The 61,158-nt window shown below is 60.9% G+C and overlaps 1 protein-coding gene and 1 non-coding gene across 2 annotated transcripts; one reads left to right on the top strand and one right to left on the bottom strand.

The window, feature by feature from the left end:
* The first annotated feature begins 7,630 nt into the window (after window positions 1-7,630).
* On the top strand, window positions 7,631-25,357 carry WDR5 (WD repeat domain 5). The gene is given in 17 exon segments (XM_030293229.1): window positions 7,631-7,680; window positions 10,572-10,760; window positions 11,366-11,474; window positions 11,746-11,819; window positions 12,189-12,278; window positions 12,513-12,602; window positions 12,778-12,861; window positions 16,192-16,228; window positions 16,231-16,246; window positions 19,899-19,945; window positions 22,288-22,363; window positions 23,076-23,109; window positions 23,429-23,503; window positions 24,034-24,084; window positions 24,086-24,122; window positions 25,157-25,208; window positions 25,210-25,357. Coding segments are annotated over 16 exon segments (999 nt in total). The 5' UTR covers window positions 7,631-7,680; window positions 10,572-10,679; the 3' UTR covers window positions 25,256-25,357.
* A 4,247-nt stretch (window positions 25,358-29,604) lies between these two features.
* On the bottom strand, window positions 29,605-29,731 carry LOC115500206. Its single transcript, XR_003964451.1, has one exon. It is a non-coding gene; the product is annotated as a U6atac minor spliceosomal RNA (small nuclear RNA).
* Between the last annotated feature and the right edge of the window lie 31,427 nt (window positions 29,732-61,158).

Below are 61,158 nucleotides of genomic sequence, written 5' to 3'. Positions count from 1 at the left end.
TTTACAGATGAGGAAACTGAGGTGTCAGGACGTGCCTGGGCGTGTCTGACTGTGGAACTCACGCTTCCAGCCACTGCGCACTTCCGAGCCTCTAAGGATCAACTACTGTGTACACTGTGATTCCGCACGTTGAGAGCTGGGTGTGGGCAGCCGGACTCACTTGATGGAGGCTTCGTGGAGCCTGGGAAGATGCCCGAAGCCCCTCCAGGGGCCTCTCCGAGTGTGGACTCGGACACCAGACAGACCCAGGGGGAGGCCCAAAGCGGAAATGCCAAGGGATGGACGGACGCGCATCCCGGGACAGCCGGAGCCATCTGGACGCCGGGCCGGCAGAGCGGCTTCCGAGCCCCACGGGGCTGCCACAGGCCCTGCCGACGGGCACCCCCAGAGCATCGAGGAGGGGAGTGCTGGCCAGAGGAAGCCTCCTGCAGGCTCGCCATTGGGCAGGGGACCTGGGAGCGCTGGAGAGAGTGACGCTCCGTGGGGTGGCCGGGGGCACCCCGGGCCTGGCTGAGATCTCAGCCAAGGGGAAGAGAGCAGTCACATCAGGACTAGACATAGGACCCTCCAGATGGCCAGTTAGTCGAGGCCCAGACACACTGGGGGCCCGTGGGATTCTGCCCCGCCGTCCGAGAGGCCCTTTGCCCAGCGAGGAGCCCAGCGGCCAAGGGCCTCCAGTAGCTGCTTTCACCAGGGCATCCTCTGCCCTCGCCAGCCTCCTGCTGTTCCTTCACCCACCAGCGTCTGCCTGGGCCACCGGGGGCGGGGACCCTGTGCTCTGAGATCAAACTCCTCCTCACTCAGGACCTGCTGGAAGCTGCCGATCCCCGATCCCCGGGAGTAGGCCCACCCCTCCCAGCAGCTCCTAATGGGGGTCGGGCTACATGCTGCAGACCCATGATGCCTTTGCCACCACAAACAGCCCTCCGAGGCGGGTCTGTCCCCACGCCAGCACCATTTTTCGGGGGAGGAAGCAGAACCCAGTGTCTGGGCCACTCCGAGAGACCCAGCCAGTCTTGGGGACCGCGCGCAGTCTGAGCCCAGAGCCCTGCTCTTGACCCGGTTTCTTCTGCTGCCCCAGAAGGTTGGTTTCCTTCATCCTCTGGGCCGTCATCGTGACCTTCTGCAAGCTTGGTGCTCCCCTCGCCGTGGGGTGCTGGGGCTCGCCTCCCCGCCCACCGAGCCGTCTCCAGGCCTCAGGCAGCAGGAGGCTCTGAGCATCTCCGGCCTCCCTGGTCTGTCTCTGAAGATCATGCTCTCCCGCAGCTTGCTGGCTGGGCTCCCCTCACCCCTCCCAGCCCGTCTTCCGTGCTCCCCCAGCCTCCTCGCATTTGCTTCCCCCCCCCCAACCATCAACCATTGGCCTTTGTTTATGTGGCCTGTTCTTCTGCCCCCAAATGCCTGCATCCTGCTTTAGGGGCAGCCCTGCATTTGGGGTGCCTCCGGTCAAACGGCATCTGGGAAGGCCTCTTTGACTTTCTATCAACCCACCAGCAAGGCTGCCCGTCCCCCTAGACAGAGAGCTCCCAGAGGGTGGGGACCACGTGGGGCCAGCCTCCTATCCACATCTCCCGGCAGCACCAGCGGTGGTTGGGGGGGGGGAGTGAGGGCCAGGTAACCGGCTTGACATGAGAGGACAATTGCGACAGCTCAGCCGAATCCAGCGTCCCTCTCCCACTGTGGGCGTGAGCGAGACCCATGCTTATTTTCTTTAGTGACAAAGGCGGGACACCGGTTGGACGAATTTGGGCAACATACGAGCAAGGTTGACGGCGGCCCCCGCGGTCCCTCCCCCTGGGTGCCCCGTGATAGTTTCTGTGTCCTCCAGAGCCTCTGCTCTAAGATTCTTTCTCTTTCTCCCCACACTTAGCTTTGTTTTACAAAAATTCTGTCATCCGGTGCATGTTCTTTCCTTGCTTTTTCTCTCTCAAAATGCCACGACCGCCCCCACCCCCCCCCCCGGCACGGCCTCCCCAGCTACCTCATTCATTTGGTGGCTGCAGAATGTTCCAGCATCCGATGGAGCATGACTGACTCACCTCTTCCCCTCGGGATGGGCATTTAAGTTGTCTCCAATTATTTCATCCTTATAAATAACGTTGCCGTGGACATTCTGTCACAGCCTTGTGCCGCCTGCAGTGGTTTGGGGGGGGGCAGGGGCGGTCCCTGGGAGGGATTACTGCAGGGTCTGTGTGCTCTAAACGGGCACTGGGGTCTGTCTTCCGTTCCGGTTTTAGGGAGCACCGCTCCTACCCTTTCAATGACCTCCTCCATGCTCACAGTCCCTCCCACTTCGGTCCCCGACAGCTTTAACATGAGACCCCGAGATCGACAGGGAATCTAAGTCTGGGGCTGGAACTATCCAGAACCATCCACCCCCCACCTCCTCTGACCCAGACAACCCAACAGCCCCAATTTGAAGCCTGCCCCCTGCTTCCCAAAGTAGAAGCACAGAGGGCAGGGACCTGCCCCAGCTGCCTGCGGGCTCTGGAAACAACAGGGATCGGGGCCTCCGATTCTGTCCCCCAAGGTGGGGCTCATGCAGGAAGACAGCTGCCAGCTGCGTTACCCCAGGCCTTCAGGCTGCCTTGGAGAAGACCGGGGTTCATTCCCTTCAGTTCCGTAGCTTGGGGGGTGGGGGTGGGGGTCTATTTAAAGACCCCGGAGGGAAGGGGTGGGCAGCCAGAGGGGCCACAGAGGCTCTTTGGGGGAGCCAGGGACAGAGGGAGCCAGCCTGCAGCTGGTGGGGAGAGCAGCTGGGCGCCGCTCGGACTTTGGGACTTTGGCCCTTGGCGTTTCCCCCCCCCACCCCATGTCAGCTTTTCTATTTTAGGCGGCTGGCTCCTCCTCGTTGCAGCCAGCCCGGGAAACCCAGAAAGGTGGGTGCTGGGGGGCCGGGCCCCTATGCACTCGCGCTCACCCCGTGGGCTTCGGGGCGCAGGTGAGGGTCGCACCTCAACGGCAGGGCTCCTGGACCTTATCCCACAGAAGCGTTCATAGTCACCAGGCCCCGGGGACAGCCCAAAGGGGCAGCCAGCACTCTGAGAGCCAGGGGAACAGACTGGAAAGTGCTTGGTGGGGCCAGGAGCCATAGCTGTCGGCGGGGGAGACGCAGCCTGAAAGCTGCTGGGATTACTGGCATCCGTGGGAGCAGCGTCCGCAGAGGGGAAGGGCCCCCGTGGGTCGGTACCCTGTACCGGGTGGGCTCTGGGGGCGGGACGAGCGGGGTCCAGCCCCAGCTCCGTCATTTCCCCGCAGCGTGGCCTGGGGCAAGGCAGGGGCCCCCTGAACCTCCATTTTTTCCTCATCTGTAAGGATCAGAATAGCTCACGACCATGTTTGGGAATTCACAAGGCTGTATTTGACGTCCTTAGACGAGGGGACGGCACACAGTAGGCGCTCAGTAAGAACAGCTGCGGGGGTTTTAATAACATGGACAAATGGAAACAGTTGGACGTGACAGGGGAGTGCAGGGGGGAGCACTAGCGGCCCCATTTACATTCCTTAAAAATGACCCGGTAAACCACTGGTGCAGAATACCCCCCCCCCACCCCATTCCAGAGCCTTGGAAAACCCCGTTCGTTTCGTCTCCCGATTTCCATGTGGCCGCTCAGGTCACAGGAGCTGCTTTTTTTCTCACTCGTCGGGACCCTTCTCTAACCAAGGGGATTAGCCCAGCGGAGGTGGGGAGGGGATTTGCAGACCGGAACAGGTGGGGCCTGGCATTGGAAGTCTGAGCCGCATTCCGGGGATTCCTGCTAGATGACCCGCCCAGCCTGGCCTGGGGGGGGGGGGTGCCCTGGACTGGTGCCCTGCACTCAGCACCACCTGGAGGGGGCCCTCCCCGGAGACGTCCAGGCCTGGAGGAGGGTGGAAGCTGAGAGCAGACAGATTTAGTTGTGGGGGCTTTGGGGCCAGGTAGGTTAGGCTTAAATCCAACAGGAAGTGAAAGTGAATATTCCAGGATTCATTCGTTCAGAGGGTCTTTATTGGGTACCTACTGAGTGGCCCTCCCAGCAGGCACTGCGGCCCTAACGGGTTCACCCTGCTCCCATGACCCCATATGAGGGCGGTGGAAAAGTGAATGGACTCTGATGAGGGCCACGGTGCTGGTAGGGACTGGAAGGGACAGAATGTGGATTGACCCTAGTGTCCTCAAGGAAGGGACAGTGCAGGGGACCGTCCTGGCTTCCGTGGAACAGGGGGCTGCCGGGAATGGGGGCTTTCAGTTCTAAACTCAGACAGTGCAAGGCAAACTGGGCTCTCAGTCACCCTTGGGAGGGTGGCACCAAGAGGGAGGTGATACAGGGGAAACGAGGCTGAGGTGCTTAATAGCATGGAGGAAGGAGGAGGGAGTGAAGGACGGATGTCCAGGAGGTGCAGACTGGGCAAAGGCCGAAGGAGGAGGGAATGTGACATCAGGACCCGGTCTGACCTGCTCCCTCTGTACCTGGGAAGTAGACCGGGGAGGGAGAGAAGGATGCTAGCACGTCATTCTCCTGGGAGGGAGAGAAGGATTGTAGGATGAGAAACGGCTTTCCGGATACTGGGGTTGGGAGTGGATTTTCGGACTCAGGTCAGCTGAAGGCCCACCGGTACCCACGGGATGGTGGGCAAAACACCTGTCCTGATGGACCACGGGCAGGGACGGGGGAAAAGAGAGGAGAGCCCAAGGAGGGGAAATAGGGACAGAAGTCTCCCAAACCAGCTGCCCTGGGATAGTTACCTGGGGGGAAGTGAATTAACACAAACCCCACTGACCTGGGCTGGCGGGAGCCTTGGGGGTCTCCAGGCAGTGACAGCGACTCCCTGGAAAATGGTGGCCCAGCAGAGGTGGGCCGTCTAGTCTGGAAAGCTGGCGAACAGTTCCTGGAAGCCCTGTATCCCTCTTCTTCTGCAACCCTCCCTCATCAACTGCCATCGGAATCCAGAGCCCTGGGCTTGGCCATTAAAGGGCCAGCACTTCCATCCCCCACCCGCCCCCCAGCCCTCTGCCTGCTGCACACAGCGTCTCAGCATCCCTGCCACGCGGTCTGTTCCTTTGCCACCTCCGGCAAGCCCTGCGGATTTGGCAATGCACTGTTCCTGGTGAAATACTTATCACCGGGTGACCAAATACGGTCTTTCAAGCCCTAGAAGAAGGTGACGTTCTTAGTTTCAGCTCTGCCACTGTCATAGAGCCTTGCTGACTGCTTCTGTGGACACAAGTTGCTGTCTCTTCTTTTAAGACCCTCGGTGCTTGCTTCTCCCTCATTCACTCATCCATCCACCCAGCGTTTATCTGTGTATCCTTCCATCCTTCGTCCATCCATCCCTCCATCCATCCACCTGCCATTGTGTATTGTGTCGTCTGCCGGTTGGGAGTTTGGGCTCTGCCTGGAGCCAGTACTGAATTCCACGGTGGTGCCCGTGGGCACTTGGGCGACTTCTCAACCTGAGACTCAGTTTCCTCATTGTGAAAAAGAATAAAGGCGCCCACTGCACACGCTTGTTGTGAAGGTGCGGGAAATACCATGCGACAAACTTACCAGAGAATAGAGCCCCGGGCGCTCCCCCTCTCTTCCTCCTCTCTCCCGGTGCCACCTGTCATGAGTGCTGTGAGGAGCCTGGTGGAGGGACCTGGGCCAGTGGGGAGGGTGCCCAGACAGGTTCAAACTCTCAGGTTGATGAGACAGCCTTGAGAAATGTTGTCTCTTATAAGCATTGTTCACAGAAACAGGTTCATTTACCAATTAGCTGCCGTTGGCCAAAATGGTCGATATTCTGGAAAACAAAACAAAACAAAATCTCCAAAATGCTCTTCCCTTCTCTGTGGTTTTTATTCTCTCTTCCATTTCCACCTGTGATTTTTCTGAGCCCGAACACATTTCGGGAGGGATATAAAAGGATTTAAAATTTCGACAATAAAGGAAATCACCTTTTACTAAATTGCCTTACCTGCTGTGTTATTTGTTTCTAGTATTTTAGCTGTGACCGCAAGGATTGCTTGCAAGAACACTTAACAGAGAGGATTTTCTCATTTTCATTAGAAGGCTCTATCTCCTTGGGCAAGACCAACTGACCTGGGAACCTGGTTTGAGTTCTGAGATCTGGAATCTTATCCAGCTGTCTAGAGGGTGGGAGGGCTGGGAGTATTTTGATTTAGGGCAGGGATCTGGGGTGCACAGACTGGGGGTGGTGCCAGGCTAAAGGGGGTACTTTGCCATCAGATTTGGATTTGGATATGAGAGCAATGGGAAGCTGGCTGTGAGTCTAAAATCAGGAGAGGGGACAGATTGGAGTTGGGGTTTGGGCTCTGTCTGTGCTTCAGAAAGGTTTAGAAAAGGCCCGCTGGAAGGCCCTGGGGCAGGGATGGAGAGAAATGGATGGCTGATACAGCTGAGAGGTGATGGATGGGGGTCCGCGAGGGGCTGATTCTGGCCCAGGTGGCCAGGTGCAGGGAGACGTCCTCTTTCCTCCCCAGCCGGTTTTGTTAACATCTGTAGTCACAGCCTGAAGACTCCATGGCACCTGGCCCAAGGTGACTAAGGCTTCCCAGGCACAGAGATCCACACAGAGCCATGCTAGCGCCAGACAGAGACTTCGTGCCCCTGCGTCCTCATCTGGAGGCGCCTGCAGACAAGCTCCTGTATCTGTGACAACCACACACTTGGTTCCCTGGGCATTTCCATATCAAATGCTATTCTTTTGTTTGCGTAGGTTCCTGCGACATATTTGGTGTTTCCATCTTTAGTTGGGAAATAACATTGCACGTTATGCTGCCTGGGTTGGGGTCGCGGAGCTGGGGAGACCAAGACCGCCTCCAAGACCGTAAGACTCACGCGGGTAGCGGGAGGGGGCAGCGGGTGAGAATGCACAGGACTTGGGACCAGAACACGGGCTCCAACAGGTTCTCCGTTTGCTCCAGCCCTCCCCTCCGAGGTTCCCCTTCCCCGTTTGTAACTGACGGTGACACGCTGTCTGGGACCCCACCTTGCAGACAGCAGAGAGGCCTGCACGCGGGGACTGCTGGTACGGACCGTCCCTGACCGTGGCTTCCCGCGGGCACCCGCACCCCTGGCCTTGTGGGCTCAGGGTCCTCGCTTCCGGGGGGGGGGGCGGGGTGCTGAAAGGGTCCCTGTGTGCCGAGGTGCCGGGCATGCGTGGAGCTATCAGCCTGGGGCCGGCTGCTGTGCACGCGCTTGGCTGCCGCTGTCAGGTGCGGGAGCGACGGGGAAGCCGAGCGGCGACCCCAGAGTGAGGGTCTCGGGAGAAACGGCCGCCCCTCGACTCCTAGGGGGAGGGGCGCCGCTGCAGGCCGGGCTCAGGAGGTGAACTTTCGAGGGGCACACTAGCACTTTCCTGGAGGTATCATCATACTTCCGTTTTTGGATTGCAGTAGAAAGACCTGCACTGGCCAACTTTGGGGTTACCGCTTCGGAGGCGAAGGCACGCTCTGTAAGCCGATCCTTTAAGGCGTCTGGCCTGCCCGAGGTATCCTGACCCTCGCCGCTCCCCGTAGTACCCTCAGAGAGGCCGGCTTTGTGCGCTCGCCCCGCCTCGCCGCCGCCCCGCCCCTCGCGCACGCGCAGGCGCACCGCCGGCGCCCCCCCGCGCCGCCTCGTCCAGCTCGGCCCGGCTCCCGCCCAGGCGGCGGCGACGCGACGCCCCGAGCGCCCGCCCCGCCGCCGCGGCCGGCAGGTAAGCGGGGCCGCCGGGCAGGGGACCGCACTCGGGCTGCGGGCGGGGGCCGACGCCGGCTGCGCCCCCGGGTCGCCCGCCGCCGCACGTGTTCCGGCGGGTCGGGCCCCGGTCCTGGCCCAGCCCCGCCGGGGCCCTCTCTGTGCAGGCGCCCAGCGCCCCCACCGCCTCCCTTCCGGGTGCCCGCTCTGCGCCCCCGCGTCGAGCCCCGTCCCCCGGGGCGGCCCCCTTCCCGCACTCAGCTTCCGTCCCCCCCTCCCTAAACGTGTCCTCACGGCCCCCCTGCGCCTCCCGGGGACCCCCGGCGCTCACCCGAGTGGCCACTCCCCAGGGCCCCCTCCCCCAGCGGCCAGGTGACAAGCCCTCAGCCCGGGGACTGGGACTTATTTCTGCAACCAGCTCGCGTCTCCCCTGCTCTCCGCTGCTGCAAAGAAAGACCCCAGACCCACCGACGGGTACCTGGACGTGGCACGCGGACCCGTGACGCTCTCTTCTTCTGCAGAAACGCCCCCTCCCCCTGTTGCTCACCCTCAGCCTCTCCCCCGAGAACCCGGGCTCCCCGGCTGTGGGGAGACCCCGGCTCCTGCCGTAGAGCCTCGGACCACTTCCATTCTGGTGCGCCAGAGCCATCTTGAGTGATGGCAGAGACGCTCCCTACTAGCCTTCTCGTGCCAGTTTCTACCTTCCCAGGTCCGTTTACCGGGGCCTTCAGACTCTCTGGCAGGTGCCGTGCTAGACACTGCCTGGGAGGTTGGCCCGGCCCCGCAGGAGACAGATAGGGAAGCTAGAATGCGAACAGGTTGCAGAACAGGTGGGGGGGGGGGAGTCGTATCGTATTCCCCCACTCTTGGTCCGGCCACCTGTGAGTCACCAAATTACCTCACCTGTGGGCCCCTTCTCTGGGTGGAATCCAGGAATCTGCATTTCACAAGCAGGTCAGGAGAGCACTTAAGTTTGGGAGGCTCAGCCTTGGGTGGTCCGGCTCATCAGGGTAAGAGACCTGTGGGTGGTAAGAGGGGGCAGGCGACACCGTGCTCTGGAGGTGGGCTCTGAGCCGCCTTCCCTGCAAGCCTGATTGCCTTCACCTTCTCCTACCTCCTTACGAGCTAGTCCCTAACCAACCTCCCCGGTGCTTCCATGGAGTCACCTGAGGGCTTATGGAAAATGCGAGGCTCTGCCCCCCTCTTAAATGGAAACCTGGGGCGTTGAGTCCAGAAATTGGATTCTTAGAGGCCCACCTGATTTTTTGCGTGGTAATGTTTTGCTAGCCCAAGGGATCGGTGGATGGGGCCAGAGCAGGGAGGGGTTGGGCACCTTTTCTGTAAGATTAGGTATTGTATCCTCCGGTCCTCACCAGAGGGCGGGCAGTTTGCTGGACTCACGCCCCACCTCCTGGTGGGTCTCAATTTTTATGTTAAAAGGAGCAGGTCGGGGCTCCTCGAGCTGCCCCGTTTACCCTAGAGGAAGCTTCTTAGCTTCTCCCTGCCGGTTCTCACTGCCCTCTCTTCCCCACGCCTCTTTTAGCCCTTGCTGGTACCTTCTTCAGAGGCTAGGTTTGGGAAAAGTCTTGGCAGCTCTCTTCCTTAGCTCCCCCCCTCCCCCACTTGTCCATCCCACCTAAAGGAAGGCAGCACTTGGATTAGCTGGCACGGCCAGGTTGCTCTAAATTTAATCACCAAGTAGCTAGCGTTCACTGAGCACCAGCTTGGTGCCAGCACTCGGTTCCTGAGCGCGTTTGTGGGACCTGCCCCTCCCCCACTCTGGTCCTTGGGCTTTGGGCGCAGCACCATCCATCCTTGGGTGTGAGCCCCAGGCCTTGCTACAGGTAACCGTTGGTGGCCGCATCTGTGCTCTGCTCAGCTGTGTTGCCTTGTAATTTCTCTGCCCTCCTCTGGGACGAAGACTTTGAGACGTGCTCTTTTTCGGTGGCTTCCATTTTGCCTTGGTGTGCCGAGCAGTCAGGCAAGCCTTCAGTTGTAAGTGCTAGAATTTACGACGACGACGACGCGTAAATGCTTAGACGGACGGCAGGGCAGGCTTGTCTGCGAGGATGTCTTGGTGGCTCCCCTCTCGAATAACGTCTTCCCTGGTCTTGGAATCGCCAGGTGCGCTTCTGTGAGACGCATGCAGGCTGGGGACGGGGTCTGCTCCCGTGATGGAGCAAACGAGTCGCCCGTACGGCCCGGGTGGTTCCATTGTCACGCTGAGACCTAATTGAGCTGCAGCGTGGGCTGGCTTGCAGCGTGTCTGGGTGCACTTCGGGCCTCTGCAGTCAGGCTGGGCTGGCTCTGGCTTACGCTTCCCGGCGGGGTCTTGCGGTCCCCTCACCAGGGACAGCGTGCCTTTTGCGCTGTGGGCATCCTGGAGGCAAGCTTCGAGTCTGCGCCCGGCACCCAGAGGCCCAGAAGCCCCCCCCCACCGGGGAGGCCAGGACCCGCGGGGGGCTGCTCTTGTGTGTTTTCAAATACGGCACTTAACCCTGCTGCGGCCCTTGTGAGCATTTGGACGCGTTCCCAAATTTCTACACCCTGCAGCTCGGTCTCCTGTAATTTGGGTGGGTTTGTTTTTCTACCGTTTCGAGGGCTCTTTGAAAAAAATTGCATTTTGTTTGCCTGGACTGGGCCGCATTCCTACGGACCCGGGTAACAGTAGGGGGCACCCTTGAAGCTGGGGCCTTGGATTGCGATCACAAAAGGGCCTGGGGCAGGGCGTCCACCTCTGAGAAGCATTTGTTAGCCTCTGAGAAGTGTTAGCGCAGAGCGAGGGCCACCGCTGGCTTCCTCGTTTGGGAACTGCGTGTCTGCTACAGGGCTCGGTGAGATGGTCAGAAGGTTTTTATCCTTTTCTCTGGGAGTTACTTTTTCACAATGTGCTTTGTTTATGGGCCTTAGTCTCCCACTGTAGGTTTTGAGTAGCAGGCGGCTCGTCCCACTGTGAGTCTGCGCTTGGAGCCGTGAACTCCCCTGCTCGAGTCTCTCTGCCCGGTGGGCTTCAGAGCCATGGCAACGGAGGAGAAGAAGCCAGAGACGGAGGCGGCCAGAGCACAGCCCACCCCTTCCTCCTCGGCCACGCAGAGCAAGGCGCGTCCCTGAGGGCTCCCGGGGAAGTGCCAGGGGCGCACAGGCTGGGACGCGCCTTGGAGATGTTACTTCAAAGTCTGCTGTCCCCCCTCAGTTAGATCCTGGGGTTTTAGTCGCTGACCATAGACCTAATCGAGTGCTTGTTTGCCGAGTCGAGGATCCCCAGACCTGTCCCCTGGGAAGGGGCTTTATCAATAACGTGGATCCTCGGTCCTGATCGTAAGATTCCGTTCAGGGCCCACAGAGCCTCTTACTAAGCGCCCTGCCTGGCTCCACGGTCCTGACGCCAGGGCGGGTTCGCAGACCCCTCCTGTGGACGCCAGGCAGCGCGCAGAAGCCTTCACGCAAGGCTGCAGCCTTGAGGTTTGCCTCGGGGGAGGCTGCACCTGCTGTGCCTCCCTGGCGCAGCCGTGGCAGGGGGCTTCGGGCCGCTTTGGGGTGGGTGAGGGGGGCTGAGGGGACGTCGTGAGCTCAGGTTGAAACACGTTCAGTTTGAAAGGTGACTTCCAGAGAGTTCTAGCAGGCACTTGGAGTACGGACATGGAGCTCAGAATAGGGGGTCACAGCGGTTAACTGTTTGATGACTAGGACTGTCTCTTCAACAGCCCACTCCTGTTAAACCAAACTATGCCCTGAAATTCACCCTGGCTGGCCACACGAAAGCCGTGTCCTCCGTGAAATTCAGCCCGAACGGCGAGTGGCTGGCGAGTTCGTGTACGTATCTCTCAATCACCGGGGCCTCGGCGCTCAGGAGTCCGTCTGGGCCGAGACCGGAAGCCGCGTGCCCCCGCCCTACCCGGAGCCCGTTGCCACCCTGAAGTGACAGGGGCCTGGGGGAGAGGGCAGGGCACGGGCAGCCGTGCCACAGCGCTGCCTGTCCCCGTGCACGGGGTTCGTGCTGTTTCCCGGGGCTCTTGTGGGAAGCCCAGATTCTGTACTCGGGATGACTGGACCAGCCCAGTTCCTTTGTCTTCCTTTCTTTCAGCCGCTGATAAGCTCATTAAAATTTGGGGAGCATATGACGGAAAGTTTGAGAAAACCATATCTGGCCACAAGCTGGTAGGTGTGCACCCCGTATGCCGAGACTGACTTCCCGCTGGGGCAGGGCCAGCGGTCCCGGGGTGGGGCCCGTCCCGGGGCTCGGCAGGTTAAAGTGGAAGCTTCTTCCCCCCGAGTTTTTGATAGTTCTCTGCCTCATGTTTTTTGAGCAGACACTCTTGCCCTTCCCAGACGAGTCTCTGCCTGACTGCAAGAGAACACGCTTGTCCTGTGGGCCCCGTGTGGCCTTCCGTCCGTGTGGCCAGTGGTAGCTCGAGGGTTGGGATGCTGGGGTGATGCGCTTAGTTATCTTTAGGTGGATGTTCTGACTTTTGCCGGTTAACTGTATTTTGTCCGTCAAGGTGGTGACCCTGTGTTTTCGCTCCCCAGGGAATATCCGATGTGGCCTGGTCTTCAGATTCTAATCTCCTTGTTTCCGCCTCGGATGATAAAACCCTAAAGATATGGGACGTGAGCTCGGTAAGCCGCCCTCGGCCTCCCTCCCTGGGAAGCTGGTGTGTGTGGAGAAGGGCACGGTGCGGGAGCTGGAGTTGAGTCTGGGACCCAGCCCGTCTTGGTCAAGGGGGTGCCCCCGCCCCTTGCAGGACGTGCCCTCAGGCTGCCTCTGCCTAGGTGTTGGTGGGCGTGGCCTGATGCTGACATTTGCAGAAATAAGCACCCGGAATGCCTTAGTCCGACAATACTTGCTTTTAGGGAAAGTGTCTGAAAACCCTGAAGGGGCACAGTAACTACGTCTTTTGCTGTAACTTCAACCCCCAGTCCAACCTCATCGTCTCGGGCTCTGTAAGTGTGGCGCCTCCGGGTGGGGGTGGGGTGCGCCTGACTGTAGCCCGGGGCTCCGAGTGGAGCCTTGAGTCGTCGGTGCTGGGGGCCGAGGGGACGGTGGTGGCAGGGCTTGGGGTCCAGAGGACCTGCTCCCTGCCCGTGGAGCGGCTTCAACCTCTTCTTTGGTCTTCAGTTTGATGAAAGCGTGAGGATATGGGACGTGAAAACCGGAAAGTGCCTGAAGACTCTCCCTGCCCACTCGGACCCCGTCTCAGCTGTAAGTCGCACCGGGCTGCGGACCCCGCGCAGCAGGACCGGGGTGATGGCCAGAGAGTGGGCACTGGCGACCCCGAGAGAGGTCTCCCTGTCCTGGGCCCGTAGGACAGGCAGGCGAGGGGCCGGGTGAGGCGGCCCCGAACTGAACCCCAGACCGGGCGGCCAGGCCCGAAGAGGGGCCGTGCGCCGGGAAGCGTGGCCGTGGAGAAGTGAGTGTTGAGTGGAGTTGGCTTCGGTGGGGCGGTGGTGGAGGAGGTGGGGCCCCGCGTGCGCTCTGGCTGTGCTCGTGTGTGCCGCGGGGCAGGGGAACGCGCAGAGTCAAAGGCACACCCGCTCACAAACCACGGCACTTGAAAACGGCCGCACGATTCCTTTCTTTGTCAGCAAAGAGCCGGGAGCTGCTTCTTGGCCAAGTTTGCCTTTTTCTGGAAAGGGGAAGGAATCGTGTAAACAGTGTGCTGCTTTTTACTGAGCAGATGGTCCTTTTCACTTTCTGAAATCATGTAGGTGAGTGCTTTTAAAGCATTTTCCGCCTCGAAGGGCTGTTTTGCCCAACTGAGACCACTCGCAGCGCCCCGATACGTAGAAGACACACGGGTGCTGCCGGCGGTGGCCTCGAGGACGCCCGGCCAACGCCTGGGGCTCAGGGGTTCCGCCACGGACGCGTGGCCGGGCAGGCCCGGGCTCCGCCCGCCTCTGTGGACTCACAGTGCGGGGAGCGCGGACTCTGAGACCGGCCCGGCCGCGACCGAGGGAAGGAACCGGGAGATGAGTTGTCGCGACGGCCAGTACTGTCTGCGATTCGGTGGTGGCGGGGGCTGTGGGTGGGACCCATAGCTTAGACCGCGGTGGGGTTTGTGAAGTTTTTGCTTCCTACCAAAGTGAGGAGTGCTCATTTGAAAAGAAAGAAAGGCAAAGAAAGGCAGCAACTAGAAAATCAGAGTCTCCGGAGCGCCCGCTCTCCAGGACCAACTGCTCACGGCTTCCCTGCCCTCTGTGGCGTTTTGGCTTTTTAAATACATATTTTCCAACACGTTCCCTCAAGTAGTGGTGAGGATGCCCCGTGCCGCGGCTGTCCGTCCGCTTGGAAAGGTTCCTCGGGCGTCTGTGGCGTCTGTGCCCGGACCCTGGGACCTCGGGCACCGGGGCACCTTGTGGGCAGCGGGCACTCCCCGCAGGCACTTGCGACTCGCACTTGACGAGGAGTGCGGGGGCATGTTGGAACCGCTCTGCACGCTTGTGTGACGGTTCCTGCAGGGAGAACTCGAGACCCCGTGTGAAAGAGGCACACGTGGTTTCCCGCAGATGTGGGGGAGCTGGAAGCCTCACGCTGCAGGCACGGCCCTGTCTGCCAGCTCCCTGTCCCCGCACGCCCTCCCGCTCGGGTCTGGCCGCCGTGCCCTCTTGACTGGACGACGCCTGCATCAGCTTCCTCTGTGGAGCGGCCCTGGGTTTTCCTTGCATTCAGCCTGTTTCCTGCCCCCCCCGCCCTCGCTTCTGTATGAGCTCACCTGTCTGCCGGGGTCCCCTCCGCAGAGAGCTCTGATGGACGGTCACCTCAGAGGAGCCATGGCATCCCTGTTAGGTACTGACTTGTTGCCTCTCTCGCGCTTTCGTGGTGCTTACGTTTCGACGCGGGGATGTCCAGGTGCCTGGATGCGGTTGGGAATGACGCAGAGCGCAAGGCTGGTGCTGCAGCTCTCGGGGACCCGTGTCAGCTTGTCCGTGTCTGGCCTGGCGGGTCTTGGTAGAATGTTCTGTGAATCCAAAGACAGGGACAAACGTGGTTAGATTGCTGTGAGTTTTAAAGTGAGGGGCTCACGAGCAGGTGGTTACGGTCACGTGGAGCTCCTGGTAGGAGCAGAACGAAAACAGAACAGCCTCCCGGGTGTCTGGAGGCCTCACAGGGCCGAGCGGGCCGGCGCAGAGGCCACCGCCGCATGTGGCAGTCCTGCGGCGAGCCCAGATCAGGTCTCGCCGTGATGAACTACGCTCTCCGCCTTCGAAGATTTGGTGTGACCGAAGGGAACGGACGCGCTTGCTGGTGCCTTTCGGTACCGGGCGTGCTGAGGTGACACCTTAGGTACTTTGAGTTCAGTAAAACCAAGTTCATTTCACCTGTTGCTTTCCCGCTGCAGCTGCCAGAGCGTCCAAGTGTCCGCGTGGCGGCGGGGCTCCTCAGCGGAGGCCGAGGGTCGTCCGCAGCCGCTGAGAGTGTCAGCCTGGCTCCTGGGTCGGTACTTTGTTCCCCAAGCTCTCAGGTGCTCCTGGGGCGCGTGGGCTTGCCCCCAGGGGGTGTCCCGCAGAGTCTGGAGATTGTTCTGGTCGTCACAACTAGACGCCGAGATACTGGCATCTTGTGAGTCAAGGGCAGAGTGTGGCCACCGGGGGCGGGCCCGGAGCAGGAGAGTCCTGGCAGGCAGGGCGGTGGTGCCAGGTGGGGGCGCCACTCCGCATGGCATGGCGGGCGGGGGGCACACGGCCCTTTGTGCGGCTCTGTTTTATGTAGAAAGCCTATCACAGGTAGCAGGAAGCGGGATCGCCTCAGAAAGGTGTGAACTCCTGACATTGTGGGTCCTTTAGTCCCACCAGGATTCAGCTGGAGGAAAGCAGGAAAAAAAGCACGAATACCAAGCAGTCATTAGACAGGGACTTGTCAGGTTGCCGTTTCTTTCCGTGAAGTTGCTGCCCCGGGGTGGGCGGAGTTAGGCATTCAGGTGACACGAGGTGTGGGGTGCTGGAGGCCGGTCAGCTCCTAGGACCAGCAAATACGGGGTCACCGCTGTCCTGAGGCTCAGGCGTCCGGGCTTCCTGGTCCTTGCCGCGGGCAGTGGAGGGCGTTGTGGTACCTACCCAGCGAGTGGGTTCTTCTCTCCGGCTTTTCTCTTTGACGTGAGGTCAGGGCAAGTGGTTTCCAGCTGGTCGCCCGGGTCAGGCCGCCCCACGGCAGTGGTGGACACGCTGGCTCTCACAGGCTGGGCCTCTCTCCGGGTCCGGGTCCGGGTCACTCAGTCGAGCTTGTGTCTTTTCAAGGGCACCTTTTGCAGTAAGTGATTTAGCTACTTGACCCGTGTTTCCGGCGGGATTTCTTTCAAAGTTGGGTCCTCCGTGGTGAGACCGGGGCACTGTTGCTGGACACGCAGGTAAAGTCACCTTGTCCGTGCAGCTCGTGTGTCCGTCAGTGTCCACAGGAAATCAGAATTCGAAGCGAACGGGGGTTCCGTTGTTTGCTCCGCGCTCGGCAAGACACGTGCAGGGCGCTCGCGAGCGGAGCGCAGTCTGTGTTCGTTACTTACGAGTAAATGTCCTTTTTCCCCCACTCTGTTCTCAGGTCCATTTTAACCGGGATGGATCCTTGATCGTGTCAAGTACTACGATGGTCTCTGGTAAGTGCAGGCATTTCCCTCATTCGCTCAGCAAACGTGCGTTTGTTTATTTGAAATGTTTATTTTGAGAGAGAGCGCGCGAGCAGGGAGGGGCAGAGATGGGGGGCAGAGAGAATCCCAAGCAGGCTCTGACTGTCAGCACAGAGCCTGACATGGGGCTCGAACTCACAAACCATGAGATCGTGACCTGACCCGAAACCAAGAGCTGGACGCTTAACCGACTGAGCCCCCAGGAGCCCCAGCATACATTTATTTAAAGGTGCCGTTTTGGCCCCAGGGGGACAGTAGCGAAAACAAGGCAAGCGGGTTTGTCCCCGAGAAGAGCTTACGGCTGTCACGGGGCTGCGGCAGACGGACACACGGCAGCCCCTGCCTCCGGATGGACAGCAGGGCCGCGGGGAGGGCTCCCGGTACAGGGAGGCCCGGGGACCGCTTCTGCTCAGGACTCCTCTTTGGGCACGGAGCGTGCCCTTGACGAGTTCACGGGCGCGGGTGGCGTGCGGACCCTGGGAGGACCGGACTCCCGTCCCGAGTGGGTGGAGCGGAGCGGAGATCCCGCCACAGAGGAGGTGAGGAGGTCGAGGGGACGTGGCCTCGCGGGAGCGTCCGCTCCAGGCCGCGTGAAGGACGCTCGTAGAGCTTGGGACCTGTAACCTGAGTGTTGAGGATTCTTCCGGAGGCTGAGGAAGGTGGAAGTCGGCGTTGTCCGTTTAACTCGGCAGACTCTGTGATGGGGGCACGAGGCTGGGGAGCGTCAGGCTGGGTCTGCAGGGACCGCGTCCTGGCTCGTCAGGCCCGGTCACCGGGAGGGGCGGGAGCCAGCGGCCACTGGTGGCACGATCGCTCAAGCCTCCCGATTACAAGGCGGAGAGCGCAACCGGGAGTTGGTCTGTGTTCAGTACAAAGGAAACAAACGAGGAAACGGGGGCACGTGAGTGATACGCGTAGAAGTGCCACGGGAGGGGCGCCTGGGTGGCGCAGTCGGTTACGCGTCCGACTTCAGCCAGGTCACGATCTCGCGGTCCGTGAGTTCGAGCCCCGCGTCGGGCTCTGGGCTGATGGCTCGGAGCCTGGAGCCTGTTTCCGAGTCTGTGTCTCCCTCTCTCTCTGCCCCTCCCCCGTTCATGCTCTGTCTCTCTCTGTCCCAAAAATAAATAAAAAAAAAAACGTTGGAAAAAAAAAAAATTAAAGAAGTGCCACGGGAGAGCTGAAACGTGTGCTGCGGTCACCCGCGTGCAGGCTGCCGGGCTCGTGGGAGAAAGCCTTTCGTCTCTCGTTCTCTTTTTTAAAGACGTGTACTTTTTTTTTTTTCCTTTAAGTTTATTTAGAGAGACAGAGTAGAGGAGGGCAGAGAGAGGGAGAGAGAGGATCCCGGGCCTGGCTCTGCCCTGGCAACACAGAGCCGGCCCAGGGTTTGAACTCACAAACCGTGAGATCATGACCTGAGCCGATATGAAGATCGGACACTGACCGGCTGAGGCGTCCAGATGCCCCCCCACCCCCTGCCTCCCCCCCATTTCATTAGAACAGAATAGTAAGAGCAGGTTTGAAACGGGCGGGCGGACAGTGTCGGCAGGTGCAGAGTAGAGCGACGTCTGTGTGGGTGGGACGAAAGAACATCACCCAGGAAGAGAGGCATGGAGTGAGCCAGGCGCCGCCGAAGGGAGAGGCCTGTGCTCACAGTGCACGCGGGGCCTCGGGCTGCGGCGACCACCCGACGGGCCGTGTCGCTCTTTGGAAGAACGTGTGTGGCCTGGTGGGCGTGAGCGACGCCCCGGCTGTGTGTTTGTGAGCTTGCGACAGTCTCCGGGCCACCTGCAGACTGGCTCCGAGAGCTTCCTGAAGAACTTAGAAGAGGCTACGCCCACCCCTCACGCCCCCCCAAAAAAGGGAAGAAGAAATTTGTAGACAGACGGAGAAAGGGGAAAAGCGGTGGAAAAAATGAAGACGTAGGTGTTCACCCCTAGAAGCTCCAGTGAGGAAATGGTGAATAAGCGGGGTGAAAACAGAACGTGGGGCGCAGATGTGGCGGGTCCGGGGGACAGGAGAGGAGACCGCGCGTCCGCCCTGAGCCGCGCGTTTGGGTGGCTCCGGGTTCCGAGCTGGCCAGGGAAGGCCTACACATGGTCTGGGGCCGGGGAGTCCCGCGCAGTCGGCCGACCTCCGAGGCCATGAGCATGTTGGGACCACAGAGCAGGACGGGGGCCCGATGTGACGCATGTGGTGGGTCCGGCCTGCCCCTCCTCTCCAGGCCGCGTAGCTAGTCCAGAGAGAAATCCACGGAGGATGCTTCGCGGCGGAATATCGATGTCGGAATTCCAAAGAAACCGCAAACTGAGCCCAGCAGCCCGTCGGAAGATAGTGACCCACAACCACGTGGGTTTTTGAACAGTGAGAGGTCGTGGTAACGTGATCGGCGCCAGAAAAGTCCGTAATCTGCTTAACGTCTCCACAAAGTGGAGGCAACCTCCGTGGCTTGTTACTGGTGGAGGCCACGCGGGCCCCTGCTAGGATCTGGCAACCATCCCCGGGTACGACTCTAGCAAGGAGGCCTGTGTGGCACCCTCTTACTGGAAACTTTACGATATTTACGAGAAGTGGTAACGCATCGAAACCGTCTCTAGGAAAATCAGCCGCAGAACTGGCCCGTTCGCCTCTCGCTCCGTGTTTGGGGTTCCTGGTGAGCGGCCGGGAAAGTAAAAGTAGCCGTGGGAGAGGCGGATGGAGGCTCAGCTCTCGGTGGATGATCTACTTGTTTTCAAAATTTAGGGGCCACTGACCTGGCACTTGACCGGTACTGACCGTGGCCCTCACGGCTGCCTTGACCCGGGACCCCGCCACCCCGCTCGGCGGTTGGGGAGCAGAGTCAGACCGAACACTCGATGGTTGTCCCCCAGCGTAGGTGGGGAGGTGGCAGCTGGGACCCGCAGAGCCCAGTGCGGGACGTCCCGCCCAGAGGAGGGACCTGATGGGACAAGCAGAGCGGGTCGCGGGAGCCAACTTGCCGCCACCCACTGCCCCCCCCCCCCCCCCAGTTCCCGGCAGCCAGTGATGCAGGGTGCCGTCCCAGACAGGAGGGCACATCGGCAGGGCAGGAAGGTGGGAGAGGACTTGGCAAAGTAACGTGTCCCCTGTGAGCCGGTGGCCTCACTGCTGGGCATCCGTGCCCTGGAGGGGCAGGCGCTGATACACGGGCACCTGCCGCTGAAGGTGGGGTGCTGGTGTGGGCGGAAATAACATGCTTGCTAGAGCTGGCTCGTCCATTCTGGGGTAGCGGCTCTCTGCGCGCCCTTCTGAACTAGAGGGTGTCCAGAGAATCCCCTGCGCTAGTCTTTTTCTGTGAACACCAAGCCCTCTCGTGGGCGACTTGGGACGTTGGTGCCAGAAAACAGGTCAGGCCCTGTGCCGCGGCCTCTGCTCCCCGTGTCCCCCGTGTGCTGGCGACCCGGCTGCCGGTGGCAGAGCAGGTGCACATGCCTGTTCCGGGGCGCCCGTGTGGCCCCAGGGTGAGGGACGATGGCGCAGAAGAGTTAGGGAGACCGAACCGCGACCCGTGGTGTCCGTCCCCAGACCTACGTTTGCTCGGGACCCAGAGCGCGCCGGGCTGCTTGTGCTGTGTCTGTACAGACTTGCTGCCGTTTCTGTGTTGCAGCCGGATCTGGGACACCGCCTCGGGCCAGTGCCTGAAGACCCTGATCGGTGAGTGCTGCTGGCGCTGCGTCCAGGCGGGGTGTCCCCCGAGTGGCGGTCGCCTGGCCAGCCGCGGAGGGCGCCGCGCCGTCCTCCGTCCTCCGTCCTCCGTCTTGTGTGGTTTTCGGGAGGCCCCCTCTCTCCTCTGTCCTGGATCTGCTCCCTCTGGGAGGGGTCCTCCTCTGCGGATGGATTCCGGCTCCTGCCAGCTCCTTCTGGATGGCCTCTGGCCCCGCGAAGTCCCCTCTCCAGGCTGGGCCCCGTGCCGTGTCCTCTGAAGGCCCTCGGAGCCCCTTGGACCCTCCGCCTTCGCTCGGCAGACCCTGCGTGGGGGTTTGTCCTCCATCGTTCCTTGAGCGCACGTGACCGAGCCCCAGCCCTGAAGTGCGCCCCGTCCGCTGGCGCCGGGGGAGTAGCAGACTGGGAAGACAGGTGGTGCCACCAGGCAGGGTGTATGTGTGGCTGGAGGGTGGGTGCTGGGCCCCTGCAGGGCCCCAGACCTCCGAAGGTGATGGGGAGGGCGTCCTGGGAGGGTTCTGAGGCGGTAGGTCGCCTGGGGTCAGCCCGGAGGGTCCCCGCGGCTCCAGGTTCAAGCGTGAGGTAGAGCAGGTACTACCGAGTTCTGTGCTGCGGGGGGGGGCTTGGGGGGCCCCTGGGGAGGGGACCGGCCCACCGCCCACCCGGGGGGTGCCGCGTCCTCAGCTTGGCACCCTTCCCTGGGCTGTCACGGGAACGCACGTGGCCTGATGACGCGCCAGCCCCGGCCAGCCGTAGCACAGCACCCCGGGCTGGGCGGCTTAGCAGAAACTCCTCCCTGCGTCCCGGTGCTAGAATCCGAGACCTGGGCGCCGGCAGGCCCGGTGTCTCCCGCGGCCTCCCCTCGACCTTCCTGCTGTGTCTTCGCGGGGCCCTTCTTCCGTGTGCGTCCCTGTGTCTGGTCCTCTTCTGTCGTCCAGATGCTAGTCCGACTGGCTCAGGGTCCCCCGCACCAGCCTCCCTTTAGCTTCGTCCCCCCTTGGCAGGGCCCGGTCTGCACACAGGGCCCCATCGGCTGACCTGCAAGGGTCAGGACTTCACCGTGGGAGTTTCGGGGTGGGAACCGTTCTGCCGTTTCTTTCGGTTTACGAGGCCACCTCTCGGATATGACATCACGCTGAGTCCACGGCGCCTGTCCCCAGAGGCCTGGCGGGACGGCGCCACCGTTTGCACCTCTGAGGCTGCCTGGCACTCGCCCGTGTCAAGTGTCCTTCTGTTAACGTGACCCTCAGGGCGCTCCACCCCAAGGCAGGCGGGAAGCGGAGGCCTGGAGAGCCTGGCTGGCCAACCGGCAGCAGGCGGGTGCCAGCGCCGGGCCTTGAGCTCCGCAGCACCCACCGCGAGGGAGGGGGCGGCGCGTCGCCCTGTCCCACCCTGTTCCTGACACCGGGTCTCAGGAATTAGAGCTTTCCGGGTTAGAGAGCCTGGTACGACCACCCCTCGTCTGCATTATGGGGCCTGCCTTCCTGCTGTGGCCCTGGGACCGAGGACGGCCCTGTGTGGCCTCACACCTCCTTCTGTGCTTTTGCAGTGTTTGGGAGCTGTCGCAGGGCAGCGGCCCCCAGTGCCCGGGGGCCCGGTCCCTCGAGGTGGTAACGCTCGCACCACTCCCCCCGTTCCGGCACCAGGGTGCATGGCCCCGGTTCCGTCCCTCTCACCTGGGAGGGGACGCACGCCTCCCGATGTGAGGGTCACAGGGCCGTCATGCGGCCGCAAGTGCTGGCCTTGTCCTTGGCGGCCCCTGACGGCGGCTCTTACCCAGCTTCCCAGGCCGCCGGGCATGAGCTTTCAGACCTGGGTACAGAAGCACGGACGTGGGTCTCCTGCCAGAAGGTGGTTTTTGGAGAATTGACAGGTCTTTTGCCCCGACTAGGCGACAGCAAACACCTGAGCTGATTCGCCCGCGTCCTTTCCCCTCAGTGGTAACACTTGCCCAGGTCAGCGGGGCCTTTACAGACCTTGCTGCACGTAAGGAAGTTGACCCTGGGTCTGCTTAGCAGCCCCGTGTTGGTGGAAGGCCGGGCATCCCTTTGTGGGATTCGCCACAGGCCCTTTGCTCTTCGAGCCCTGGTGGCAAAGGGGTAGTTGGGCCCCATCAGGGACCCGAGGAGAACCGGCCATTGTGACCGGCACAGGGTCGGGTGACGGGAGTGTCCTGGGTGCCTCGGGGACCCGTTCCGGGTGGGGCGTGGGCACTGGTGGCCGTGTCCCTACTCGGATGGTCCTGTGTGGTGACGGGGGTGCCGTTCCCCTTTCCTCCTCGGGGCTCAGGCCCATCGCTCGCGCGTCAGCCTGCGTCTGCGTTTTCCATGCAGATGACGACAACCCGCCTGTGTCTTTTGTGAAGTTCTCTCCGAACGGCAAGTACATCCTGGCTGCGACCCTGGACAAGTAAGTGTTCCGACCTCCCCGTGGGGTGGGCCCGATGTCTACGTCTAGTAAAGGTCCTTGCGTTCCTCAACCCGGGGCCCCGTCTCTGCTGGCGGCTGGGTCTCCGGCTGGTCTGAAGAAGGGTTTGGGGTCCAAGTTCGTCCGGTGACTCTGGCTCTGCCCGTGAGCACTTGGGCGGCCCCCCACAAACTCCGGAGCAGGTGTCGCCCCTGTGGGCGGGCCGTCAGACTCTGGCTGCTTGTGTGTACTTGGGCAGCCCTCTGGGGGCCACGCCTCGTCCCCAGGAGGACCCGTGGTCAGCGCTTCTCATCAGCACCCTTGGGAAGACTGAATTCCTGCCTGGGGAAGAGGGGATTGTTTGCAGCCGCTAAAATCTGGTTCTGGATGTTTCTGGAACCAAAGTTCTCCACATCCCTCTTGTAGTGGGAACGAGCCACATACTGACCCCGGGAGCCCCTGGCAGCCTCTGTTTGGTGACAGAACCTTGTAGTTCTTTGAACCGTAAATGCGTGGGGCTCTTTCACTGTGAAGTCCTCAAACCGCTGGCCGTGTGCCTGCTGTGCTGGGCGCCCGCACTTGCGGAGGGTGAGGGGCCCGGCCCTGGCTTTGCCCTGCACATGAGGCCGTGGGGATGCACGGTGCCAATCAGACCTGGCCCCGCTCGGGGGGCCCCCCGGACATGCAGGTGACTGCCCCCCTCTCTGCCTTTCAGCACGCTGAAGCTCTGGGACTACAGCAAAGGGAAGGTGAGCGCTGGGGGCGGGTTCGCAGGGTCTGGGCTGTGGCTTTGGCCGGTGGCAGAGCTGAGCCAGGGTCTGAAGCAAGAGGGGCTCGGGAAAGCGACCTTCATCGGGTTGGCCTGGGGCACGTTTCTCAGACTCGGGACTCAGCAGGTGGCGAGTCTGTAAGTTAAAGCTTCAGCCGCGTGGCTTTGTACCGTGTCTCTGGAGTGCTTTTCAGAACTAAGGTTTGTCGGCCGAGACGCCTGCGCTGCTCACGCGGGCATTGTCCCGAGTGCAGGGAGTTGTTGACTTGGTGAACATACCGGCTCTCTTACCTTCTCAGTGCCTGAAGACCTACACCGGCCACAAGAATGATAAATACTGCATTTTTGCAAATTTCTCCGTCACTGGTGGGAAGGTGAGTTTTCCCCCAGTGAAGGAGCTTCTCACCTCCCCAGCTGTCCTGAGAGGTGACCCTGTCACAGCTTGGCTTACGTGGCCACAGACGCTCTCCTGCGCCCCCGGAGCAAAGCAGGTGCCTCCGTGACAGACGGCTTTGCTCGTCTGCTCCGGGTCTCACGGAGGCAGAGCGTCCCCAGGGCGACGGTTCCCGTAAGCGCTTTGCTGCTCGGGGCCTGGGCTCCGGTGCCGGGTCCCAACTGGCCGCGCTGCCTCCCGCCCAGCCCAGGGCCCCGCTCGTGCTCGCCAGGCGGCGTGTGACTGGAGGCAGGGGGGTGGGGGGGTGGGGGGGTGGCGTTGGGCGGAGATGGGTGTGACCCGGAGGGGTGGTGATTTGAGAACATGCTTTAGGTCTCAGGAGCCTCCGACGGCCCAGCGTGGCCTCGAGGTCGTGTGCGGGCGGGGGCGGAGCGCGTGGACCTCGGGGCGAAGTGGGTTCCACGCGACTGGCTCTGACCTGGGTCTCTGTTCACCCGTCTTCGGTTCTAGTGGATCGTGTCTGGTTCCGAGGACAACCTGGTGTACATTTGGAACCTGCAGGACCAAGGAGATTGTACAGAAACTACAGGGCCACACAGGTGAGCTCGAGGATGTGTGCAGGCCGCGTGCCCGCGTGTGCGCAGGGACGGCTTCTGGGACACAGAGTGTGGTGCTGTGCCGCTTGCCGCTCTGGTTTTTCCTCGCCCTCTGGTGGCCTGGGGGACGCCACTGGTCCGTGAGCGGTCGGCAGGGGGCTTTGTCCCAGCTTCCATCTGGCCAAGGCCAGGCTCAACTCGAACCTCTCTTCGTGGCCGTCTTCTGGCGCCTGTCCTCAAAGTCCGTGCGGGCTCCGTGGCTTCCGGTGTGGACGTGGCCCATGCTTTTGTCCCGCGTCAAGACTAGCGCAGGCCAAGGGACATCTGCTGTGGTCTAGAGGCTCCGGTTCCTCCCGGCGCCGACCCGCTGTCTCCCCGGGCCTGCTCCGCACGCCTCTAGGCTGTGAGGGGCCACCTGTGCTGGTCGCCCTGCCCTCCGAGGGAGGGTGATTGTCAAATCCTTTGAAAATTTGGACAAGTGCTCTATTCTGGTCCCTTAAAGTCACCTCCACCCACTGGGGACACAGCTCAGACCTTAAAGTCCAGCTACGACTTTGCGTGTTCTGCCCTCGTGGCCAGCTCCTCGGGAGCAGCCCCGTGCCTCGGTCATTCCTGGCTCCTGGTGTGGCCAGGACACTCAGGCCCTTTGAAGCTACACGGGAAGAGGGAAGGTTCTGGAATTAGCCCAGGTGCCAGCACACGGAGGTGGGGGGCTTCCTGGTGGAGGTGGAGTGTGCCGTGCTCAGCAGTGGTGGGGGCGCTGGGAGCGGGCACATCCGCGCAGCGAGGCAGGTGCTCCTGTGTCCCCTCTGGGGACCGCTGCCGTGGGCCAGGCTGCACGGAGCCCTCCCTGATGGCCCGCTAGCACGTGGTGCCGCCTCTCCACTGTCCCACCCGGCCATCGTGCTCCCTCGAGGCATCCCAGCGGGGCAGCACAGTCAGCGGCTGGGACCCCGGGGGCGGTGGGGGCGCGACCCTGGGTGGCAGAGCAGGTCTCGGCACCAGGGGGCACAGGGCAGCGGCGGTCTGTGTTTCAGACGTCGTCATCTCCACGGCCTGCCACCCGACGGAGAACATCATCGCCTCGGCCGCTGGAGAACGACAAGACCATTAAGCTCTGGAAGAGTGACTGCTAGGCGCCGCGGGGGCTGGCGGGAAGGCGGCCGGTCGGCGAGCAGCGCGGTGTCTGGAGGGGGCCCCTCCGTCCGGGCCTGGGGGGTCGGGAGGGGCCTGGATGGAGCCACCGCTGAGGACGATGTGGCGGAGGGGGGTCTACCACCAGAAGGTTCTACAGGTTGCTGGTGACATTTCTTGCCGATCCCTCTCACGCTGTCTGGGGAAGTTTCTGGTCTGTATTGTGTTCAAACAGAGTCAACACAAATTTTTAATTTTTATTACAGAAGGGTGAAGTTCAATTTATCATGAGTTGTGTTTTTTTTCCAGTAAATGTTCTGTACCTTCTCTGGTATCTTATTACCCAGTGCAAGTGCGGCGAGCAGCCGCCCCCGCGGCCCCCCTTGTCTGTTCAGTAGATGCTCTAGCCACTCGGTCCGCGGTCACCGGTTCCTGCTGTCGTCGTGCCCAGTGTGTGCGGTCTTTCCGGAAAACACAGAACGCTGTAAGATTCTTTCCGTGTAAAACCCTTTGTATGTGGCAGTTCGTGGTTCCCGTGCGGACAGCGTGGCGTTGTTCTGGTACCTCCCTGTGTCCCCCGCGTGCCCCCCGCGCGCCCCCACGAGCTGTAATAAAAGGTAGGAGTCTGCACAGCCGTGGCGACGGAGTTCTCACGCGAAGCCTGTCTGCGCTTGGCCTTTTCACGAAAAGTCTCCCCGATGGCAAGAAGTGGAGGGTTCCCGCGCCCTCCCCGCCTGGGAAGCCCGGCGCCACGGAGGAGGGCTCCCCTCCCCGTGTGGGCCGGGGATGTTGAGGGGGTCCGGGGGCAAACCCGGAATTCCGTTTAGCTGGAGGGAGCTGGTGTCCCTGAAGTGTCCCGTCGAACGTCCCAGGCGGCTGTGTGCGCGAAGGCTGGGCCGTAGGAGGCCCCGAGGCCGTGGGTCCAGGCTCAGCTCAGGCTGGGCTTCCTCTCCCCACTGCCGACCTCGGGACCGAGGGCTTCGTGGGTTCCCGGGGCTGGCACGGCAGGGGAGCCGGGTGCCGCCCACCCCCGCGGCCCGAGTGCGGGGGCGGAGCCTCCGGTGGCGCGGCTTCCCGAAGGGTGTGGGGGGTAGAGCGTGAGGGGGCGGTGCTGGATTGCCAGGCTCGGTGACCCCTTGTTTTCACGGGCCCCCCACCCCCACCCCGCCCTGCCTTTCCTTGGCCCCGGTTCCTTCTGTACTCTTCTTCTCGCTCTTCCCCCCCCACCCCAGTGGCCGTGGTGCTCAGACGGGGGTGCGATTCCAGCAAAGGGCATCTGGAAACGGACTCCCTTGTGTCTCCCCGTCCTCTCCCTGGAGGCGGACGGCGGGTGGCTGTCTGTGCAGAGGTGAACTGCATAGAATGCGGTCAGCACCCGGGCCGGGGAAACCCACTTGGCAGCGTATTTTGGTAGGAAAGGCGGAGGCCGCGTGTGTCGGCAACGTTCCTGAGACCTTGGGACTGTCTCGTTGGTTCTGGTGTGACAGCTCAGCTCGGCCCTCGGAGCAGAGGGGTGTGGACGTGGAGCGCTGTGCCCTTGGATATAGTTTATTTTTTCTACGTTTGAATTCTCTGTTGTAGATTTGTGTAAAGATACATCTCTCTTTTAAAAATAAAGATTTTCATGTCTTGTAACTTTGTCCCAGAAGACTTTTTTACCTTTTTACCATGCAGCTGTGTGGGGGTGGGGCGGGGGTGGGGGCGGGCGGGTGACACGGCCCTTCTGCTGCTCAGGCCAGCGTGCCCTGCAGGAAAGCTCCTAGCTGTTAAAAATTACCTTTTCTTACTGTGAAAGTTAACCATTTGTGGGGGCGCCTGGGTGGCTCACCTCGGTGAAGCGTCCGACTTGCATGATCTGACACATTGTGAGTTCGATCCCCGCATCGGGCTCTGTGCTGACTGACAGCTTAGAGCCTGGAGCCTGCTTCGGATTCTGTCTCCCTCTCTCTCTCTGCTCCTTCCCCGCTCATGCTCTCTCTCTCTCTCTCTCTCTCTCTCTCGCTCTCCTTCAAAAATAAATAAAAACTTAAAAAAATTAAAAAAAAAAGTTAACCATTTGTGCTCGTTATGGACAGTGTAAAACAAATAGAAGAAAATAAATCACCCGGATTGCTGCTACCACTAACGCTTTGGGGGATTATCTTCTGGTATGTTCGTTAAAAGTAAGACTTTGTTGGGGATCATTTCAGGCATGTGTAAATGTGGAGAACGTCTTCCTGGCTTTATCTTTTCAACTTTGTTTTTTTTAAGCAAGCTCTACACCCAACATGGGGCTTGAACTCACGACCCCAAGATCAAGCGTCAAATCCTCCTCCTCCAGCTGCACCAGCCCGGCCCTTCAACTCCAGCTTTTGACACCTCCCGTTTGTGTCCCTCCCGGGTGGTTTTATTAATCCCGGACATTTGGTGACTTAGGCAGTGAATCAGTGTCTGTAAAAGGTAACTCTCCAGAAGCTTTGGCTCAGAACCCTTTTCACACGTAAAAGAGGGTGCGTGCGTGAGCACGTGAGGGGCAGAGAGGAAGAGAGAACTCTAAGCCGACTCTGCGCTGCCAGCACCGAGCCCGACGCGGAGCTCGAGCCGGTGAACTGAGATCACGACCTGAGCTGAAACCCAGGGCTGGGTGCTTCACGGAGCCGCCCAGGCGCCCCTCAAATGCGAATTCTTAAGTGTCGGGTGTCCAGCTTTCCACGTTTGTCTTAAAAGGTCAGCGTGTACGTACACACGTGTGTGCACGTTCACGTGTATGTAGGCGCACCCGAACATGCGCACACGTGCACTTCATGTGTACAGGGGTGCACACACGTGTTCACACCGTGCCGCACACGCACATGCTCCCGCGCATGCAGATTCGTGTGTAAGGTGCACAAATACACGTTCGCACGCATGTGGCACGCACGTGTTCACACACTTGTGTGCGTGTCCTACGCATGGAACTGTGGGTGTTGGGAGGGCGGGGCGCTCGGGGCCGGCGAACACGTGCTCCACGGCTGGCTGGTGTGAACCGGGGCCCCAGCAGGACCCCGCCTGCCCTGGTTGGTTGAAGGCTGCTGCTTGCTCGTCGCCTCGGACCTGGAAACAGTCATGTGTCCTATGGGCTCCCGGGTCCGCGTTTGCAGCTTCTGACTCTGGTGCCCTGAGAGCAGAGGCTGACCATTTCCCCCCACTGTTGATAGGTAATGCGAGCTAGATGGTGCTGTTTGCATCTTTAAAAAATATTTATTTGGGAGAGGGGAGAGAGAGAGAGAGAGAGAGGGAGAATGCGCGCGCCCATGAGCGGGGGAGGGGCAGAGAGAGGAACCCAAAGCAAAACCCAAAACGGACTGAATCCGAAGCAGGCTCCAGGCTCTGAGCTGTCAGCAACAGACCGATGCGGGTGAGAGCATGAGCCGAATCACACGCTTAACCGACGGAGCCCCCCGGCGCCCTCTTTGCAGTGTTAGCAGTGGAATTGTGGTTCGGGTTGGTTTATATTTAAGTCGATAAACACGTTCCTGGGTCGTTAAGCGAGCCCTGCAACCGTGGAGCTTACAGAGCACTTTGTGCCCTGGACATGAAGGGGGAACGCCCTCTCTACACTTCAGGTGGCCTTGTCTGGGGATTTCCGTCCCTGGGAATCTAAGTTCTCCCAAAGCGTGTGCACGACGTCGCGGTACGTCCTGCGATGCCTTCGCCCCGCACGTGCGTGACTGCGGGTGGGGGGCTCAGGAAGGGCTCGCAGCGGCCCGGGACCGGATTCTGCAGAGGGAAGGCAGGCACCGTCGCCGAAGGGCCGCCCGCGGTGCTGTCCACTGCCGCGTCACGGCCCACGCAAGGGAGAGAGGTACAGCCGGGGGCTGCCGAGGCCCCAGGAGGAGACCCCAAGCTTCACACCCAGCCCGACCGGTGGTGGGGATAGAAACAGCTCGACTCCTACGAGTGAAAATGCACACTTGCCAAAGGATTTTCTTCCCTCGGCGAGGAAAGCGGTGCGACGTCACGGGCGGTGCAGAGAGCTCGGCACACCTGCCCTGGAGCCAGGATGCCGAGATCAGTGTGCGGGGGGGACTCAAGACTGGCAAAAGGGGTAACGGCCCTCGGGCAGGTGCGGGTCTCTGTGGACCGGAGGCGCGCCGTCGCCGAAGCTTCGAGACGGCCTAAGTCAGTGCCACACCCCTTGTCCTGATAACGGAGCGCTCCGCCGGCAGGCTGGCGGGCAGGGGCTCACGACGGCCTTGGGAGGGGGGACTGGGCGACACCGACCCGCTGACGGTGGCGGGGGTGCCGCAGGGAGCACAGTACACACTATTGGGGAGCAAGTCCTGCCGGCCCTGGCACCGTGCGGAGGAGCCCCCGCCCCGGGTCTCCCCCAAAAAAACGTTGGTTAGATGCCACGAAGTAGGTGGCAATGCCTTAACCGTATGCGTGTTGTCAGGCCCGAGGGCCTCTTCCATCCTTGTCAAGGGGAGTGCTAACCTTCTCCTCCTTTCATACAACACGACTTCGGTCCCGTCCGCGCGGCATTTAAAGGCCCCTGTCTAGGCCACCTTTCGCTCAGGGCGACTCGACGCGCGCGCGCCCCGCGCAGACACGCCGGCGGAGGCGCCTGCCCTCATCGCGGAGCCACCAGCGTTCACACCTCGCCGCTCAAATCCCCACAGGCGCTGCCGCGCGTGAAAAACTTGCCTCCCCCTTCCCTAATGGTATTCATGAAACCAGCCAATCAGAGGCTGGGAGGGACGCGCGGAAGTCCCGAGCGTCCTTCAGAAAACCAGATTCCCCCGGAAAACAAAACAGGGCCGGCGCTCACTTCCTAAGCGACACGCCCCGCGGACTGTGGGCCAGAGACTCGGCACTTCCTGCGGAATGGAAGTGGTTTGAAGCGAATCAGAGGACGAGGAACGAAGATCCGCTCCACGGACTTCCGGACACGGCCCTGCGCTTGGAACTGTGGGTGTTGGGAGGGCGGGGCGCTCGAGGCGCGGTCTGCGCATGCCCGGAGTCCGTTCTGCGCGACTTCGCGCATGCTCCGTGAGCGCTGCGCGCAATTCGTGGGTCTCAGGTTCGAGGCCCGGAGCGGGCCGCAGCGCGCTAGGGGCTTGGAGATTTAAACCCGACGCTCCCCTCCCTCTCTCTCCCGAAGGGGCCCTAGCCCCGGGCGCGCGTGCCGTGGAAGGGCGTGTGTGCGTACGCGTGCACGTGTGCAGTAAGCACGTGTGAGAGGCTGTGTGCGCTGTGTAGACGTGTGTGCGGTGGATGCACTCGTGCGTGCGTGGAACGTGTGGGTGCACCTGTGGCACGGTGTACACGCGTGTGCGCGTGCACCAGTGTGCATAACGTGTGCTCACCATGCACGTGATCCTGCGCTCCCACACGCATGGACACCCGCGTGCACGTGCGGGTGTCCAGCGCATATGTATGTGTCACAGGAAGGAACACAGACCTGCAGGGGCCACTCTGGGTGGCTGTGAACAGCTGTATGGCGTTTCTCTGTGCTCATTTGGATACCCGTTTTCTCAAACTGCATTAAAAAACTTGAAATTAGAAAACGTCTAATGGTGGGTGGGGGCGCCTGGGTGGCTCAGTCGGTTAAGCGTCTGACGTCGCCTCAGGTCATGATCTCACGGTTCATGAGTTCGAGCCCCACGTGGAGCTCTCTGCTTTCAGGCCAGAGCCCACTTGGGTCCTGTGACCCCCTCACTCTCAGTCCCACCCCAGCTCTCATTCTCAATCTCAAAAATACACAAAACATTAAAAAAAAAAAAAAAAAAAAAAGAGTTTCTGATTAAAAAAACCAGAAAATTCCTATTGTTAATTAGAAAAAACCAAAACTTAGTTTGTTGGTTAAGGCAGTTCTTAAGTTTCTTCTATGCCCTCATCCTGGAAACCTGCTGTGAAGGGGTGGATGGTCGGGGATCCATGAAGGGAGGTGGGGGCTGCTGGGGCAGACCCTGCCTGCCGTAGGCCAGCCCTCGCTGCGCCCTGCACTCCCATGAGAAGTTGGGGTGATCCTTACAGGTGGAGAGCCAGCCGAGGGTGGGAGGGAGGACTCTGCCCACGTCTGCAGAGCACCTACCGGACGGAAGAGCCGGGCGTGACTAGGGTACGGGCACTGAGCAAGGAGGGGCCCTGGTCAGGGCGAGCCGTGTGGCCTGGGCACAACTCCCCAGCTTGCACGAGGAACGGGCCGTCCGCACCCCTCTTTTACAGCGGAACCTGCAGAGGACAAAGCGGTTGGGTCGTTTGGACTGGCTTTGCGGTGGGGAGTCTGTTCGGTCTCATCTGCTCGTGCCCGGCTCTCGTGCTCCACGGCCGCTGCCGGCACCGCAGGTCTGGGCACACGGGGGGGCTCCGTCAGGGGCAGCTGGGCCCAGTCATGCCTGCTGCCCGTGTCCAGGCCCCGTGGGCCTGCCTCCGTCCCTGGGCTCTCAAGCTCCCGATCCCCCCGGGCTAGGAACTGAGCCGCAGCTGGCCCCCCAGGAGCCCCGGGCCAGGCCTCGCGAGGTTTAGGGTGAATCGGAACCACCTGGGATCACCCCCCGGAGTCTGAATCTGAGGAATCTGCATTCACAAAGCATATCAGCTCCCCCAACGTAGCAGCTGTCTGCTCTGGGTGCAGGATGGGAGGCTCCGTGTCTCCCGGGGGACAGAGCCATAGTGACAGGTGTGGGAAGGGTCCTGTAGGATCGGGTCTTCACGAGGTTGGGGGCACCAGGCGGGAAGGACCCAGGAGGCAGCACCTCCCTCTCGGGACCTGGGCCCGTTGGCTGCATTTACTGAGGCTGCTTCTCCGGGTGTCGGCTGCCAGGGCCTCCAGGACCCGAGGCCACACGGTGCCTCCTGTCCCTTTCAACCGTTGAACCGGAGGGCCACCCCATAGTGTGTGTTGAATAAGTGCGTGGATCAGCATCGGTGTCGCTGCTGCGAGGCCCATCCTTCTGCTCTGGGCCTGGCGTGTTCCCGCCTCAGCTCCACGCAGCGAGACCCTGGCGGGGAAAGCCCTCCTGGGCTGTGCAGGTTGCTCTGGGCCAGAGAAGAGTTGGCCACGTGCCTCCTGTCTGGGCAGATTGGACGCACGGAGTCATCGCCTACGGGGGCAATTCCGCCCTTCATTCCCCCTGAGCTCACCAGGAACAGAACTCACCGGGGCCATCCCCAGGGGCCCGTCCCTATCGGCTCCCGCGTGAAATCAGGCCACACGCAGAGAAAGTTCTAGAAGTAGAGGAAGGCGAGCTCACTTTGCTGGCCTGTCCATTTTGCACCCGCCGACACAGAGAGGGGAGGCACTTGCCCGAGGGCGCCCAGCAGGTTGTCGCTAGAGTGTTTGGGGTGAGGATCCAGCCCCGACCCCTGGATGGTGGCAGTGGGTGGGGGTGTGGGTCCCCTTCCAGCCCTGGTGAGACCCCGGCCTGTGTAGACCCTTCCCTGAGTGCCCTGTAGAGTTGCATCCAGGATGCCCAGTCAGCAACAATGTTACTGTGTAGGTATGTCCCAAACATTTGACGGGATATACTTATACTAAAGGTTTCTGCCGCTCACCTGCAGCTCAAACCTAGCTGACGGCCTCTCAGTTTTATTTGCTAGGTCCTGCGACCCTGGTGACTGCGGAGGGGACTTCTGTCATTTGCCCACGAGGCAGCATTTCCTATAGTGTGCGCCACGTGACCACTCAAGCTGTCCCTGTGCAGAAAAGGGAAGAAGCTCGCGTGGGGGAATTGTGTGTGAACCCAAACTGTAGGACTTCCCTTCCCCTGGAAGGAAAGGCCGGCTGGTGGGCCTGCATCGTGGGAATGTGAGAACAGGGCCCGGGGCGCAGTATTTCGGCGGATGGGCCGTGAAACGGAGGAGGGAGAAAAGAGAGCCCAGGGAGGGGGGCGCAGACAGCAAGAGGAGGAGGGGGGTAGGTTCCCAGGGCTGACCCGGACCCACTAGGGCTCACCCGGAGTGCCTCCTGGGGGCAAACACCGGGTGTGCGGGCACAGTGCTTTGGCCTTGACCGTTGGCTCTGCAGACCCAGGCTGCGTCCAGTCGGTCAGGACTCAGCAAGGTGGGACAGATGGCCTCAGGCAGGGGTCGCCGTTATTCGGAGCAGAAACCCTGCTTCGGCCCTGCCTCCCATACTCTTCTCTCCAGGCCCCTGTGGCTTTGGAGAACTTGGATTTTCCCGGCCTCGACGAAGTCTCTGCATCAGATCTGGAGGAGGGAAGAATCAGGACTCAGGTGGCAAGTCTGTGGCCACTGGGGCCCCTGCGTGGGGCCCTTCCGCCCCCTCCCCCCCCCCAGAAACCCAGCCGCGTGGCCAGGTCTGCTGGCTCCCACAGCTGAGAGTCCTTGGGCCCCCGAGGAAGGGGAGAGCCAGGCACGGTGAAAACACCCACCGCCCCAGCACAATCCTGCAGAATGAAGGGCTCGGTGGTGGGATGAGAGCCACATCTGGATTCAGGGGATTTCTCCTGGAGACGCATCGTGCTGACCGCGCCTGTGAGCTGTGTGGCGGGGCCCTCGGGTAGCCTGGCCCCCTGCCCCGCTCACCAACTCTGCATACTGTCCAGCCGGCCCCAAAGGCCCGTTCCTGGGAGGTTCTCCACCGGGAGGGGAGAGTGGTGACATTCCCAGGAAAGGCGACAGGCCCCGAGGACTCATTGCTTTCTGGAACGGAAGGCCTTGGTGACTCAGAGCCCAAGTGGGGCTGTCATGAGCCTTTTGGCGTGAACGCTGGGGCCTGGAGGGTCAGCTTCAAGGCCACTGCTAATGGCCACCAAACAGACCGGGGGCCTTTTGAGTCCAAGGGCCTGTGGATGCCCCCCCCCCCCCCGCCCTGTCCTCTGGCTCTTGATCTGCTGGCCTAGGAGTGGCTGGTGGGTTGCCTGCTTAGGCAGCGGGTTCCTGCCCCGTCCTGCACTGTGCCATCTGTGGAGGGGCACCTCGCCGGGCAATTCCAGAAGTGTCCACCAGGGGGCGGGGCTGCACCTCTCAGGGTCAGGCGGCCCGTGTGGGTGGACCCGCCTCCTTGGCGCACAGTCTGGCTCTCTGTGGCCTTGGGAAAAGTCACCTAACTGCCCGGTGCCTCGGGGCACCGGCGGGGACCAGAGCTCAGGGCTTGGCTTCAGGGAAGGCGCAGCAGAGGCTGGCCATTCCCGTCCCATTTTCCAGGTAGAGAAACTGAGGCTCTGAGCGTTTGTTTACAGGATGCCTGAAGGTGGTACCCCAGGTTGGCAGGCGGTTGGGGTCCGCACTCCAGGCTCTTGAGCCCCCAGAGGCACCGGCTGGGGCTGGCAGGTGCCACGGTGGGCTGGCGGGTTTCTGGGGTTCCTGGAACGAGCCTGACACGGAAATGCCCCGTCAGGCGTAGCCTGGACACTTCTCCTGGCCTTAGTTTCTCAGAAGTCCATTTTCCCTGTATTCTACAATGCTCATTGCTTGTGCATTTAAAACCACACCGAGCAAATGGCCCTAACTTTACCAAGCAACAAATTCGATTCGATGGCACATTTTTTTGCATTTCTACAGAACGATTTGCATTATTATCAGTTTCCTATTTCCTGTAAGTTGCAGAGTGGTATAGCCTCGAGCTGACAGCTGACGGTGGGCGGAGACCTGGGCTTGACGTGCAGGGGGAGGGAGGTGGAGTGCAGATAGGGCCTTTTGGTGCGTAACTCCCCAGATTTTTCTCTGTGTATTAATGGGCCCAGAGGGTCTGAAAGGGGACGTTCCTCGTGGTGCGGACACGCTTCCCCTCTCATCCCGAGGACGGGGGGACATTCCCCTGCCAAGTACAACATCAGTGCACTTTCTTGTTACCCCCAAGAGCCGTGTGACGGAACTAATGTCTTGCGGTTAGTGGCAGTGATCTTTGAAACCCGCTTTTCTTTTCTCTCTGGCGCCTCTGTGGAGCCTCCAGGCAGGCTGGTGACGTCCCCTGGCCGGCACTCCCAGGGGCTCCCTGGATCCCTCCCAGGGATGCCCCAGGTCACTCGGCCATGCTGCAGGGAGGGCGATGACCGTCCAGGGGTGAGGCCTCTCCTCGGGGGCTGCTATTAATAAAGTGACCGCTGACCCCCGGACGTGGGGAGGGAGGTGGGGACGGAGCGTTCCCAGGCCTGGCGTTTGGCCCGAGGCCTTCCTTGCGTGACTGGGAGGCCTCCAGAGCGCTCTGGTTCTGCCCCTGGCCCCGTGGCCTCTGTGGACCGGAAGCTCTGTGTGGACCCAGTGCGGGGGCTGCCCTTCCTCTGGATATAATATCCCAGGACTGGCCTCCTGCAGCCTCCCGGGAGGGCCGGGGAGGGAAGGAGGGTCATGGCCCTCCAGGAGCTGGCTCAGGGCCTCCCCGCCGTCCGGCTTTGTCTGCAGGCCCCCGGGGCAGCTGGCAACGGGGCCCTGCTTCGCTTCTCGTGCTGGAAGTGGACGGACGCGGGCTGGGACAGAGGGGGGGGCCCTGCCTGTGGCCGGAGACATAGGGAGGGTGTGACGGGGGCAGTACGCAGCCTAGTTTTATCTACACCTGTGGGCGCCCCTCCGGGGCCTCGGGCCTCGGGGTTTCCGGGAGGGGGAGACGAGTGACTAAGGCTGGTGGCCCTGAACGTCTCACACCTCGCCCAGCCCAGCCTGGCGCTGTGCTGGGAACTCTGCCTCTGTTCCCTCGCCTTGTCCGCACACAGCCGGGCTGCCCGGCACACATAGGTGAGACGCCAGGGCCACTGCAGGCCACACGGTGGGTAAATCCCACCACGGTCCCCTGATGTTCCGGAAAGGCTGCGGGTACGGTCCCTCCCACTGGAACCCAGAGAAAGTCATGCTGGAGGAGGGACCGGGCACTCCCAGCACCGTGGGCCCAGGACCCGGGAGGGGACACAGCCTCTCCTGGTTCTTGGCCCTGGTGGGCCCGGCTTGGCAGGGATGGTGGGGGGCTCGTGATGAAGGGTTTACAAATCCTTCGCATAGGACAGCAAACCCCATCCTCAGAAAAGCTCTGGAAAGGGTTTAGTGTAAAAAATGCCGCTGCAGAGCACCTGGCTCTCAGGAGGAAGGCAGACCCCCCCATCCCCCCCCGGCTACCGGCTCCCTCCCAGTCAGGCCCATCAAAGCTGCCTCTGTCCGCCCTCCAGGGCCCTGCAGGTGCCCCCCGGGACCTGGGCTCTCTCTTCTGCATGTGACAGAGGAGAAAGCCGAGGTTCAGAGAGGACCCCCAGCTGGAAGGGACAAGACGGGATTTGAGATAGCACCGGGTAACTGCCCAGGCTAGACCCACCCTCCAGCAGAGACGGAGATTTCCCTCAGAAGCCACAGCCCCTCGCCCACCACAGTGCCACCATGCCAAACACGTCTGGGAAATTCTGCTCACAGTTCCCTCCCGGGGGGGAGCCAGCGTGCAGAGCAGCTAAGGCTCTGAGAAGTCCCGCATGCAAGAAGTCTGCTCCCCTCTGCTCACCCAGTGGTTGCCAAACTGGGGTATGGCCCATCCACCAGAGGGGGCGGGGGGGGCAGGGTAAGGGCAGGCCTGGTGGCCGACAAGCTGCCGTAAGCTGCTGTGGTCAGGCTGTCCAGAATGTCCCGCTGTGAATGAGCTGCAGGGCCCTGGGGCGAGTCCCTTCCTCCCTTCACCTTCGTCTCAACCTTGAAGGGGGGAGAGAAACGAGGCCCACCTGACAGGGCTGCTGGGGGGACACGGCTAAGTGCTAGTTGTTCACGCTCTTCTTCCAGGGAACTCTTACTTGCTGAAGACCCTACTGTGTGTCTTGCTCAGCATCTGCCCCCCCCCCCCCGCAAGAAGACCATCCCCCAAGGGCTCATGGCCCACCCTCTGGGAGGAAAGCCAGCAGTGAACAAATGATTCCTGGCTTGGATCCGTGCGTTCCAGGAGCCAAGGGAATTCGTTGGCAGGGGGGCAGGAAAGAACAGGGCCTGCAGGGTGAGTTTGTCCGGGGAGAGCGAGGAGGGCTCTGGGAAGAAGACCCAGCCTGTGCAAAGGCCCCGGGGTGGGAAAAAGCAGCACCCGCCCCATGACTGGAAGGAGGAGGGAAGCACAGGAAGGCCCAGAGGCCAGGAGCCGGGGCCAGGTTGGGCAGGGGTGGGGTGGGGGGGGAGTCTGGGAGGCTGCACAGGTGAGCAGGGGTAGGGGCAGATGACAGGATCCGATGCCACAGGGCAAAGGTGGGCAGCGTGGAGGAGGCAGCCCGGTGAATCACTGTGCTGTCCAGCTCGTCTAGGGCTGGCTGCCTCCCCACCCTGATGCCCCTCCAGGCTTCCAGCAGCCCCTGCCCTGCCCGTCCCTCTTGTGCGGGGCCCCTGGGTGTGGCACTTCAGGGGGCTGGGGCGTGCTCTGCCCGTGCACTCCTCGGGGGAGGCGGTCAGCCCAGAGCCCTCTCCAGCTGCCCCAGATGCAGGCAGTGCCGCTGTGGAGGAGGCGAGAAGGGCAGCGTATGCTGGGACTCATGGGCTGTCACTGTGCCAGGCTCCAAGGGAGCCCTGGGGACGGCTGCGGAGGAGGCGTCTGCCCAGGGTGCCCCTGGGAGGGAGGCGGGGAGGTCACTGGGGTGGCCTTCTGCCCCACCTCCACTGAGACTGTCGTGGGGGGCGGCGTGCTCTCTCAGGGCTGGCTCTGTGCCGGCTTGGGCCTCCCCGAGCCACAACACAGGGGGTGTGCTCCCATCAACACAGGGGACGCAGGGGGTGTGCTCACATCCACGGCAGACCAGGTGGCAAGCACAGAGTAGGATCGGCTTGGGGGTATCTTTCGGGTCATGTGCCCAGGGCCCCGATCTGGACTTCTGGTGGACACAGAGGGCACAGCCCCAGAGGCGGGCCCGCCTGGGAAGGTCTCGCGGTGGGGCAGGAGGGGGCGGTCCCGGGAGGAGGCCTGGCCCGGCTCATCCTCGGTTCCCCCGACCCCGTGACCCTGGTGTCCCTGTGCCCCAGCAGCCTCTGCTATTTCCGGTCCCGCCGAGCCCGGGCCTGATCACGTCCCCAGCTCCCTGCAGGGTCCACGCCCGGCCTGCTGCCCGCGTGAAGGAGCGGAACCGCGCTGGGCGCCTGGGCGTGCTGCAGACGACGCGGTCCCGGGAGCTCCCGCTAGCCAGGTGTGGGCTGGTGCCGGGGGGTGGCGGGGACCCGAAATCGGGCCGGAAGGGGCCCCGTCCCGTTCTTCTGGGGCCCTTAGTCCCGGGCGGCACAGGGCTGGTGCCCTCCCACGTGGCTGGACCCCTGCTTGGCCCCCGAATGATGTTCCTGCAGCTGCCGGAACAAGGACTACGGGCTTGGAGACTGACAACAGGAATGTGTCCTTCCCAGTTCTGGAGGCCACAAGCCCCACGTCCAGGGGTCAAGGGCTGCGTTTCCCCTGGGGGCTCTGGGGGAGAGTCCTTCCTGCCTCTCGTGTCTGGTGCCCCAGCCCCTGGGCTGTGGCCGCACCCTGTAGTCTGCACCGTCTTCACAGGGCCTCTCCCCGTCTGTCTCTCATCAGGACACTTGTCACTGGGTGTAGGGCCACCCTCATTTGGATGACCTCATCTCAAGGCCCCAGTGAAGCAGCAGGACCGGGTTTTGGCCCTGATCTGTCACCAGCCCCTTCGCGACCCTGGAGAAGTTGCTCCTGAATCTGTCAAACGGGAAGATTCTGGCCTGGGAGGGGCCACGGGTCTTTCAGGCTCTGATAGAAGCCTGTCCCCTCGCCAGAAAAATGCCACTCTGTATGCGCACCGATCCAGGGGCTCATAGACCTCGGGGATCTGGGTTCACAATCAACCTTTCCCTCAGGCCCGGAACGAGATGCGGAGGCCCCCCCCCCCCACCTTACCTTGTCCACACACCCCTCTCCCTTCTCCTTAGCGTCTCCCTCTGCCTGCACACGCTGCTGCACCCCTCCAGCACCTTCTCTCCTGGGATGCCCTCAGCCCTGCTCCGTTCCCTTCCAGGTGGCCCACACCTGCTGCTCATAGTTTGCAGGGTCTCACACCTGCCGCTGGAGGTGTTCAGGGTCTCCAGGTCTGCTGTGCTCCTGACCCCTGGGGAGGGGGGCGGGGCTCCAGCCAAGTTCACAAGCAAGGGCTCGGGACAGCAGGCAGGGAGAAGGAGAGGGTCTCCAGGCGGCAGGTGCAGAGAGGGAGGCCTGACCAGGAGCCCAGGTGTGGCCCAGGTGGGCAGGCTCTGTGCCCAGGGCCGAGAGGGCACAGGAGGTTCTGATGTCGCCTGAGCGGACAGGCTGCAGCCCCCTTCAGGGTGCCGCCCCAGGCTCCCCGCAGGCTGCCCGTCCCCCCCTCCTCCACAGGCCTCTGCTCAGCTGGGCTTCAGCACCCTCACGCTTGGCCCTGCGACCTTGGGATTCTGGTTCGTTTGCTAGCTGCCCTCCTTCCAGGCCCGGGTCTTGGGGGCGGGGGCCCCAGTCGCTGACTGCGTCAGGCTGCAGGTGTGCATGAGCGAGGCCGGAGCTACTGGGAGGGGCCCCGCCTGCTCCCCGAGCTGTTCGCCCCTGAACCCCTCCACTCGAGCTGGGCTCCGCCTCCTGAGTCACCCGTGACCTCCACGTGACCGCAGCCAGCGTGCAGACCCCAGTTCTCCGACTGGGCCGTCACCACCCTGCACACCGTCACCCCTGCTCCTCCTTCCTTCCTTCCTCCCCGTGGGCTGCGGGACCCCTCCCGGCCGGTACCCCTGCCCCTTCTCGGTCCCCGGGGGCTGCCCCTTCCGTCACAGGCCAGGCCTCCTGTTCCTTCTACGGGCCGAGGACCCCGCACCGCTGTCTGTGCCGCGCTGTCCCGCCTCGGGGGGGACAAAGCGGCTCCATGCCCACTCTGGGCCTGCTAAGTTGGGGGAGTGGGCCCCCCATGGGCAGGGGCTCGGCTCCCGCCTCAGTACCCAGCTCTCCGCGTGAGACCTCTCCCCCTTGGGGGGTCACTGGAGAGTCATGTGGCCTGCCCCGGCGGCGCTGGGGGCGAGCCCCTCTCTGTGCGGGGGCTCCCAGACGGGTGCTCCCACAGGGTGGCGGGTGGGGTTCCGGCTGTGGGTACTGAGGGCTGAGTCCCAGCACCGCTGGTGAGAGAGGCCGGCAGGGGGTTTCGGGGGCCGCTGCCGTAAGTGGGGGGCCGGGTCACAGCTCCGGTCCGGCTGGGTCCTCAGAGACCCCGGGGTGGCTGGGTCAGGCGTCGCCACCCTTCACAGGGAAGAGGCCGGGGACGGAGTGCAGCTGGTGTAGACACATCCTCCCGCGCCCTTCGAGGGCCCCTTTCCGGGCTCCATGCAGGGCTCTGGAGGAGTGGTAAGTTCTCGTACTTTGTTGTCATGAAAAAAATCCAACGGACTCATCAAACACAGAACAGAAGGGACGGGGAAGCGAAAAGGCAGAGACCGGTTCCAGCAGCCGCAGACCCAGCTCTACGGGGTCGGCACTGGGGGGCGCATCTTTGCACTGTTTTCCTGCGTGTACGTCTGCGTGCGTGTGCACAACTGTGTGTGTGTGTGCGTGTGTGTGCACGTGTGTCCACGTAAGCCTCGCCGGCATCATGCCTTCCTGCTGCCCCTCGTGTCCCTTTTCTTGTGAGATCCCAGCGGGGGGGGGGGGGGTCCTTCTGCCACAGGACTTTAAATGCCCGCGAGGCGTCGCGTTGTGTAAACACTCAGCAGTTAATTTACCCTAAGTCCCCCACGAACCGTTTTGACTCTTTTTTTGCTGAAACAAACCGCAGCGTTCAGACGAACATCCTTGCCCACGTCCCTGACGGACAAAGCAAGATGGGAGGCCGTGGGTCAGAGGGCATGCCGTGTGTGACTTTGTGTGCGTGTGAAAATTGCCAGGGACGATAGGGAGGGACCCCGCGTGCCTTTTTCCTCTGTCTCGTTAATTTTAGGTGTGAGCAAAAAAAAAAAAAAAAAAAAAAAAAAAAAAAAAAAAAAAAAATTGACTGCCAATTTGGTACAGGCGAAGAGATGTCACTGCTCCTTCAACCTTTGAATTTTGTGAAGTTAAACAGTTTGAAAGGAACCCCTTATATGTGAATTACATAAAATCTTTGTCAGCCGTGTATGTTACACATATTTTTCCAAATCTGTCGTTTGTCTGTTAGCTTTCTGATTTGCTTTTCTCGCGGAACGTTTCACTTTTTTTTCTATGCAGCCCAGTTGCTGTCCTTGGTCGGGGGGTCTTGGTGTCTGTCGACTTTAGGGCGAGGCTGGGGGTGTGGGGGGGGCAGCCTGGGGAGGGTGCGGCCACCAGGCGGCCAAGGTGGGCTGGAGGGCGGCTCTCGCTACGGGGGGCTCTCTGGTGGGGGTCACGCACGCGTGCCATCGGCCTCTTCCTGGAAATGCATCTCGTGGTGGGATGGCTTGGGGTCATCCCTTTTGGCTCTCGTCAAGCTAAACAGGACATTCTGTGCAGTAACAGAGATCACGCTTTGTTTGTTTGTTGGGAAATCAAAGGTATGTGAGCGTGTGTGCACAAGCGTGTGTAGGAAATGGGGCAAGACTCACCCAATTGACGGTAAAAAAAAAAAAAAAAAAAAAAAAAAGGCTTGACTGTCTTTAAAAGATCCATTTCCTTTCCAGTCCAGAGCAGTGCCGGGTCCCCTGCCCTGAGCTCCTGGCTGTCCGGGCGTCGCGGGAGAGCCCGCTGGTCGGGACGCAGCAAGCGAGAGGGCTCCAGCACGTGGCAGTGCAGGGAAGACAGGATCCCAGGGTGTCCAAGCCGACACTCCCTCCCATCCCGCACCCGGGGGCTCCCCAGAGGCCAGCGGCAGGTTGGGGGGGGGTCCCTGGGCTCTTTCCACTGCCTTCCATCCAGTTGATTGGAGATCACAGTTGTTCCGGACAAGACCTGCTCGGCCGACAGTTTTCCCAGCACGACGCCCTGGGTGGGGCTATGGCTGAGGTCTCTCTTCAGACCCATTTGCAGATGGGAAAGCTGAGGCCTGGAGAGTGAGAGGCCTCTGCAGGACTGGGACCCTTCTCCTGCTCCTGCCTGGTCTCCGACTGCAGGGATGGCTGAGACACCTGTTTGCGGCTCAGGTGTGGTCTGTCTCACGGCCACGGGATGGGGAAGAGGCGCCCATTTAAGGGTCATGATTGCAGGGATAGAATCAGACAATGAGGGTCAGTGCTGGTATACAGTAGGTACTCAATCAATGGCGATGGCGGACGAGAGAGGGCTGAATTTGGATTCTGCCGTGATAGCTTTGCTTCCAGGATTCCCACGAGGCTGTTGGCCCAGAGCGGAAGGGAGAGTCTAGCGGCTCTCTTGATGGGCCCTGTGGGTGCCCCTACACCCCAAATGTGTAGAGTTCAGGAAGCGGTCAGATGGCCAGCCTCCCAGGGATGCCCCGGAGTGGGCCCGCCTCACATGTCCCACCACCAAGCCGAGTGACGAGGATGACATCCGGGCACCGGGTCGCTGGACTCCTGGGGAGCAGGGCCCGGTGTTTCTCCAGCTGGAGCCTCGGTGTTCATGTCTGTAAAGTGGGTCTGTCCAGCCCGCCCCGTTGGTGAGAACCACTGGGCGGGGTCCTTCTCTGTGTTAGCCCTACAAGCCTCATCGGACACAGGGCATTGCCGCACTTTTCCCATACTGCTTGCCCGCCACTTCCTGGCCCTCCCGGGCCCTGGGAGGGACCAGCTGATGCCCCTGAAGCCGGCTCCAGAGGCTGGGCCTCGGCTTCCTGAATCGAGGCGGTGCGCCCTCGGGATTCACTGCCAGCCTGCCTCGGATGACGCGGGCTGGTCCAATACCTGGGTGCCAGCCTCGTTTCCACAGGCCCAGCCAGCCACGGGCGGCTCTGGACCAGGGCCCAGAGACTTTCCACCGATGGGGCGTGGGGCTTGGTCCTCCCCTGTGGCACATGCGGTCTTGTCCAGAGCCCCGTCCCCTCTGTGCTGGCCATGGGGCCACGTGGGTCCCTTTCAGAATACGGGGCCTGGAGCTTCTGGAGGCGTGAGATCACCCCGGGTGACGGCGTGAGCAGGGATGTTTCCGGACAGCACAGAGTCCCTGAGTCTCACGAGTCAGGCAGAGCTGACCCCGATGCTGGGGGTCCTGAGCCCCAGCCGGTGCTGGATGCTGAGTGGGGAGGAAGTTACGGGAACCCAGGGCCCAGCGCCCCCCCAAACACACCTCGGGCGGTGCAGGGTCGGGGACAGAGTCCCGACCCATCTCCTAAGATTTCAGGTGCTTGGAGCGTTTGATTTCCTCCCCACCCCTGCCCGCTCGGAATCCAATTAATCAATAGAAGAAATCTCTCGTGTGGTACCTCTCTGAGCCCCGCAGGCTCCTACAAGATTGATTAACACAAACATCAATTTCTCGGGCTGCACGCCTCCGAAAACACGGCACTTTTTCAGATTGAATTGCTGCTGGGCGCCCGGTGTAAATAAAGGAGGGGGGTGAGGCAGAAGATTTGTTACCGTGTGTGGCTGCTGTGGTTTCCCACTCCGCTGGTGCTGGAGGGAGAGGGTGGGCAGGGGCGGGCGGGCGGGAGGGAGAGGCAGGGGGCAGGCAGGCAGAGGAGGTCAGGGAGAGGAGAAAACCAGAGGAACGGGCGCAGGTCGCAGGGTCTCGGGGAGGGAGGTGCGAATTGGTTCTTCTCCCCTCTGGCAGCCGAGGGTGGGAGCTGCTGGCCCAGTGGCTGCAGTGAGGAGGGTGGTCTGGACCCTCCCTGATTCCATCCAGTGCAGGGGGAGGCCGGGAGGGCCACAGCCCAGAGCAGGGAGACAGGAAGGGAAGCGGCGTCCAGGCTCGGGGACCCGGACCCCGGAGCGGTGGGGATGGGGACCCAGAGCCCAGGAAGCTGATCCCCGCGGCCACACCCCTTGGCTGTAACCAGGCCCGTTTGGTGCCCACCGGGGCGCGTCCCCGCCCGCCGGTCCTCTCCCTTCCCGGCCTGGGCCCTCTGCCCCCCTCGGCGTCTCCGTGTCTCCACTCCCGGGTCCTTTGCATCCGAGGAGCCACGACAACCCCCACGTGTGGGAGCCATGAACAAAATTTAAAATTTTCTAGTAGCCACAGAAAAAAAACCCAAAAAGAAACTGGTGAAGTCATTCCAACGATCTATTTTGGGTGACCTAACGTACTCCATGCGTGGTCATCCCAACACGCGACGGAAAAACAAGGACGCGTGCGTGTTTCGGTTCTCGTGCTGGTCTTTGCGACCAGGAGTGTGTTTCGTATGTGTGCCGTCTGGATCTGGGCCGGCCACGGCGGGGTGCCCAGCGGCCAGCGTGGCGAGGGGGCCCTGGCGCATGAGTGCGGGTGCCCTGTTTAGTCCTGTCCAGTCCTTGGGGCGGAAGGGCGTGGCGACCGTAGCTGGCCCTGAAGCCACCTGTCTGTCCACTGGATGCTGTCTGAGTTACAAGAGGCCCCCACCCCGAGGCAAAGCCTGGAGATCAGGCCTGGGGGGAGAGGGGGGTGGGGATGGAGGGGTGGGGAGGTGGGTTTTCAGGAGGAGCTGCTACCTGCTCTGATCCGGCCCTCCCTGCTTCAAGCCCTCCATGGCTCCCCAGTGCCCTTAGACCCCACAGGGTGGGGCCTCAGCTCTTGGCCTCCGCCAAGGCTGCTCCTTCTTCCTTCACAAGTGACTGCCTGTCACTTTGACAAAGGTTTCCTGAGGGCTCTGAGCACTGGGCCCTGAGATGCCCAGACAGGACCCTGAGCCGGGAGCTCCTGCAGGTTGAGTGGGTGTTACTGGGGGAAGGAACGAGGCACAGAAACTCGCAGGTGACAGGCAAGGGGGTCGGAGCTGCAGGTGGGCTGTGGGTGGGGGGCTGAAGGCCGAGGTGGGGGGGCACCCATGTTTGACGGGCGCTGGGCCAGGGGGGCCAAGGAAGCAGAAGGGTGGGTGGGAGGGCGCCGGACGAGGAAAGGGCTGGACTGTGGTGGCAAAGTCAAGGAGGAGGCTGGTGCCTCTTCTACCCTTTGGAGAGCTTCCCTCGATTTTGGCTGTGGCATTGCACTGGAACCTTCCAGAAAGGTGCCCTTGCTGTCTCCCCTGTGCTGTTCTCCCTCCTCCTTTGGCATCTTGAAGCCCCGAGCCTGCTGCTGATGGAAGAGAAGGGCTGGGGATGGAGAACAGTAGCGGGCCTTCGGGGGGCTCCCTGGAATCGGGGACCGAGGGGGCTGTGTATCTTTTGCGTCATCTACCCCCACCCCCACCCCAGGGCTGCCCAGGCCAAGTGCTTTCTCTGGACTTTCAGTTCCTGTACAAGAACACGTTCCCAGCGAGAAGAGACTGTCGTGAGGGAGGGGTGGCTCCGGGGCCGCTGTGTGGGCTCGGACGGCCTACCTCTCCTTTCCAGGCTTGGCTGGCCTCCCTCTGCTCTGCCCACCGGGCTTTATCGCCGGGACTTCCTCCTTTCTGCAGGCCACGAGCCTCCTGCCGGGCCAGCCCTGTGACACGTCCCCAGCGCCCCAGCAGGGGATGAGGGGTGTCCAGCAAGGGGATCGAGGGCCTGTCTGCCACCTCCGGACCTCGGGAGCCGGCCTCCCTGACTCCCTTTGACCCTGGTTACCCCTGGGGAATGGGAAGCGGGTAGGCCGAGACAATGAGCTGTCTCTGGAGTGATGGCTTTGTGTCCAATAAGCTGAATTAGTGTTTTGATTTAAAAACTACTTTTTAGGGGTGCCTGGGTGGCTCCGTCGGTGAAGCGTCCCACTTCGGCTCAAGTCATGATCTCACCATCTGTGGGTTCAAGTCTTGTGTTGGGCTCTGTGCTGACGGCTCGGAGCCTGGAGCCTGCTTCCGGTTCTGTGTCTCCCTGTCTCTCTGCCCCTCTCCTGCTCATGCTCTGTCCCTTTCCCCCCTCTTTCCCTCTCAAAAATAAACATGAAAAAAAAGTAGAACCTTAAAAAAATTAAGGTTAACGTCTGTACAGTCAAGTGCACCAATGGTGAGCCTACAGCTCTAGGAGGTTTGACATCATTTTCATGCGTAATTTTTTTAAGCGCAAAAAGAGGCTACCTGAGTCCCCCCCAGCTGTGCCGGATAGAAAAGGAGCCAATGCCCCCGAGTAGCCTCCGTTGGCTGAGAGTGTGGCTCCTTCCTCCCTGCCCACCTGGAGTTACTCTCTGGGGTCAACGGGTGAGGAAGGGACAGGATCGGGGGGCATCAGAGTCACGGGTGGGGGGACACGAAGCCAGGCGCAGACCCTGGTCTCTGGACCCTCAACCCAGTGCTCCTTGTGCAGCCCCGCCCTGGCTCGGGTCACTTCCCCCAGGGAGCAGCCCAGGACCTGAGCCCGGAGCCCCGCTGCCTGGAGCCCACGGAGTGCTGTCAGCTGGCTCACGCCGTTCGCGAACCCCCAGGGCCTGCCGGGGGCGCCAGGCTGTGTGCCGCGTCCTTCAGATGCCGTACCCGGTGACGCGGGCGTCAGTGCCCCGCGTTGTACACGAGGAGCTCAGAGAGGGGGCCGGGCTTGCTCAAGGTCACTGCCAGAGAGCGGCGGGGTGGGGGCCTGAGCTCTGGCGGGCCTCAGCCCAGAGCCTCCAAACCCGCTTTCCTAAACCTCCCCCCCTCCGTGTCTTGGCCCCAGCCAGCATGTCTTCTGCCACTGCCCGCAGTGGCCTCGGGGGTCCTCCGGAGGGCACAGCCCCCCCCCCCACCCGTGGCACGGTCCCCAACAGGAGGTCCAGGAACCATGCGCCGGGCTGGTGGGGGGCTCACCGTGAGGCGGGCTCTGGCTGCTGGATCCCGCCTGCGCCCTATCTCCTCCCGGGCAGATGGGCCCGGCGGGGGCACAGAGGCCCGGTGTAGCCCCAGCCCCTGTTTTATGCAGGGGGAAGCCAGGCCCGGAGAGGGGAGGCACGCCGCCCCAAGTCACACAGCAGCTGAGCGGAGCGGGGCCTGGAGGCCAGTAATCACGGGCTGGTGGTCACGCGGGGACGGGTGAGAGCCCACGACTCACTGCTTGTGACTTCAAGTGGCATCGAGCCAGTGAGTCAGGCCCGCCGAGGGCTCGGGCGCGTGGGCAGGAGGATGGGCGGCGGGCGGGCAGGGGCAGGAGGCAGGCGCTTGAGTCAAGCGTGGCTAATTTAGTACAAGAGCGCGGATGCCACTGGCAATTTCTGCATCTTGGAGAAACAGAGGACGGTGTGAGGCCTGTTCCAGATGCAGCAAGAATGGGGTTGTTGCTTAAGAGGCCTGGCGAGTGGGGGGGCTCAGGCCCCGCCAGCCTCTTCCTCAGCCAGGGCGCTGGGGCCGGGCACCTACCGCGGGTGGAAGAGGGAGCTTTTCCTTCGCAGGCCAGGGCGAAGGCAGAGCCGAGGTCTGCACCTACCAGTGGCTCTGCGAGCCACCCTGGGCCACCCGAGCACGCCCAGGTGGGTCCCACAAGCTCCCCGCCTCAGTCTTCCCCTCCTGTGCGGGGACTGACAGGAGATCCAGGGCAAGCGTAGTGTGACGGGCCTGGCAGGGACCCCGCGGGACACGGGAAGCACCCCTTTGCCCGGCCTGGGATGAGCCGGCTCCCTAGTTGGGTGTCTCCGGGTGGGCACGGCCCCTCGGTAGCACGGTCCCCAGTGCCTGTGCCCGGGTCACAGCTGGCTGTGGGGTGAGGCTCCCGGTTCAGGACGTGGCATTTCTCCCCAAAAACATCCGTGTCCTTAGTTCAGACACACAAACACCCACCTAGCCTTTAGGCTGGAAGGAAGGAGCTAGGGGGCCTGTGGGCAGGGCCATAGGGCGCTCTCCCCCCCCAGCCCCTGTCCTGGCTCCCTGCTTCGTTCCTTCCTGTGACAACACTCTGGGGTGGGGGGGCCTCCGTGCATCACACAGGCAAGCCCCCTGCCCTGCGGCTTCTGCGGACACAGGACCCCACTGGCCCAGTGACCACGGAGAACAAGGAGAGGCGCCACAACACCCCCCACTTGAGAGGAATATTGTGGGCTTGGGGGACAGTGACCGGACAGTGCTGGCCCGCGGCCCCTGGCGCACAGTGGGGACTTCTCGACAGCTGTTCTCACGTGTGGACACAGGACACACGGGTGAAGGCCCCTCATCCCGGAGAATGGGGTGAGTGACCTTCGGGTGTGAACCTCTCCAGAGTGTCAGGAAGGCTGGGGCCTGGAAGCTGGGCTGCCTGGGATGGTCAGCGAGCCCCGACTCTCTCTCTCCTTTGAACAGCTCCTTTGGGATGGGCCTGGGGCCCTGCGCCGTCTCCCCCTGCGGACCTCCGCGTAGTCCCAGAGTCCCTCGGCGCTCCTCCACGCAGGGGGTCCCCAACCCCTGACTGCCCCAGCTGCCCAGCGCCGTGCAGCTAGTGTGGAGGACAGGTTACAGCAGGGGCGATGACAAAATATCGCGAGCTGACTGAAAATTGAAACATGGCATATCGACTTTGTGTGATGCAGCTAAAACAACATTTAAGGGGAAAATTATAGCTTAAATTGACTTGTGGGCAATTTACATATAGGAAATTTGCAAAGGAAAACTCATCGTTGAAGGCTCACACCGAAAGAGAAAATTACAACACCAAAAACAATGCGGACGGTCTGGTTAAAAAGTGGGCAGAGGGCCTGCAGTGACATTTCTCCAAGGAAGACGTCCAGATACTCGGCGTCACTGATCATCGGGGAAAGGCAAATCAAAACGACCTCGCGCCTGTCAGAATGGCCAAAAGAAAAGGAGAAGAGATAACAGGCGTTGGCGAGGGTGTGGAGAAGGGGGAACCCTCACGCACGGTTGGTGGGAATGCAGACCGGTGTAGCCGCTGTGTGGGAAACAGTAGGTTATGGAGGTTTCTTACAAGATAAAAAATAGAACGACCGTACGATCCAGTGATTCTGCTGCTGGGCATTTATCCAGGGAAAACACGAACTTGAAAAGCTACATGCACTCCTATGTTTATTGCAGCATAATTTAGAGTAGCCAAGACAAGAAAGCAACTCGAGTGTCCATCGACAGACGAGTGGATAAAGATGTGGTAGGCATCTACTGTGGAATATTATGCAGCCATAAACAAGGGCGAGATCACGCCATTTGTGACAACGGGGATCGATCTAGAATGTATTACGCTAAGTGAAATAAGTCAGGCAGAGAAAGACAAATATCATATTATCTAATCATAAATGGAATCTAAAAAAGCAAACAAAAAGCGGAATCAAAACTATAAATACAGAGAACAAACTGATGGTTGCCGGAGGGGAGGGGGTGGGAGGCTGGGCAAAATGGGGAAGGGGAGAGGGAGATACAGGCCTTCAGTTATGGAATAAGTCATGGGAATACAAACCAGAGCATAAGGGGTACAGTCAGTGATAATAATGTGTAATGTGCATAACTGTGTGAACTTGTCCGATCGCTAAGTTGTGCACCAGAAACTAACGTAACACCGTGTGTCCACTACACTAAAAACAGAAAAAAACAAGAAGAAAAGAAAAAGAAAATCAATGATCTAAATTCCACCTTAAGAAACTAGGAAAAGAAGCAAATTGAACTCAAAACAAACAGAAGGAAGGAAGCAGTAATGAGCAGAAATCAATGAAACAGGAAAGAGAAAGGCTGTAGGAAAGCGTAATCAATAAAGCCAGAGTTACCTCTGTGAAAAGATCATATGTGACTGACAAATCTCTAGGCAGACTGACAAAGAAAAAAAGAAGGCGCAGATTACCAATATCAGGAATGGAAAAGGGGACATCACTACAGATCTTGCGGATATTAAAATGTTAAGAAATAATATTACAAACAATTTTATGATAGACAAATTCCTTCAAAAACATAAACTACCAAAACTCACTCAAGAAAAAAATAGGTGATAGTCCGGTATATATATATTAAAAAAAATTTTTTTTTAACGTTTATTCATTATTGAGAGACAGAGAGACACAGAGCGTGAGCAGGGGAGGGGCAGAGAGAGGGGGAGACACAGAATCCGAAGCAGGCTCCAGGCTCTGAGCTGTCAGCACAGAGCCCGACGTAAGGCTTGAACCCACAAACCGTGAGATCATGACCTGAGCCGAAGTGGGACGCTTAACCGACTGAGCCACCCAGGCTCCCCAATAGTCCCATGTATATTAGAGAGTTGGTTGTTTAAAATCTCAAAACAGGGGCGCCTGGGTGGCTCAGTCGGTTGGGAATCTGACTTTGGCTCAGGTCATGATCTCACAGTCCGTGGGTTCGAGCCCCGTGTCGGGCTCTGTGCTGACAGCTCGGAGCCTGGAGCCTGCTTCAGATTCTGTGTCTCCCTCTCTCTCAGCCCCTCCCCCACTCTCACTCTGTGTCCGTCTCAAAAGATACATAATGAACATTAAAAAAAAAACCTTCTGAAAACAATAAACTCTAGACTTACGTGAGTTTTGCAGCAAATTCTACCAAACACTTGAGAAAGAAATAATACCAACCACACTCAGCCTCTTCCAGGAAATGGAAGTGGAGGGAGGAATCCACTCTTTTTATGAGGTCAGCATTACTCTGATACCAAAACCTGACAAAGAGGTTACCAGAGGCTTCATCAAAAGGATACATATGGAGGTCAAATCAGCATATGAAAAGATGCTCAGTGGTCTCAGTCATTACGTCAGTCAACCCTGCAGGAGGAGCCACTGCAACCTGTAGTCATGGCTTTTATTTATTTATTTAAAAAAAATTTTTTTTTTAATGTTTATTTATTTTTGAGACAGAGAGAGACACAGCATGAACGGGGGAGGGTCAGAGAGAGAGGGAGACACAGAATCCGAAACAGGTTCCAGGCTCTGAGCTGTCAGCACAGAGCCGGACACGGGGCTCGAACTCACGGACCGCGAGATCGTGACCTGAGCCGAAGTCGGCCGCTTCACCGACCGAGCCACCCAGGCGCCCCTAGTCATGGCTTTTAAAAACCGACAACTCCACGTGAAGGTGCAGAGCCTCTGGAACTCACACACATCGCTGGTGGGGACACAACGTGGCCCAGCCGTTCTGGAAAAGAGTCTGGTGGTTTCTCACAGAGGCGAACATACACTATGCCCCAGCAATTTCACTCCTGGATATTTACCCAAGAAAACCACCCAGCCATCTGTGCGTGGATGCCTACAGCAGCTCAGTTTGTATTTGTTCCAAGCTGGAAGCAACTCGCGTGTTGTTGAAACCACGGTACGTCCATATAATGAAATACTTTTCAGCAATAAAAATGAACGAGCTATGGACACGTGGGCGAACGGGGTTGAATTTCAAACGAATTATGCTAAGCGAAGGAAGTCAGGCTCAAAATGTTGCAGACTGTCTGATTTCATTTAAATTACATTCTAGAAAAGACAGAAACTATCAGGACGAACCATAGAGCAAGGTTGCTAGGCACGGATTTTGGGAGGTGATGGATATACTCTCTACCATGGCAGTTACCTAAGTTTGTAAAGATTCACGGAACTATACACTTAAAAAGCATTTTCTTTTAAGTAGGCTTCAAGCCCAGCACAGAACCCAATGGTGGGGGGAGGGGCTTGAACTCACGATGCTAAGATCAAGACCTGAGCAGAGGTCAGGGCGCCTGGGTGGCTCGGTCAGTTAAGCGTCCAACTTCAGCTCAGGTCGTAATCTCACAGTTCGTGGGTTGAAGACCCGCAGCGGGCTCTGTGCGGACGGCTCGGAGCCCGGAGCCTGCTTTGGATTCTGTCTCCCTCTCTCTCTGCCCCCCACCCCCCGCCCCCCACTTGCACACTGTCTCTCTGTCTCTCAAACATGGATAAATGTTAAAAACATTTTAAATATAAAGACTTGAGCAGAGATCAAGAGTCAGATGCTTAACCTACTGAACCACCCCGATGCCCCTAAAAAAGGAAGAATTTTACTCTAGATAGATACTTTAATGAACTCAACTTGAACATAAGTCAATTTGGGAGAATTAAGATCTTTATAATGTTGAATTTTCTAAACCATAAGGACTTCATAAACCATAAACTATAAACATAAACAAATGTCCCCTCTTTACTTAGGTCTTCATGAATGTCGTCAATAAAATTTCATATTTTTTTCCTCTAGAGGTCTCGTGTGTCTGCTACTGTATTTATTTCCAGGCGCTTGACCTGGTTTGATGTTATCACAGGTGGTATCATTCAAAAATTCCCACTTTCTATCTATTTGCCCCCATTACATAGAAAGAAATCTGATTTTTCGTGTTAACTTTACATCCAGCAACCTTGGTAAACTGTTAGTACTGATCTGCAGGTCATTTCGGACCTCCTGTGTTTGGAATCGCCTGCCTTGCGAAAAATAGCAGTTTGGTTTCTTCTTTTCTAGTCTTTTCACCTCTGGTTTATTTCTTTTTCTTTTTAAGTTTTGTTGATTTACGTCATCTCTATACCCGACGTGGCTCTGGAACTCCCGACCCCGAGGTCAAGGGTCGAATGCTCTTCTGACCGAGCCAGCAGGGAGCCCCTCGTTTATTTAGTTTTCTTACCTTATTGCAGTGGTGGAGGCAGCTGTCACCATGTCGAGCAGAAGGGGCGAGAGGAGAAAGTCCGGCCTCGCTTCTGGTTTCGGAAGGAACGCTTTCGAGGCTTTGCCACGAAGCATGACGACTGCGCCGGCCTCCCGCAGGCCCTCTTCCACGGCATCAGAGGCCCCCTTTGGCTCCGGGTTTGTAAGAGCTCTTTTCGTTTTAATCACGAGCGGATGTTGGATTTTCACAAGTGTCTTCGCCACATGTCGTAGGACCCGCGTCTGATTTTTCTTCCTCGTGTGTCACTTCGGTGACTTACACGGATCGGCTTCCTGAGGATCGCCAAATCTGCATTTCTGACATAAACGCAATTCTTTGCTTACGCGCTGTCCTTTTCATGGCTGAGTTCAGTTTGCTAGTCGTTTGTTTTGCGTTTCAGCATCTGTGGGTGACGGTCTGCTCTCAGCCTTGTTGTGGGGGCTCCGCTGCTCCCATTCCTGCCTCCCGGCCCCACCGGGATTTAGGTCCCCCTTTCCCTGCAGGGGTTGCTGACTCCAGACCTGCCCGCGCCCTGGGCTCAGCTGGCCGCGCCTCCTTCACCTTCTGTCTCTGTCTCTGGGGGGGTGGGGGTCACTGTGTTGTTCGCCCCACCATATGTTCGGGGTCACCTCCTCTATGCTGCCCCAGCAGTGGTGTGCACCCGTCAGCTATTTTGGTTGGAAATCCCCTTTGATTTGGAGTCACATCTCTCGCCTTTGGCCGTCTGGGCCTCTCCCATCCAGGGTAGATGAGATGCCCTCACCCCAAACGCCAAAACCTTTCAGAATGTTTTCTGAAAGCAGCAGCTTTCCCCGAGGCGAATCTGCCCCACCTCCACGGGGTGCACACATAGCTGTGGGTTTTGAAGTCACATTTTCCTTTTCTCTGCATCTCGATCTCCCTCAGTATTTCTGCGTCCGCGGCACATCAAGGTGGTGATAAGATCGGTGGCCTTCTTTCGGTTCCTCTGACTCGGGGCCTCCCTCCTCCCTGCCTCCCCCTCGCAGCCACCATAATCCTCACTCCCTCCGGGGAGCCCCTGCCGCGCTCCTGGCGCCCTGTCCTTTGCCTCCGTGGCACCTGGTGTCCTCGCGGATCCGCGTCACCTGGATGGGCGGCCCGCAGGGTGGTGGCCATCTTTCTAAGGGCCGGCCCTTGGGATGGGTCGCGGGAAGGACTGGGAGCTTTCCGCCCAAAGTCCCCGGGCCCCCTCGCCACGGTGATGGGCCTCGCCCATCAGGGAAGGACAGGACACCAGGCCCCTCCCACCCGCTGTGGGGCCTCCCTGCCTCCCCGCCGCTCTCCCCTCTCCAGGGGAGGCCACGCAGCTCAGCTCCACTCGGAATCCTGGAGGAGCCCGGGCGACTTCCTGTTTGAAGATCTTGTAAGTGTGTGGAATCTGAGAAACGCTCTGTTAATAAGGCAGAAGTAACCTTTGACCTCCCCTCCCCCTCACATCCTGCGACAGGAAGCCCCACCTACCAGAGGGGCGAGAACAACATCCCAGGGAGGAAGGCCGTTGCCTTTTCACCCCATCCTCTTTCTGGAAAGTTCTGTGCCCTCTTCCCTGGGGGGACGAGGAGGACAGCCGTCCTCGTCCTCGTCCTCGTCCTCGGGGCTGTCACGTAAGGGCCGGGCCCTGCGGCGGCTGGGGGTGGCGGGGGAGCGGGGAGCCCCAGTACCCGTCTGGGCGGGGCCAGCCCCCCCACCCAGGATGGGGCCGGGCCGGGGGAGGCCATCAGTCTGAGAGTTTTACTTACCTTGAACGGCTCAGCCAAGCAGACGCATTATTTAGGGACTAGAATAAAAAGCCATTCACTTTACTTCAATTGACCATTTAGTTCAATTTGTGTGTTGCTGCAGGTAATTACTCCGGTAATAACGTGCGGTAATCCGCGCTGATTGGGGAGCTGGCCCCGGCTCCGTGTTGATGCCGCGTGCTGCACGTACTAATTACCCGTGTGTTACCATGGTTATTTGCGTGGATGCCGTGTTAACGGCACCCTGGAAACATAAAGCCATAGCGGGTTTTGAATTAGATCTGTGTGTTCTCTTAGAGCTAAAAGTGCGTTTCACATAAAATAATCATGAATAAAATGAGATCATCGTGGTGGAGTTGCCAGGAAGCTGATTTAACTGAGCTGCAGAAATGTGACTTTACCCTACTCGAGAATTAGAGCCTCGCAAACGTTGTCGGGGTTGCTAGGCAACCCCCAGGATGACATCACTCACAGGAGCCGCTGCTGGCGATGTCATCTCGCCATATTTATAGCGCCTCCGCGGAGAGGGTGTGCGTTACAGAAAGGACGCGCTTTTCCCCCGGATGATGGGTGTGAACGGGGGGCGGGCCTCCGAGGGCTCGGAGAAGGAGCACCTGCGTGACACTGTCTCGGGTGGCGGGTGCTGGATTTCCACTGGGTCACACGGGTTCCCATGTCCGAGGGCTCGGTCAGCGGAGTGCAGTCGCCCACCCTGGACGGGTGCCCGGGCCTCAGAGGGGCAGACCCCCCGAGCCGGGGAGCGCGCACCCCGACTCGTGGCCGTGACAGGCTGGCCCCCGGCTCCAGCCTCCACCTGACTCCGGGACGGAATGACCAGAGTGGGGACAGGGTTGCCCTGAGTGTGCTGAGCGCCTCGTCCCAAGGGGCAATCAAGGGGAAGCTGGATGATGAGAGCGGAGAGGCAGAGAGGCGCGGGAGGTGCCAGGGTGCACGGTTGGCCCACCGACCACCGCGGTCCCCCCTAGCCACAACGCGCTGTGGCTCTGTGGCCGTGGCTCGGTGCCCTCTCCGAGCCCGGCTGGCCACACCGCTGGGGCCTCCGGAGCTCGGTCTCAGGGGCGGAGGCGAGTGGACCCCGGTGAGTAGTGAGCCCCGGGACAGGGGAGGGCTTCCTGGAGGGGCCTTAAAGGGGCAAGGCCAGAGCCCGTCCTCCGCCCTGAGGGTGCTGGGGTGCCCGTAGGCGCCAGCAGAGGAGGCTTGTGGCTCCTCGTTGCCTGAAAATCCTCCTCCTCTGGCCGCGGCGATGCCCGGGGCCGGGGGTATGGGCACCGGGTCTCTACAGCGGGGACCGGGACAGCATCAAAGCCCTTCTGGCCTGGCCACGCACTTCCTTCCATGCGGGCTCATTCCTGCTAACCTCCAACAAGCTGACCCCACGGACCCCACACACCCTCTCATTCTAGACTCCTCATTTCCCACCAAAGTCTAGCAGCCCCCCAGGAGCGCTCCAAGCCCTTCTCCTGCCTCCCAGGAGCCCTGGGAGCTTCATGGCCTCCCGTCCTCGTCCTCGAACCGCCGCGGCTCAGCCCATCCATGCCCCTCCCCCTCGACGTCCCACGGACCCATCCTGTTAAGTGTCACCCGTGGTGGTGTTTCCACATGGGTCTGTCCAGCCCTGACCTCCACCCTGAGATCCATACTTCTAAACATCTCACCACCCACTCAGCACCCCAACGTGACACCTTTCACCTTAATTTTAAGATCACCTAACAGCTCAAAATTCGCGTGTCTAAACCAGAGATGCGATCTTCCCCGCATCTGCCTGCCCCGTTATTCTCCACCTGGCCCTGCTGACCCTGTGACTCTCCTGGACACCCTGAGACACTGTCCTCTGTGTGTCTGCCATCCAGCCACGTTCCTTCCTACCTCAGGGCCTTTGCACCTGCTGTGCCCCTGGCTGGAGTACCTCCCCGCATGTTCTTAAGGCTCACTCCCTCACTGCATGAGCTCTCAATTCGAGGGTCCCATCCTTGGGGGTCTGCCCTGACTCCCTCTCTGCGCCCTCTTTGTCCCCGACCCTGCGTGTTTGCTGTGTAACATCTAGCGTATTCATCGGCTCGTCAGAAACTACATTCTTTCTTTACTCACAAGTTGTTTGTCTCCATCCCTAGAATGGAAGTTCCGTTAAAGCAGCGGATTTTTATGCCCTGCTCATGACTAGATTCCAAGCGGACTTGTTGAATTAATAACAAAGAAAGAAGCTGGTGTTGTGGTGACAGGCAAGATGCCCAGGATGGCCCGGAACGTGCTGCTCCCTCGGGCTCGAGTCCCTCGGCTCCCGGACCAGACCGGGTCCAGAGAGCCCACGTGGGGCCTGGCACAGAGCTGCGAACTTCTCCCTTTACTGACGGAAGACACTCAGACAAACAAAACCCACCAGCCATCCGTTATCACCATGATTTCAGGGGCCAAAGGACCCCTTAACGTCCGGAGAGTGGAAGCCACGTGAACTCAGAAGACGCGGAGGGTCGGTCACACTTCCCGCTCTTGTTTGACCCTGATGGCAGGCGCTGTCACCCCCACCCGCGTGGGGACAGGGCTTGTGCTGTCTTGGTTCCAGCCCAGCCTCCGAGAGGCGCGGGGGGCCGGGGCTGGCAGCGGGGTCCCGCGTGTGCCACGTCCTCACGACTTCCCGCGGCTGTGCGCGTGCGCTCACCGGGACTTTGGCGGCTGGGCGCGTCCCCGGGAGAGCTGGAACCCGAGCCTGGAGCCCCCCACCCCCGCCCCGACTTCCCTGGTCTTGTCGCCCACGAGCACATTGTGATTGGCATTCGTGGCCCTGAAATGCTCTCCAGGGGCGAAAGCCAGCCTGGCAAACAAATGCTGACTCTCCGCTTTCTTTCGCCTTCTTTCCACGCAGCCCGAACGCTCCCCACCAGCCCTCTCTGCGAAGCCTGCTGGCCTAGTTGTGTAGCAGGGATAAATTGGCCCCGTTGGTCTCCAAGCAGGGCAGAGATCCTTGGAGCGCCCGGGTGTCCGTGGGCCCTGGGCCTCTGGCGCGCTCGCCGCGGCGGCCCAGCCAAGTCGTCGGGCTCCGGGGAGGCATCGGACCCTCCCTGGGCCCCGGCCCGGTGTCCTTTCCACCACAAACCAGCCCAACCACTTGGGCCGACCTGCGGCCAAGTAGGCCGTAGCTCCACGGGGCCTCCCTTGCAGGGAGGGCAAAGCGTGGGGTCCCCGGTGACCAGCAGCCACTGGGCAGAAGCCAGCTCTGGGAGGGCCTGGAAGGCTGGGGAGCAGTGGAGCCGGCTTGCAAAGGAAGGATGAGTCTCGGAGTGTTGGAGTGGAGAAGCCAGGCAAGCAACACTCTGCCTCAGGAGGAGAATGGGTCGGTGGGAGAGGCTGGAGGACGGCTGGGTGAGGGGACGGGGCCCCAGGGACAACGTCAGTGGTCACGGCTCCTGGTTGCAGGGCGTTTCCCGAGCCAGGCTCTGTATCTACTGGGTGACCCATCTTATCTCACAGAAAACATACTAGGGCCTTGTGGCGTAGGCACCCGTTTTACAGATGAGGAAACTGAGGCTCAGAGAGGTGATGCCACCTGCTGCTGGCTGTTAGCGGAATGTGGGCTCCAGGGTGTAACTCAGGAGGGGGGCTGCGTCAGAGGTGACCACAGAGGTGCCTGGGGGGACCAGGGGGTCCTTGCAGGGTGCCGGTGACTCTAGGCTGGGGGACAGGGTGCCATTCTTAGCGCATGGAGTGGGAAGAAGGCGCTGGTGAGGACAGGCCCTCCCCGCCTCCCTCCTCCTTCCCTGCCTCCCTCCTCCTTGTGGGGGCGGGGGGGGGGCCTCACTCCAGCCCAGCCCTCCTGCCCCTCACTGGCTTCACAGCCTGAGTCCACCTGGCCGGGGGTGAGGGTGGGCAAGTGGCCAGCACAGGGGAGGATCGGCCCCCCTCCCCTCCGGGTCCTGAGACGGCCAGGTTGTCCCCCCTCCCCCGGCAAGGGGAAGGCATGGCTGCTATTTGCTGCTGGCTCGTGGCGGGAATCATCCAGGGTGACTCGCTGTGAGCTAAGCAAGCAGCCGGTGGGTGCCACCAGAACCTTGTGTTGATCCAATGGGTGGAGGCAGCCGTGTCCCATCTGCGCTCCGTGTGGGGACTGATTGGAAACCCCGCGGGGCTCTGAACGCGGGCCATGCTGGGACGCGGGGGGCCCTGGGCTCGCCCCGTGGGGTGGCTGCGGGCCGCATTCACGGCAGGAGCGGGTCCGCGGGGGGGGGGGGGGGGAGGGCTCTCTATGCTCCCGTGGCCTTCGACACCTGCCGTGGGTCCCGGCACCAGGGAGAAGTGCTGGGTTCAAACCCCAGCCCTGCCTCGTGCAGGCCAAGCGAGTTCACCTGCTGGAGCCCGGTTTTCCTCACCCGGGAGCAGGTGCCTTCTGGCTCAGAGGTGCCACGAGGCTCTTACAGGCCACGTGGGGGGTGCAGACGGCCCAGCGGGCTCAGCCGGGCCCCGGGAGCGCTCAGTAAGTGGTGTCTCCCCCGCCCCCACCTTGACCTTCCTTCCTGCCTCGGGCCCCTGGGGACCTGTGGGCGCCGGGTCGCCGCTCTCCTGTGGGCCACGGTCTCTCGTGACTCCAACGTCCCGGACTGAGTCAGCATTTCCGAGCCCCTGCCCTGCGCAGTCTCTCCCATGTGCCAGGAGCAAGGAGGAGACACGGTTCCGGGGGCGCCTTCTTGGGGGAGGGTTGGCCCGTCCAAGGCCTCTTGGGGAAGTGACTGCACGTGCTGGGGAAGGGGCTCTGGAGGCTACGCAGGGAGGTGGGATGTGCGCGGCGGTTGGCCAGGAAGGCTCCCGCGAGGCCACGTTAGGAAAACGGAACCAGTACTCCGTGGCTTTCTAAAAAGGCGTGGGAAGTTACAGGACGACAAGGCAGTGGAAGGCGGGTTGTAGGCAACTGTCACTGTGACCGTTCAGGGCACAGATTCTGGAACTCGTTGTCTGGGTTTGCATCCTGGACCCCCACCCCCACCGCCACCTGGGAGCTGTGTGAGCCCGGGCAAGTCATCCTATCTCTCTGTACCTCTGTGCTCTGGCTTGAAAAATGGGGGTCACGCTGATCCTTGCCGTCTGGGGTTGCTGCGAATTTTCGAGCGTGGACAGACACGGGGCCCTTCGCGTGTGCCGGCCTCTGGGGAGGGCCCTGTCCCTGTTGGCCATCAGCACTGGGAGTTTGTTTTCTCTCTGACCTCAGAGCAGGGCTGATGTCCCCGAGGAAGCCACTCGGAGAGAGGGGCCGACCTGGAGTTCTGAGGGGGTTATGAGCGGCGAGAAGGGCCCTTCTGAGCCTGCTTGGAGCAGCTGAGGCTAATGAGGGCAGGCTCCCTCCCGAACCCCAGGAGAGGCCAGGGAGACGAGAGAAGAGAACAAAGAGGCAGCAAGAGAGGGTCAAGGCCAAGGCCTCCAGGAAACTTCCTGCAGGCAGCCGGCCTGGTTACCAGTGGGCCAGCCCTGGACTGCAGTGGGGGAAGGAGAAGCCCCAACAGAGAGGCTCAGTCTCGGGGGGACTGCCCGGGGAAGCCAGCCAGCATCATGGTTCCGGCTGGGGGCATCCAGTCTGAAACCCCTCGCCGACCCAAGTTCAGGGCCTCGTTCTCTGCTCTGCCCAGCGATGATGTCTGCACCTCTGGGGAGGGGAGGGAGGTGCAGGAGGGCTCCCCCCGCCCCAGCCCAGCCAGAAAGAGTGGCCCACTTGCAGTGGACCCTCCCCAGCCCCCCAATTCCATCAGCACGGGCAGGGCAGAGTGGGCCGACGGTGGTGGCCGGGGGGGGCCCTGCCCAGTTCAGGGCGGGGCTGGGAACCCCTACTCCGATACTCTGGGGTCAGCCTGGGGCTTGTAAGGGGGTGGCCGGCCGCCTGGTGGACCTTCCTGCCAGGCCCCTGGAGGGGAAGGAGGGCCAGGAGTCTCCCCAGCAGAGGCGATTGGGCCCTGGCCTTGATCTTGGCACTTAAATTCCCTGTGGGTCTAGAGTTGGCTGCAGAGAGCCAGGTGCCCACCTGGCTGGTGTGCTGTCAGCCCAGAGGACTGGCAAGGGTTTGGGGGTGGGCGGTGGGGGGCAGGGCCCTGGCCGCGGAGGGCAGCCTGGGTCTGGCCTCTAGAAAAAAGCGGGGAGAAACAGCCCAGGGTGTGCATGGGGGCCACTGGACCCGGCCAGGGCACCCCGGCGGCTTGCCCTCCCTTTGCTGCATGACCTTGGGCAGTCAGTTCTGTCTCCCCATCTGAAAGTGGGGTGAATGGTAGCCCAGGGTCCCAGGGGGCTCTGGGGGCAGTGGGGACACACTCAGTAGGTGCTCCATGGAAGCTGTCAGTTCTCGCTGGGAGAGTGGGAGGGGCCAAGCTGTTTGCAACGGGGAAACTGAGGCTGGCGAGTGGGTGGTGAGCCCAGCCTGGACGGAGGGTCCTTTTGTCCCGGCGTGGGAGCAACAAACGCACGGCGGCCCCTCCCCCTGTGTCTGCCCCCCCCCTCCCGCTGCGCCCCATCCCGGCCTCTCCCCAGCTCACAGGTTAGACCCAGCGTTCCGCGAGGTGGGGCTCTCTTTGTGTCTTCAGGGGTCCCCAACCCCCATGAGGGGCCGGCGTGGACAGATGGACTGAGGGCAGCTGCACAGAGCCCTCCCCCTTCCTGCCCCCCACCAAGCCATAGCCATTCCCCAAGTCCTGATTTTTCATTAAAACAGCAGCGGGCTCCCAGCCGCCCAAGGTCATGGTGGGGCTGCGAGGGGAGCTGAATGTGGGCCATTACGCGGGCCTCTAATGTCCCTGCGGCCGCGGCTGGCGCGATCAAGC

This window comes from Lynx canadensis, chromosome D4 (genome assembly GCF_007474595.2).
Source record: "Lynx canadensis isolate LIC74 chromosome D4, mLynCan4.pri.v2, whole genome shotgun sequence".
NCBI classification, from domain to species: Eukaryota; Metazoa; Chordata; class Mammalia; order Carnivora; family Felidae; genus Lynx; species Lynx canadensis.
This window is presented reverse-complemented; position numbering and strand designations above follow the sequence as displayed.